General features: G+C 35.1%; 4 protein-coding genes and 1 non-coding gene across 8 annotated transcripts; 3 read left to right on the plus strand and 2 right to left on the minus strand.

Annotated features, from left to right (window-relative positions):
- Positions 1 to 6017: 6017 nt before the first annotated feature.
- LOC106671015 lies at positions 6018 to 19310 on the minus strand. Of its 2 annotated transcripts, XM_014401752.2 has the most exons (6): positions 19213 to 19310; positions 9398 to 9833; positions 8320 to 8448; positions 8010 to 8254; positions 6692 to 6862; positions 6018 to 6637 (listed from the first exon to the last, which is right to left on the minus strand). In XM_014401752.2, exons 2-6 carry the CDS (start codon positions 9731 to 9733, stop codon positions 6223 to 6225), a joined length of 1296 nt encoding a protein of 431 aa, XP_014257238.2. In that variant the 5' UTR covers positions 9734 to 9833; positions 19213 to 19310; the 3' UTR covers positions 6018 to 6222. The 2 variants fall into 2 exon arrangements, with proteins under 2 accessions (XP_014257238.2, XP_014257237.2); XM_014401751.2 differs by lacking the exon at positions 19213 to 19310 and having other exon boundaries at positions 9398 to 10161.
- On the plus strand, positions 10695 to 10767 carry Trnay-aua. Its single transcript has one exon. It is a non-coding gene; the product is annotated as a tRNA-Tyr (tRNA).
- A 127-nt stretch (positions 19311 to 19437) lies between the features above and the next one.
- LOC106671008 lies at positions 19438 to 28817 on the plus strand. 3 transcript variants are annotated; one of them, XM_014401740.2, is made up of 6 exons: positions 19438 to 19538; positions 24917 to 25210; positions 25452 to 25577; positions 25633 to 25874; positions 27982 to 28149; positions 28300 to 28817. In XM_014401740.2, exons 2-6 carry the CDS (start codon positions 24953 to 24955, stop codon positions 28712 to 28714), a joined length of 1209 nt encoding a protein of 402 aa, XP_014257226.1. In that variant the 5' UTR covers positions 19438 to 19538; positions 24917 to 24952; the 3' UTR covers positions 28715 to 28817. The 3 variants fall into 3 exon arrangements, with proteins under 3 accessions (XP_014257226.1, XP_014257228.1, XP_014257227.1); XM_014401742.2 differs by lacking the exon at positions 19438 to 19538 and adding an exon at positions 20868 to 20885; XM_014401741.2 differs by lacking the exon at positions 19438 to 19538 and adding an exon at positions 21655 to 21673.
- A 2587-nt stretch (positions 28818 to 31404) lies between these two features.
- LOC106671013 lies at positions 31405 to 54405 on the minus strand. The gene is made up of 13 exons (XM_014401749.2): positions 54086 to 54405; positions 53849 to 53974; positions 53551 to 53792; positions 52696 to 52863; positions 52151 to 52565; positions 50069 to 50200; positions 49683 to 49903; positions 45173 to 45240; positions 41547 to 41887; positions 41367 to 41492; positions 40871 to 41112; positions 40637 to 40807; positions 31405 to 31828 (listed from the first exon to the last, which is right to left on the minus strand). Exons 1-13 carry the CDS (start codon positions 54341 to 54343, stop codon positions 31420 to 31422), a joined length of 2919 nt encoding a protein of 972 aa, XP_014257235.2. The 5' UTR covers positions 54344 to 54405; the 3' UTR covers positions 31405 to 31419.
- Positions 54406 to 58082: 3677 nt separating this feature from the next.
- On the plus strand, positions 58083 to 69932 carry LOC106671011. Its single transcript, XM_024229589.1, has 7 exons — positions 58083 to 58159; positions 62880 to 62925; positions 65111 to 65342; positions 65517 to 65639; positions 65704 to 65951; positions 68969 to 69136; positions 69188 to 69932. The coding sequence occupies exons 3-7, from the start codon at positions 65124 to 65126 to the stop codon at positions 69591 to 69593; spliced, it is 1164 nt and encodes a 387-aa protein (XP_024085357.1). The 5' UTR covers positions 58083 to 58159; positions 62880 to 62925; positions 65111 to 65123; the 3' UTR covers positions 69594 to 69932.
- The last annotated feature ends 2157 nt before the right edge of the window (positions 69933 to 72089 follow it).

The raw sequence follows: 72089 nt of genomic DNA on the forward strand, positions 1-72089 counted from the left end.
ACCTCTTCGGCATCTCTCACGAGACCCTCCAAGGAACGACCGACCCAACAGCCGCGTATTTGCTACACCCCCATCCATCGATTCGTGAGATTTGCAGGTCTCTTTTTGTTCAGCCTCCTAGGAGACCTTAACAGTGGCGCCACGAGAATGTAAAAGCCCGCGGGGGCGGGATAGGTTATAAGTTGCACGTCACCGCACGACCTCATCCTCCTGTCCAACTCATCATGCGGACGGTGTGGATGACCACCATCGTCACCTACTGCTGCCCTCATCATGAACAGGAACCACCTTCGTGAAGGTACGCCGATTGTTTCCGGACTCTTCGAAATTGCAGAAATTGACACCCGCTGTGGCGAGCTGGTTGAAAGATACCCTACTGGATACACTTGAAGATAGAATGCCATCGAGTATTTCAACTTCGAAGCACACGATGTGAAGTTAGGTGCCCTAGTTCGCCATGTACAAGAGGTAAGGGAAAGGGCAGGATCCGAGAGAGTAACGCCTAAAACAGGGGTAGGCGGAATTTTGGTCGCCGTCCTAGCGATAGTACTCCTGCCTTGGACATGGAAAGACCGGTGGCGCTCCTTCACTATACACGGGTCGACGGTGAGGACAGAAATTGCTCCAGCTACAGGCTATCCTTGGCGAAACACAGGCGAGGAAGAGGGATGAAGAAAGTTGGTCTCTCCTGGACACCAACGTTTGTTCTGTGGGGGATAGTGTAATGGGATAAGTGGGTTTTAGTTTTTAAGGTGTAATTAAGCGACGGGCCTCGCGAATGCTAATTAACAGATTGAAATAGAAGGGGGTGGACCATACTCTGACGCTGACATTCCGGACCTCTCGGACTCCGTGGGAAGGTTAGAAAAACATTATTGGACACGAATCAGTTCGTGTCGAGATACGAGAAGAGTCTTAGTGGGAATACCAAAATCAATAGGAGGAATGATCCTGAGAGCACTTCTTTTGGTCGGAGTGTGTGTTCTGGCGAAAGGTGAGTCACTGGTTCCTTCTTCTGTCGGTAGCCTGGTAGCCCGTGGAATTCGCGAGCCCCGTCGCTTAATCCAAGAGATAAGGATAAATTATTGTATGTAATCTGAATGTAATTTTATCATTATGTGAAATAAAAGTTAGAGGATTCAAGTGTAATATATTGCAGCCGACCTAACATTAATTTTTCCATTTTATTATTTAAATTATACATAAAACATAGTAAAAATAATGAAAAAACCGAAATAAGTCAATAGTAAAATTGAACATTGTTATGTCTTATTTAAAGAAAAACTGTGAAGCGGTACTGTTTCAATGTGGCCAATATTTTGTTTAAATGATTTTCCAGAGTACCAATGCTCAGAATCGGGGGACCGCGGTAGCCGAGTGGTTAGCATGAGAGACTCTCACGCCGCGGTCGTGGGTTCGATTCCCACCGTCGCCTCTGGCCTTTTTTCACAATAACNAAAAAAAAAAAAAAAAAAAAAAAAAAATGCTCAGAATCCATTGAAAACACTAACCGCCGAACATAACAATCTAGAGAATCTTCAAGAAACACTTTAAGCTGTTAAGAATTAAAAAATCCGTGAAAATGTGGAGGAATTTTACAAAGAGAGTGTTCGAATTATAAAGAGGGGACGTGGCTCCATTTCGATTTATATCATGATATTTCCCCTCCGACACGAAAAATATTTAGTATTGCCGATTATATCAAAATACACCGAAATTTTTCGATTTACCAAAGTAACCTGCTGGGGCTTTCGTATTATCAAGAAATACTCTCAACACGACAGACAAGAATGACACATTTACACGGAAAACAAACACTTTGAGCTCTGAAGATGATCTCAATAAAGATCGAAACATTGGCACGATAAAGAAAATGTTTTTCTAAAACGTTCGTCACACAGACCGCATCTCACGACCTCCAAATAGTCATCAAGTAGCGGTCACTAAACACCACACATTATAAAAAAAAATCGAATTCTCAAGTTCCGAATTAACAAGAGTCGGGTGTAAAAAAATTAAGTTAAAAATTCAAGACTATAATGATATGCATGGTTAAAAGACACGTTGGCATTAAATATAACGAAAGAGTCAATGAATTAGCCAATGAAGCAACAATTAAAGTTATCCCCCTGGAAACTCCAATAACCCTGCCTACCTCATAATGATTGTTAAAAGGGAAACAATAACAAAGTGTCAAATGCTGTACGATGTCGTTGAAGTGGGAAAATATTATCGTTCCTTATTCCGGTGATTTAGAATAAACGATGGTTTCAGGTTGAAGGAAGAGGGAGATCCATCTTCACACATATGTCACCCTTGAAAATTTGGACATTGTATTTGTAGAATTGGACAAAGACCATATCCAAACTGTGAAACCTACGACTTAGTAGAAATTCAGGAACATATGTTCCTAATGTTAAGAGTAGGCGTCACACAGTGAACTTTTCTTTTAAAAAAGTTTGATACCCTACAACATATAAATAGGCTTTTCAATTTAAGCTCCTAACTATTCTAAAAGGTTCTAAGGAACCAGAGGAACGGAGAATAAATGAATTTATTTATCGATTTTATAAGGAGTGTAATATAAACATATTAGAGCAGTCTGCTTCTGAATCCTATATTATTTATTTAATTGTTAATATATTTATATGTTTAAGTTAAAAAAAGTTCCTGTTTTGTAATTATTACTGCTGCATAATTTGTTTTTGTGTTTGTATATTTCAGCTTATTATTTATTTTTGTGATCCGCCTTTGTGATTTAAAAGCGTTGCATACATGCATCCCCATGTTAAATTTGGACTGCTTCCTTTGTGATTGAAATTGGCTTAATATCTTCGATAAGGCCGTTAAAATATAATTCATTTCCATAAAAACAAATTAGAGTTGTAAATTTGTAATTTCCTATCATTATGGCCAGCTTATCCTCCCTGTTTTTTCCCAGGCGCGCTCGGCATGTTATCAAGTTCATTTGGTAGGAATGGTACCTCTTTTTAAGCAATATACAGCAAGTCCTAAGAGAAGAGATTTTCTTTTTTTTTTACAGGGTTTTGCAACTGTAGAGTCATATAGACCCATTAAAAAAAATGCATTGCAACCTAAACGACTTCCACTGCTTAATTATTTGCTTATGATTTCGTTGTTTAAAACTAAGCTCATTTCTGATGCAAAATCTAGTACTTTCAGAGTGATTAAAGTTCTGTACGTGATTTGAGAGTTTGAGTGTAAGTTTTCATTTTTTTTCTTTAAAAGCATAACAGTTTTCACCAACCGCTTAGCGACTGACAAATGTAGCTACGATTTTCTACTAGTAGTTTTTTGGTGGGTGTTTTGTCCAGCGATATACCTTTATAGATCAGCGGAAATGTGCCACCCGTTGAAAATAACCCAACCGAGATATCCGAAACGGTTTATTCATCCTGAAATATTGAGAAAAGGCCGTTTTATTTCTCTATGGCCGTTACGTTACAAAAATATGGTTTCAAAACCAACGTACGTCTTCAACCGAGATGGCAGGCAAACAAGTTCGTTATTTTCACGGCTGGGAAAATATAAATATATTGTTAATATGGATGGTAAAGGAAGTGATAATACAAAAAAGGCATATTATATCGTATTTTAGTTACAATATATATTTGGTAAATTTTTGTTATTGACGACATTTTATTGCACCCGAAAGATTGATAATAATAATAACAATAAACTTACTTGCGAAAAGTACAGTACTACAGTAAGATAAAACATAAATAAAGAAAAAAATTAAGGATAAAATAATAAAACCATAAGTAAAATTAAGTAATTTAATCAATCTGCACATTTTCACCTGTCACAAGCTCTGCTTTTAGGTAACAGGTGGCAGGAGTTATGTCAGTAAACGAAATTGCTAAAAATTAATTCAAAAGGATTGAGAAGGTGTATAGGACTAAATAAATGAAAGAATAAACAAAAATAATGAAGAGAGAAAACAAAAATAAAATAAAATGCAATAAATTCAACTAAAGATAAAATTAAATAATACCATAATAGCCATATGATGCCAAATATACCACAAGGAAAGTTCAAATTATAAATTTAAAATTTTTTTACAGTAACAAATTTTTTAAAATCATAATAAGAATTAAATTTGTTACAATTAATTTTATGATTGTAAAGAGACTTAAAAACAACATTTAATGACTAATTAAAGTAAAAATTAGCGTTTACTTTCGATATAAAAATATTAGTCACTACTTTTTGTCTTGTTTGATATTTATTGTTTGATTCAGCACATTATATGGTATTTTAGTTAAAATATATATTTGTTAAATATTTGTTTTGGACAAAATTTTATTGTATCCTAAAGATTAATTAAAATAGATAACCAGCACCACAATATCATTACTTAATAAGGTAAATAACCCTCAAAAATATTTTTATTGATAAATAAGCATTATATATTTAAAAATATTGCGTTTTGGCAATTTGAAAAACATTTTTTTCTGTTTAATTTGGAAATTGAACAAATAAACAATTATGTTTTACACAGTAATCGTTACAATTGGTTGTAAATAGACTTTACTTATGGAGTGTTAGGATGGGAGGGTGTCGGGCTGGTTGGGCCTGGGTTAGGCGGAGTAGACACTTTTACTCCTTGTTCCAATTTTTCACATTTTTCATCGTCATTAGTTTTATGTTTTGTCTGTAAGATCGTATGTGTACCATGTGAGTGCAATCCTCAGCCTTTGGAGGTGATCCCCCGTCCCGTTCGGGTGCTTCTCCGATCTGCCCGCACCCTGCGTGTCCTCAGCAGGGCCAGCCGCGGTGCCCAGGACGGTAACCATCCAGTCGCCAGCTGTCGGTACTAGGCACCACAACATTATACACGAGGTGATAGGACAGCCTCCCCAGTTGCAAGTCTGGGGTTCGGGTCCATGGACTACCTAGCGGCCCGGGAGTGCCGTAACCCAGTTTTCAGTAGCAGGTTTCAAGGACACCAAAGAAACCGGTGGATCCACCCCTCCAGATGATAATTGTATGTTGTGTTTTGTGCACGGTAATTTGCGTTTGTTATATTCGGGTTCCGAGGCGAGGCCGCGGGCATCGGTCAGTGTATTAGTGGTGGCATGCTGACTGTGGCCCAGACACCGTCCAATTCCCCGCCCTCACTCCACCAAGTGTTAGGTGTGGCGGAGTTATGTACTCACTGGGTCGCCAATCCCAGGACGTGAGATTTTTAGTTCGTCTTAAGAACCTTCCTAAGGACGGTAGCCCTAGGGTGTGTACTGTTAGTGTGCTTATGTCAGTGTAAGTGTAGTTAGGGGGGTGTAATATGTGTGGACGCAGTGTACCCTCATGCCCGGGAGGGCTTGAAGTTTATTCAATTTTTTTTCTGCCTGTAATACTCATCAGAATATAAAAACATCACTATGATAATATTAGTTATGTGACTAAGTCTGATAATTCTCTCTCTCTGTTATGTATTTTAAAAAAACTTGCGTTTGGATATTTTTAAAACATTTTTGTGTTGTTTAATTTGACAGCTAATTACGTTTTATAAAGAAAATTGTTTTTCAATCAACCTTCGTTAGAATTGGCCGTAAATATAGTTTCTTTACTCCCAGTTAGATCTTGCAAAATGTATGGAACCGTTTATATTTTAACTTCGTTTCCAGTAGGCTGACAAATCATCCTTGGTCTGCTTTTTGTCCAGTCCAGAGGCATTTAATTTGTCATTTCATAAAAATTCCCTTAGCCAGATGTTTTTGCAAATACAAGATACCCGCTTTAAAAAGCTAATAATTTTAATTAAATGTGATAAAAAAAATTATATTTATACAAATAATCCATAAATAAAACGATTAATAAAACGGTTTAATACAGTGTACAACATTTTCTTAAATTTTAAAACAATTTGTTGATGTTAATATTTTTCATAAAATGGAATTGTGTTTAATATTTTGTTACATGTTTTTCATAAAAAATATTGTTAACAAAGAATAAATATAATGATGCATTTTTAAAATGCATTCATTTTTGTTAAACAAATAAATATGAATAAATACATAGAGTATAAAAAACACAACACTGTCTTACAATTAAACATTGATATAACATTAATACTAAACATGAGCAAAGATCTTTGTGGAATAAAAAAATACATAAATAAGTACAATTGTTAATTGATTAAACGACACGATTGCTTATTTTAAATATTGAAATTACATTCTAATAATAAATAAAAGTAGATCAGATGATTCCTTTGGTGACCATAGTTTTCAGTTGTTCCCCTACTGTATCGATGACTTTGTTCATGGAATAAATGCCACGAGAAAAAGGTGACTTGCGGCGGTTTTTCTTCGGTTTGATAAGCCTTTCTAAGTTGAAAGCCTTGGTTTTGTGGGTAGTCGCGAGAGGAAAGTTAATGGCTGTTACGACGAAGCTATAATACGCGAAGCGATCCATTTCGCGCAGGATTCCCGCCAGCGAAGGTACAGGACTTTTACAGTTGAAAACCTTCATGTATTCGTCCAAGCTGCTATGGTACAAGGTTATAAGCTTGTCGAAGATCGACTGACGCAGATTCGAGTTGAAGCTGCTGTACAACAAATGGATTAAGTCCCAGGCTAACGAGTGGACGTGGCAGACTTGGTAGTCTACAAATCTAAAAATCAATTGTGAAATAATTTGGCGTTATTCTTTAACAACACGATAATACCTTATCTCTTCGGGCTGGCCATCATCGTCGTTTTTGAACATCATGTTGCAAGACCAAAGGTCGCCGTGGTTCAGCACTTCAAAACTGTCGTCATACGGCTCTTCGTGTATGGCACGTAGCTTTTCTAAAATAACGTCTATCTGAAGTGCCACCCTATCTGTCACCTCTTTCCTAAACAGTATATAAAAGTTTTTTAAAACTTTTTTATTCAATTTATTTGATATTTACAACTGCTAATATTGTATTTAGTAAATATATGCTGAATTTGCCATTTGAAGTCGCTTGTAGGAGAAGTTGTCCTCTATCAACACTGAAACCTACTCAATCTTCTCTCAATGAGTCTCGGGAGCTACTTTCGCTTCAATAGTCCTAAAGGATAAGGTTGGAAGTAATAATTGTCGTACTAGTAGATTATTGTGTAGTTCATTGATTGATGAATTCTTTTTTTAATACGGGGTTTTGATGATGCCCAACGGAACACGCGAGAATGGGGTTATGCTTTTTTGTGGACGTCGTGCCTAACTAGAAAAGGTCGAACTTGTCAAAATTTTCCCTTCAGTAAAAGTGGCATAAAATAAGCTATAAATTCGAATTCTTCATTAAAAACACGGGATTCTCATTTAAAATAACAAAGCCAGTGTCAATCCCCAGCTATATGAGAAATGTATGTTAAATCTGTTACCACAATGCGATTCTTATAGCTAAAATTAACGTGGGATTTGTATAAGAACATTTTTTGCTAATTTATTTAGAAATCGTGAGATTCGGTCTGGTGTGATGTAGGTTCCAGAAAAACATTTTCTTTATCGTGCCAACGTTTCGATCTTTATTGAGATCATCTTCAGGGCTCAANGTAAATCCCAGGCCCTGAAGATGATCTCAATAAAGATCGAAACGTTGGCACGATAAAGAAAATGTTTTTCTGGAACCTACATCACACCAGACCGCATTCACGATTTCTAAATAAATATCGATTAACGGTCACTAATCACCACACATTTTTTGCTAAAGTTAAATGGGTAGACTGTATAATTTGATAGAGTCTTTTTGTACATATATACACATACATACATATATACATAAAAAGTATACATAAAGGTAGATAGATAGAGAGATAGAGATATATAGAGAGATAGAGATAGATAGATAGAGAGAGAGAGAGAGAGAGAGAGAGAGAGAGAGAGAGAGTGTAATAAGGCAAAGTTGTAGTGTTATTTGAAGTGACGAGACATACTAATTTATTTTTTTAAATTTTTAATTTTATATTTCTATTTATCATTGTAAAAATAAAAACATAATAACACCGGCTTTATGTTACCATTCTTCGGGCCATTGTCTCATCGACCTTACGAGTTGCTTCAGTCCTCCTTGGTAAAGCTGTCGTGTCACTTCTGGAGCCTCCTTCAAGCAGGTGTAACGCGGACCAAAATCATTTTTAGTGATAGTACCCTTTTTTATCAGCACTTTGGACATGGCGTGAAATTTGGCCAAATTTCTCACCGTGAGAACTGCCTGCCTGTCGTTCAGGCCTTCTCGTCTGTTCGGAAGAGTGAACCCTTGGGCCTGCAACGAGAATAACACAATTAGTGGTATATGGTAACACCCAAAGTTCACCAATTTCTACTTACGCACAGATCGCTGAGTATGATTGTGTGGTACTTCCGGCTTCCGATGTATTCGCACCAGAGCTTTTCATTAGAAGGCAATTGAGCATCGTATATTAGAAGATCCATTTTCGGTAAAATTGACTCGTACATCTGCATTGAAATAGTTTAGCTTATCTATCAATTTGACATTAAATTACTATTCATTGTAATGAAGTATTGCAACGAACATGGGTTTTTACACAGCTTGGAAAATAGTTATAACAGTACGAAATTCATGCTGATTATACAACCAATTTAAATAAATATAAATAAATTTTTAATAAAAATGATGAATATATTTAACCAAAGAATCAATGTTATTGCTTTCTTTATATTGATGGTGTTCATAATAAATCATTTCTAAATTTTTGCATTTCTTCCAGTTTTTATGTACCACTTTTTCCATAAATGGAATATTAAACCAATTCAAACAATCCGAGTTTAGTGTTTCCCGTTTGTATGTTACATAATTATGTATGTAAATGTAATTTTATAATTTACTTATGTAAAAAAATTATGAATTAATTTTTCAGAAAAGAATTATCAGCATCATTGCAGTTATAATACTAATGTCACATGAATGTGAAGATAAAGTTGACACTTAATTTTTGTAAGGTCATTGAGAAACTTTTTTTTGGCTATTATGATTTGGCATTTTTATTTAAAACTAAAGGCCATGACATAATAAATTTATTACTTAAGTTTAATGAGAAAATAATTCAATGACTTAGAATTTACATATATCCACTTACTATTGTTTTTAGACTTTTTTTACTTTTTATTTAATGGCGATAAATAGGTAAAATATGAAAGAAAGTATGTGTGAAAAAATGATTGGATTTATACTTTCTAAAAAAATGTTAATGAAAAAAAGCAGAAAATTAGAAAGTAATTTATTAGAGTATACATGCAATTTTAGAGGATGAAATGCGTTTTTCAAGGACCGAATTCTTAAAATTTATTTTACAATTTAAACTAAATTGTGATATTGATATAATAATATATTTTCAACTCCGTTATTTTTTGAGTTAGTTTAAAATTTAAGTGATTTTTCACTCACATATGTTTCAATTTTAAAGAATCCTTCTCCTTGGCGTGGACCAGTCATTCTGTCCTCTTTAATTATGTAACTTTTTACTTCTTCCACATCGTCCTTTTCGCGTTTGAAATTCGCCTTGGCACGTGTTATAGTTCCTGTGTAGTTTTCACCTTCGTTCTTGAAAGTGTCGTACATGTAGCTCACCATGTGCACCGGCTCGTCCAAGGCGAAATGGACGTCGCCGATTATGTCCATGCACATGATCAAGTTGATTTTATACTCTGCATGGTGGTCGTGCGACCTTTCCACGCTGCTAGCCGAGCTGACGCTGTGATCCGAAAATTCGTTTTCCGACATTTTCCAAAATTACGTCCCTTTTATTGTGATTACGTTGGGTTTTTTTTTCCAGCTTTTATTGAATATTGATACAATTTTATTTACGAATTAGCGGATGGCCCTAGGAAAAAATGCATTCAAGATTATGTTGAAAGTTCTTTAAAAATATTTCCATTTTAAAAAAGCGAGAAAAAAAATCAACGATAGGCTTAAAAATTCCCGGTGAAACTCCCACAGCGGATTTATTAATAAAATATATACGTAATAGAAATTTTAAAAATGACATGCATTACACATTTGGACGATGTGGGTTGAAAGCAAAACCGCTTCAACTCGACGACTCCTTATCCGATTTTGTTTTTCCTCTAAGATAACAGCCATGTTGACCCAAAACGGCAAAACGGATTAAAAGAGCAAGCACCTTTCGAGAACGTTTAGGTGTTATTGATAAAAATGAATTTCATCAGTTCAGGTTTGCAAAACAGAAATTATTCATTAAAGGTACTTTAAAACCCATTTAAATTTTCTACTTTTTAATATTTTGCAAAAAAAGAATTTTAATATAAAAGAAAAAAACTAAAGGTAAAAAATTTGGACTACACAACCAATTTTTTTAGTTTATAAACAAGATAATGGTATTTTGGAGTAGAAAAATTAAGTAGGAAACCAAATATATTTAATGGTTTGGGCGTTTTCAACAATTTTTTTTGCTCTGTTTTAAATCAATTTACGTTTTAGTGGTCAGTTGACCAAGTTAGTTCTTTCAATTAATTATTCATTTTAGGTAAGGGCTTGGTTGAGATAAAAAGTCAGTGACATGAGCGGGATTCGAACCCACGACCTTCGTCTAAATTCTCCGCTGCTCTACAACTTGAGCTGTCGAATCGAATCCTGATTACACGACATTTGAAAATGGCAAAAACAGGGAAAATTCGAATGGTTGTAGGTTTAGATGTAGTGTTGGTGTCCGAGAGAAATCGATGTCACGATAGCTCAAGTGGTAGAGCAGCGGCGTATATAGCGGAAGGTCGTGGGTTCGAATCCCGCTCGTGACACTGACTTTTTTTATCTCAACCAAGCCCTTATATAAAAAGAACTTTTTTAATTGTTTTCTTAATAGTGCCTTCCTTATTACTTAGTATTATTACTACTATTACATAGAATACAAGGCCTATACTTTTATAATGAAATTCTGTAGTTCAAAAAAGAGGGATAATCTTTGATATAAATTAACCTAGAACCCTCACTTCCAGCACATCATAACAAAAAGTAAAATGTCACGAATCTCGACAAGAAGAACTTTCGGCAAATCTTGTGGACTAAAACAGAATATGGCCCATTACAATAAGACCCTAGTTACTCTATTGCTTTCTAATCTGGTGGAACAAAGCACCAGCAAAACCAAGCAACCCAAACATTAGGCAGTATACAAAGGCATGCAAACCTATGCATCACAATGCAATGAAAATAACCATTTCAATTGCACTAGAAACACTTCTAAATCTACCTCCATTTGAAACATTTATACACGGAGAAACGAGGAAAACCTCATTTAATCTCCAAAATTATTTAAACTTGTGCGAACTAAACAATTCGGGCACACGGAAATAATTAATAAAATCAAACACCTGTTCTTAAAAATTAATACAGTGAATGGGTCTGAAATCTCCAAAACCTGGGGAAACACAAAAACCGGATAATATCTTGGGTACCAGGGACGCATGAGAACTTTGTGCAACGAAAATTCAAACGCTCCCGTCAGGCGAGGATCCGCAAGACCATTATAGGCCCTGAACTTACTCTTGGGATAACTAAAAACGAATATAGAATTCTCCAATTCTAAAAATTCTACAGGTGCTATAACCCCCACAACAGCCGGGAATATAGTCCATTAAATTCACTATTTTTCGTGATCCACTTGACCAATTAATATTAACAATTAATTAAGGTTTTTAGTTGAGATAAAAGTCATTGTCACGAGAGGGATTCGAATCCACGACCTTCGGCTTGATACGCAGCTACTCTACCACTTGAGCTATCGTGACTTCGATCCACTCGGACACTAACTTCCCATCTCACCCCATCTTTTTATGAATTTTCCCTCCTTTTTGCCATTTTTCAAATTTCGTGTAATCTATTTGATTCTCGGCGACAAATGAAATGGCCACGGAGAGAATCAAATAGATTACACGACATTTGAAAAATGGCAAAACGGAGGTAAAATTCAAAAAACGTTCACACCAGACCGCATCTCACGATTTCTGAATAATTATCGTCATTATATCGTCAATGTGTGGTCACTAACCACCACACATTAAAAAAAAGGTGGTATTGAGATGGGAAGTTAGTGCCCTAGAGGATCGAAGTCACGATAGCTCAAGTGGTAGAGTAGCGGCGTATCAAGCCGAAGGTCGTGGGTTCGAATTCCGTTCGTGACACTGACTTTTTATCTCTACTACAAACCTTAATTAATCTACTGATATAGGAAGGGACGACTAAACACATAGATGTGATAAAAGACCTAGTACCCCTAAGGAGAAGGATCGAGTCCATTGCATTGAACTATGGAACTAGAAAATTACAATAATCCAGAAAGCTACAGTGCTTGGGTAACCCAGACTTCCTAGTACCCATTTTATTTTTTTTACTTTTTCTTTGAAGAACCCTTACTACGCAACGGTGGCAGTTTGCTGTCGTCCCATTTAATACATTCTCAACAGCATTTTTCCCTTTCGGAGTGAAATTATCACATCGGTCAATTACCCATGTTACAAAGTATCAATCTTCACTTCTACAAAAGAACTTCGCTCGGACATGTGGAAACTCGTACCAGCAAAGGGAAGATCACAGATTTTACTGAAACTTTTTTGGTGTTACCGAATGTTATGCACTTGCCTGAATATTAAATTGCACCTAGAAGCTGAGAAAATAAACATTTTAAATAATTAAATTATATTTGTTTAATATTCGTTTCAGGATTTTAGAAATGAAGCAATGATAGGTGAACAAAAATAATTTTTAAAAAAGATTGTTGTTTACCGGTTTAAATATTTAGATTAAGCTCACAGGGTGCTTACCGTATAAATATGGTTTGCTTACATATTACTATAGAATCAATACGCGGAATTCAAAAATTGCATTTTAAATCATAAATTCCTGCAGGGAATTTTGGCCATTTACAGAAAACTCTTGCAAGTTTCTGTTTTCCTCCTAGTTCCCACTGTTAGTAACAAACGTTTATACAGATTAGTGCCTCCTACAAAGTGAACACGGATTCATGTCACATGTTTGTTCATTAGTCATCTAAGGGGTACGCTTTAACTCGCAATTTACCAGGTTCGTTTCGACCTTGCGATCATCAGTTGATCAATATTTGCCACTTGCCAGTTTGAGTTCAGAACGAGGTCAAGGCAACTATTGTTAAAGTTTTATAAGGATTAACTAATTAAATATCAGTGGTCTAAAAACGTTGATTTTTTTTTACAATTTTTCAAAAATGAAAAGGAACGGAAACTGTACTGTGGACTCTGTTGCTAACTAAATAACTAACTAAAACAAAACTGCTTTATCGTAGGTTTTGTTTCTTTGTGGATTATTGTGGGGCATTTGATACTATTGTAAGTTGGTTGAATGCTTCAAAAAGGCTCATATCAATTAAAACACCATTAACATTTTTCATAACTATTCGACTAATAGACACGAGACAGCAAAAACTGCTGATTAGTTCGGTGATTCTTTTCAAAATTGGATATTTTTATAAGAAGATGACGCCGCACTTTTGTAGGTGAATATTGATCATATGTCAGCTATACCAAAAGCTCAATCATTCTTGAATACGTCTTATGAACAAAAGTTATTGATAAATCCAGACTAGATGGGATCAGGGCAGACATCTTGGCCAGCCAGACATTGTTTATGTCATTCATGTCCGTGCTTGTCATAAACTCAAGGGATTCAAATCCGTTGACATGTGACTTACAACGCCTTCCTGAACGTGGTAAACGAAACAACTTATTTGGGCCTAACTTCAGATTCAAATCTGTCATGTGAACCACACAGAAAGAATCCCTTAATCAATCTAACAATAAAATATTGAAGATTTTTTGCCCTGATGATGACCTTAAAATAAGCCGAAGACTTGGCAGTAACAACTGAATTTGATTTCTTTTTCAAGACCATATCTTCCAGAGAGTATATGAGTAAAAACATGGTCGATATTTCTAATGTTGAAAATAAGAAATTCTTTCTCCAAATTAGTTGAGCCAATGCTTCCTTAATTAAACCTTCCTAGTAGCGTAAAATTTTTGTTTAAATCTCTAATTAGGTACGCAGTGGAATGTTATACATCAACAACGGATATTTACCAAAATTAATCATCTGCAAAAACGAAAATTACAAATAATATCAACTGTGTAGTGATTAGTGACCGTTAATCGATAATTGTTCAGAAATCGTGAGATGCGGTCTGGTGTGATGTAGGTTTCAGAAAAACATTTTCTATCGTGCCAACGTTTCGATCTTTATTGAGATCATCTTCAGGGCCTGGGATTTACAAACATTGTTTACATTTAACAAATACATTTAGGATGTGGAAAAGTGAATTTATACAATGCAAAATATATTTGTTATATTCAATCAAAGTATTTCTACTCACTCAAAGTGTTCGTCTTCTGTGTAATTGTGCCATTCTTGCGTGTCGTGTTAAGAGTGCCAGTAAGATTTTGCTGTTTCATGTTTATATACGTTGGATTTTGAAGGGGTGGGGAAGGAAGTCGGTATAGAAAAGACATTTTTGTATAAGCCGTCGGCTTTTTTGAGGTGAAAAGATACCTGGACAAGAGAGTAAAGCAACACATCTATGATTGCAAAAAACCCAAGCAAAATCCTACAGCACTCGCTACCCACCATTTAGAACACCAACACAATTTTGCCTTCAAAAATCCAAAAGTATTACATACGGAACGAAACAAACATAAACGTAATTTCTTAGAAATGGTTTATATCAACACAGATAAATACAGCATCAATTACAGAACAGATACATGTAAACTCGGTCGCAGCTACGCCAATATCATTAATCAAATTCAATAAAGATAACATACATATTTCATCACATCACATTCCACACATCAAATATTTTTCACATAGTCTAATTGTCCAACAATTTAGCTTTCCTTTTCCTTTCCCTCACATCAGGCTTCTGTGTAATTGTGACATTCTTGCGTGTCGTGTTGAGAGTGCCATTGAGATTATGCTGTTTTATGTTTATATACGTTGGATTTTGAAAGGGTGGGGAAGGAAGTCGGTATAGAAATGACATTTTTGTGTATGGCGTCGGCTTCTTGGAGGTGAAAAAGCCGACGAAGGGAAACAATGTGTTGGTAATGATTCGGCCAGATTATCCTTTCAGGATTATATAGAAAGGGATAAATAGGAAAAGGAAAGCTAAATTGTTGGACAATTAGACTATGTGAAAAATATTTGATGTGTGGAATGTGATGTGACGAAATATGTATGTTATCTTTATTGAATTTGATTAATGATATTGGCGTAGCTGCGACCGAGTTTACATGTATCTGTTCTGTAATTGATGCTGTATTTATCTGTGTTGATATAAACCATTTCTAAGAAATTACGTTTATGTTTGTTTTGTTCCGTATGTAATACTTTTTGATTTTTGAAGGCAAAATTGTGTTGGTGTTCTAAATGGTGGGTAGCGAGTGCTGTAGGATTTTCCTTGGGTTTTTTGCAATCATAGATGTGTTGCTTTACTCTCTTGTCCAGGTATCTTTTCACCTCAAAAAAGCCGACGGCTTATACAAAAATGTCTTTTCTATACCGACTTCCTTCCCCACCCCTTCAAAATCCAACGTATATAAACATGAAACAGCAAAATCTTACTGGCACTCTTAACACGACACGCAAGAATGGCACAATTACACAGAAGACGAACACTTTGAGTGAGTAGAAATACTTTGATTGAATATAAAAAATATATTTTGCATTGTATAAATTCACTTTTCTACATCCTAAATGTATTTGTTAAATGTAAACAATGTTTGTAAATCCCATGCCCTGAAGATGACCTCAATAAAGATCGAAACGTTGGCACGATAAATAAAATGGTTTTCTGAAACCTACATCACACCAGACCGCATCTCACGATTTCTGAATAATTATATCAACTTCAAATAACCAAAAAAAGAATTTCCTTAACACACTTACGCTCAATGCACTCAACAATACCTCATCTTTAAATTTATAAATCAGCCCTTTTCATTACAAGAATACCATAAAAATACAATAATAATAGAATATGTGATTTGTGCTAAAGCATAATAATAGATACAGTCAACGCTCGTTACCAGTGAAACAACCAATAATCTACAATTCATCTCAACCTTATCTTTCCTCCATTAAAAATAATTAAAAAATTAATTATTAAATATGCCATAAATTCAATGATTGCAACATATCGGATTGACGGATGGTGACACTAGCCTTGTACAATTCATATAAATAAATAAAAAATATTTGAATTCCGTCCGAGTTGTCTTCATCAAGCTTAAGAACTAATTTGCACAATTTTTTATTAAAAATTTTATCTAAAAAATGAAAAAACAATACGGGTGAGTAAACGCGGAGCAGTCAGAGGAAACAGTTTTCTATAAGAGTCGTGTAATGTGATGGTTCTTCTTGTTGGCCGGAATAATCGGGGAGTGCCTGTTTTAACCAAAATTGAGGCGAAAATTTCATGTTACATTTCACGGTAATTTATATAGAATAATATATATAGCCTACTCCCCTTTTTCCGAGATCTAAACATACATAAGTATTTCCTAAGTNCATTTCATTTGTCGCCGAGAATCCAATCCGATTACATGACATTTGAAAAATGGCAAAAAGGACGTAAAATTCAAAAGATGAGGTTGAGATGGGAAGTTAGTGTCCGAGTGGATCGAGGTCACGATAGCTCAAGTGGTAGAGCAGGGGCGTATATAGCCGAAGATCGTGGGTTCGAATCCCGCTCGTGCCATTGACTTTTTTATCTCAACTAAAAAACCTTAATTAATTGTAATGTATTAATTGTTCAAGCGGACCGCGAAATTAGTGAATTTGGCTTCTAATAATCTAGAATTGGGATAAAATTAGGATTATCAATTTTAATTCGAAGAGCAGACACCGTCTGGAAAACAAATTGCACTCGGCAAATCGAATCTGAAAACTGGAAATCTGAGAGAATAATAAAATGATAACAATATTGTCCAGATTTTTGCTATAAAAATGGATTTTAAAGGACGTTAAAGGGTGCTTGAAACGAGAACTTTTTTTTTTCAAAAAGAAATTTATTGACCTACTTTACTAATGTGGTATTTTCGATTTTCTGCTGTTGGGAAAAGTGAAAAGAAACAATAGACTTTATTCTGGGACTTAAAACCCCTTGAAATAACGAAACTACATAATCGCGCCCAACTAAAATACAAAAGAGCAATTAAATTACAAAAGGTTTAATTAATTTTTTTTAATTTACAGTTTCATATCCTTACCCCAGGATCCTGGAAGAATGGTTCCGGGGGGGGGGCTAAATGAATCTCGCTAATATCTATCAAGCTACTTTATTTAACAATATTATGCCGCTTACAATTAAGCTCTCTACTTAGGAAATACTTATGTATGTTTAGATCTCGGAAAAAGGGGAGTAGGCTATATATATTATTCTATATAAATTACCGTGAAATGTAACATGAAATTTTCGCCACAATTTTGGTTAAAACGGGCACTCCCCGATTATTCCGGCCAACAAGAAGAACCACTACATTACACGACTCTTATAGAAAACTGTTTCCTCTGACTGCTCCGCGTTTACTCACCCGTATTGTTTTTTAATTTTTTAGATAAAATTTTTAATAAAAAATTGTGCAAATTAGTTCTTAAACTTGATGAAGACAACTCGGACGGAATTATTAAAAGCATTGGAAAGTAAAAGATTTTTATTTTATGGCTAGGTCAACAATATTTAAATTTCATGTGTGATATAAATGAGACAAATAAGCATCAGATAAATACAAATCCCTCAAACGTATAAGTTTGTTTCTCCAATTCTATAATTGATTTGCAAAAGAAGTGTTTTGGATGTTGCATGTAGAACATATCGGTTCAAACTCCTGTAAAGTTTTTGGTGGTTGTAGACGTGGCCAAAATATCACTAAATATCTGATTTTTTTCGACAAAAAATCAAAGACCAAAAGCCGAAAATGTAATGAAAAAACTGTGCTAAAACATTTTTGTTGCAAAATATTTTTACCCGCTTTGCTACGTCGTTCCGTTGCAACATGTGCGTGTTGTAGTTCAATAGAAATTTTATATAGAAATTTCCTTGCCCTCAGTTTATTTCGTTTAAAGTAGGGTAAAATTTTGTTTAGCAAGAAACGATGTTGATATTCATTTTTGCCATAAAAACTGAAAACACAATTTAGGGTAAATAAATATTTTTACTGTTTTTTGTTTTTAGATTTTTCGCTTTCCAGATACGTCCGAATTTGCTCAGAAAGCACAATACCAACTTTAAAACGACTCCTGCGATCGACAGGACATTTTGCGAGGGTTAATATCCTGCATGAACCATTCCTAATGATATAGATTCAGTCTCAGAAAATAAATTAATACCGGAATTATAAAATAGGTTTGAAGACTTTTTAATGATTTCATCCTTATATTTCTGACCTATAATGACATAAAACCAAAACGTTGTTGGTATAAAATATTATAGTTGACTGGATGGAGCCTCTAGGAGAAAACACAATTCTCCATCGAGCTTTCTTCTGCATTTAAAGTCCTCATCAGGGTTTCGAATTAACAATTAATAATAGCACATTTTATATTTAAACTAAGGCCTTGTGCAAACACCGGTGGTTGAAATAGATACTTGGGATGTTTTCTATTGAACTGAGGAGCAGCCACGGTGTGGCTCAAAATGTATTTAAAATAAAATTCAATGGAAAAAGGACGTTTACTTATGGATTAGTGTACTGGGTTATTTTTATCATTATTAATTTAAAATTTTAACGCCGAAAAAAGTGATAAGATATTTTACTAAGGCTTATTTTTATTTTTAAGTTTGTTTTACATATTTGCAATAATAATTTTTTGTTTTAGGGTTTTCTCACTTTTATGTACAATTTAAAATCTAAATTCGTAAAATCCAGCATATTATTTTGTTCTCCTGGGTAAATAAATAAATAAGATATTATTTAGTAACCGTGAAATATATGCGTGACTAAAGAGGAAAAACGTATTTACAAAAATTTCATTAATTATTTAAAATACATATTTTCGCGTCTCCTACAGGGAAAAATACTAGGCAGGTGATTAATATTTTTTGATTTATTACCATAAAGGAAGTATTTTATTGATTAAAATCAGTGATCCTATATTCGTAGCTTTCTCTTCTGAGAAAAAACAATATTTGTAATAATATAACATTATAATAATATACTTACAGAAGCTTTCTATCATCAATAGAAATATTTGTTTTCTTTCAATGTACAAAGATCCTTTCAGTGAGAACAACATTGCATAAATGCGTTTTCTTACTGGCTAGATCGTTTGAAAATTCAATTGATTGGTTTTGACTTCTAGGAAACTGCATTTTTCCATAAATTATATAATACATGACTTGATTATTGTTGCGTAACGCTCAATGCCAGAATAGGCTGCGAGTAGTTATTAAGATATTCAATAAAGCCTTGAGCACAGCAGGGGACGTATTTACTCATTCCGGCATCCTGTCATTTGCTAGTGTAGCTTTGCCTGACGCGGGTCGAACGTAAGTTTCATTGATGTCTTTTTTTATTTAATAGATAAAATAAAAAAACTCGACAATTGGCATCGTTTCAAAAAATGTGAAGGTGAACAGGAAAAGGAACGATGGGTGGGCAAAAACATCTCGATGTATGAATACAATTCAAAATTGCTAATGAAACGACGAGTGTTAAATCTGTTTTTTTTTAATTTTTTAAATTTAATTTATTGGTATAATATATAGGTAGTGTTCCATTGACCATTCGAATTGCATAAATTGGGGATTGAATCTTGCCATTTTATTCTTTTCTTGGGCACTCCGATTTGACAATTAAACCTAGAGATTTCTGGTTTAAATGAAGATCGAACTCGCATATTGTATCTGAATTGTACAATACTTGGTGAGTGCCAGTCGACGGTTATCGCATTGAATAAACTGGCTATATTTAGCATGCGTGTTTTCTATGTCCTATATCTTTTGCCACTGTGAATGATTATAGTTCACAATCATTGTTTCTAAAATATGTCATATTAATGGAAATAAATTTGTTTACGAAAAATACTTTCATTTCAATGTGACACCCAATGCGGTTATTTTTCAATATACCAAATTAATAATTAATTTAGTAAATTCCTCATACAGTAATTGCATTGCTTACCTTGTTTTGCACCATTTAAATGAAGTTCACTTGCTTGCGAGATTATGCACGTCACTTACCATCCTATCCTATTAACCATCAAATCATAATAATATAAAGATGGCAAGTTATATATTAATAATACATATCAGCACATTATTTTAAATTATTGTAGAAAGTCATTATGATGAAGGGACGGGATGTAGGACTTAGGATCGGGGATGTGGTCCAATGAATGTTCTGGTGTTGAAACAACGCCAAGCTTTCGGTGTTTTATTTCACCTTCCTCAGGGCTTGATCCAAATTCTTCTTTTATCCTATTAGTTATTCAGATATCGTGAGATGCGGTCGGGTGTGATGTAGGTTTCAGAAAAACATTTTCTTTGTCGTGCCAACGTTTCGATCTTTTATTGAGATCATCTTCAGAGCCTGGGATTTACAAACAATGTTTACATTTAACAATTACATTTAGGATGCGGAAAAGTGAATTTATACAATGCAAAATATATTTTATATTCAAACAAAGTATTTCTACTCACTCAAAGTGTTTGTCTTTTGTGTAATTGTGCCATCCTAGCGTGTCGTGTTGAGAGTGCCAGTGAGATTGTGCTGTTTTATGTTTATATATGTTTGGTTTTTNCAAACATATATAAACATAAAACAGCACAATCTCACTGGCACTCTCAACACGACACGCTAGGATGGCACAATTACACAAAAGACAAACACTTTGAGTGAGTAGAAATACTTTGTTTGAATATAAAATATATTTTGCATTGTATAAATTCATTTTTCCGCTTCCTAAATGTAATTGTTAAATGTAAACATTGTTTGTAAATCCCAGGCTCTGAAGATGATCTCAATAAAAGATCGAAACGTTGGCACGACAAAGAAAATGTTTTTCTGAAACCTACATCACACCCGACCGCATCTCACGATATCTGAATAACTATCGATTAACGGTCATTAATCTCTACACATTTTTATCCTATTGTAGAAAGTCATTATGATTAAGAGACGAAAAACCCCTTTGATCAATGAGAAAAAGGTGATCGACCAGCTGTTATTCAACATTATGTTTGGCTCACCTTTACATCATTGATCAACTGGGTTTTTTGTCTCTTCATATGATCGAGGCCCTGAAGATGATCTCAAGAAAGATTGAAACGTTGGCACGATAAAGAAAATGTTTTTCTAAAACTTTGTATAATGTTGACCGACTCTTTGGGGAAGGAAGAAATCAAATTCGTTTTATGCCGGCTTGAGTTTTATGGAAATAAAAAATTACCTGTTTTTGGACTGGATGAAATATTAAATTATTTAGACAAGCAGAAAGATATGTATATATTTTATGCACGTCATTGCTTGATTTCGTAAACCGTGTGAGAAAACTTTTACTGATTCTTTTCATTTGAATTTTACATGAAAATACAACTAACTAATACTTCTTCAAGGAACTTTCGACTGAAGAAACTTCTGAGACACAACTTCTGAGACGACGGAAATCGAATTACCAGTGAAGGTACTGACGTGGGGTTTCAGATTTTGCTTAATTTTTTTTGATAATACAGAACTGTCTAAAATATTAGCTCATTCCTCCCAATGAGACCTAAAAGCAGATTACAAAAATATATATAAAACGTCTAAGTAAATTGAAAACCTTTTCTTGTAAAATACTTTAATATAGTTGTCTGACTTCGTCGTGCATGCATTAGAAGATTATTATATATATGTGTGAATTTATTCTGAGGGTAGCAAAATTATATACAGGGTTGATAAATAATTTTAAATACATAAAAAGTTACAATAACCAAAATATATTTTTTTGTATTTAAAAAATAATTCAAATTTACATTAAGCACTCTTTAAATTTCTAATATTTTTCCATGTTTGAAAAATATTTTAGTCTACTTTGCTCAGAATTCAGCTTTATTCTATTCGTGAGTGTTCCCCTTGTTCGAGAAGGGGGTGCGGGTGTGAACCTTTTATTTGATCCTTACCGATTTTCCTCGTTTGTATTTTTTGTATTTTATTTTATTTTTATTTATTTATTTTTTGTATTTTACTCGGTGGGTTGGTTTGTGAATCGCCTTTTAGCATTTCGTCATGTTCAGTGTGGCTTAATCGGACACACTGAAGATGGCGAAATGCCAAAAAGCTATTGACACATTGGAGATGGCGAAATACCGGAAGGCGTCTGACATACAAAGCCACAGTAAACTTTAAACATTTTTTTTTTTTACATCTCCGGTTATAATTTATTTACTGAAACAAGTTATGACTCATTAAATGTAGTTCTAAGATTCTAAATGCTTTAAATGTTTTCAATAGTTTCAGTTGGTTCAAAGTTATCGCAATTTTCATGATTTCCAAATGAAAAAATTTTGAAACAAAAAAAATATTGTTTAAAAAAACTGTATTTGGCATTTCAACTATGCCTCTTGTTAACAAAATTTGTTAGTCTACTTTTGGGTGTTGCTCGAGGCGACACATTAACACGCACGCTATGAACGTGTGTCCAGTGTTTTTCAACCTAGTACCACTAAAAGGTGTTTCATTAAAATCAATGTTTTCACGTTCGTACTTCTCCTTTTGAGATTGTCCACAATCATAAATAAATTTTCCAATAGAAACACAAATTAGGTTATATGACAAGACCTACAATAAAATCGGGATTTTTGTAAAAAAAATATATTTTCTTACCAAAATTATCAGACATTGAATTAAAAAAAACTTGATCTACACACAATATTTTAAATACAAACGTTAATAAAAAGCTAAATTTTACATTTTGATTTCATAATATATTTATATTTAAGTAGAATATTATTTTAATACCATTTTGTGGCCTATTGACCAAATAATTTTTTTTTATTAATTAATATTTTTTTGGAAGGTTTTGGTTGAAATGAAAAAGTAAGTACCGAGCGGGATTCGAACCTACGACCGTCGGCTAAATACGTTACTGCTTTACCACTTGAGCTATCGTGGCTTCGATCTACTCGGACACCAACTCCCCATTTTAACCTAGAAACCTTTCGAATTGTATTAATATTACAATCCACAATAGTCCAGGGCAATTGTTCAACTCTCATTTTATTTAGGCCTAGGAATATGTTTAATTCCAGAACAGTATTATCATTCTTTTTAGAATAATTTTAAAACTATAGCTCAAACAGGCAAGATTTCAAAGCTGTGAACAATCATGATTAATGAATCAAGAAAACTAGTACAATTTGACTTGAGATGTGGTGACAAAACGGAAGAAAATTATATCCATTTGTTCGTACGATAACATATCTAATCATTATAAAAGTAGTGTGGTCGTTTTAGATTATTTTTGGCTATCATTGCTGTTTTGGCCTATCAGACGAATTTCAGCTTCTCGCCGTCTGTGCCTTGTCGAGGCCTCACTCTGCTAGTACATCTGTTGACAGAATAACGGAGCACTATTATTTATTTTTGTTATATTAGACAGGATTACACACAAACCCAAATCTGAAAAAAAGAGAACAGCTAGGATAAACGGGCCAAAATAATTACAAATTACCAAACTATTATTTCATCACTAACCGAGCCCATGATGAAATCTCCCAATTAAAATGGTATTAGGTTATGGTACGTAAAGCCAATTCTAATCGTGGCTTAAATTTCGTCTTTATATTCTATCCTTATTTTCTTATTCTCGGTGACATATATAATTAGAATTGAGTAAAAAAAATTCAAGATCGTTGTTAAGCCTAGTTTGAATTGAATTAAATATTATTTTCCCTTAAAAAGCTCCTAAATTATTGTAAAAATTGAGCAAGTAAATACTTAGTTGTTGGTGATTTTAATACACAATTCTTGAAACATTGTGTAGATGTATGTTATTTTGATCTGATTGGATAGCACCCTAATTTTACAACTGTAGAGAAAATGTCAGAAATAAAGGAAGTTTAAAAAAACTAAGTTTCTTCGTGAAATTAAAAGAAAAATTTGTGCTCTTCATCTGGTCGGTTTCTGATGAGTTGCATGGATGACAAATAAAAACCACTACTTATTAATGATAATAAAATTTATGCATTCCATCACAATGAATATTTATCTGTAACTTAGTAGAATAGACGAGACCACCGGTCCATGAGTACAATTCTCTACTGACAACTGTTAAACTTTCTTTTCAATTCACCTTAATCCTGATACTTTATACTCCTTTAAGCGGCCCATAGACGATCAATATTATTGCATAATATTTTGGGTTTTGCAATTTAATTGATCGTGTGTAGACGATATTAAAAATTTGTGCAATACTGCATGATTGACGAAAAGTTGAAAATATATTGTACAACCTGGAACATATTGCACCCCCTGTTGGCATTATTGCGCAATATCAGTCATTTTGTGTAGTAAAACAAGTAGTAACAAAATATTGCCCAAACTTCAATATCGCCTTCAAACTATTCAAGTTCATTGCACAAACAAAATTTTGTACAATATTATTGAACGTTAAGGGGCAAGCGTCAAATTATTGTGCAATCTATATTGTACAATAATATTGACCGTCTATAGGCCGCTTAAGGTATACAGTGATAACAATGATCTTATTTTATATAGNTATCTATATATATATATATATATATATATATAAACAAAATGATTTAAATAAAGGCAGAAATGTAATTCAACGTTGTTTTTTGTAATACAATTATCACAACTACCCAACACTTAAGATAAGATAAGAAAGTTATATATTCACATAAATCTCTTCATTTTAAATGTGCAGCGTTAGCGTCCAGTTCGACTGTGTTATCGGAGAAGAATGGAGTTAGAGTGGATCGAGACGATTGTGAAGAAGCACGAGAAGGAGAAAAGTGTTGCTCGTGTCATGGCGAAGAAGTGCGAACCGGCCGTGAAGAAAGGCAACAACTATTGCAGTGATATAGTCCGGGCTAAGCTCGAAGTTGTCCTAGGATCGGGCAAAAAAACCACTAAATCTGTCATCTATAAGCAAATGCCGAATATTGGAACGCAACGAAAATTTATCGAGGAATATGGTATTTTCAAGACAGAAATAAACGTAAGTGGAAGATTATAATCCATTACTGCTTTGACTAACAAATTAATAGAAATTATGAAAGGTGGAGTGAGTGCGGTGTTCAATCCTTTTAAAAAGATAGTTCCTACTCGCAGTAAGATTTTTTACTGTGAGTAGGAACTATTTTTTCGAAAGGATTGAACACCGCACTCACTCCACCATTCATCATTTCTAATGAGTGGAAGATAATTGAATACAAATTGGATTGAATTTATGTGTGTAGATGTATATTCAAACGTTATGTCAAATGGAGTCTATTATGGAAGATTATAATGACACAGAAGAAAAGCTGTGGTGCGAGATGATTGGGCACCGGTGCTACGACTTACTAATTCTTGAGGATCTTAGCGTAAATATCTAAAGTTCTGATTTAGAAGGCGCTCTTTAGAAAGGAATTTTTGTAGGTGCAAAACTACTCCGTGATCGACAGAGTAAAGATGATGGACATGGATCACACCCTCCTGGCAGTCAGGTCCTTGGGAAAGTTTCACGCTGTGTCCAAAGCACTTCTGATGAAGGGGCTCGCGTCCCAAGATGTGATGCGTCCGCACATTTTATACAGCGATGAACGAGCTCTTAATTTAGCCTTCGTCGGTCCTTTAGAAACAATATCCGAAGTAATAGCAACCGACTGGGGTGTGGAATGGTAAGTTTAGCTTTGTATACAGATATTTTACAGAAAGATAGTCATTATTGTTAAACGATTTTAAATGTAAAAATCCATTTTTAAATGACATATCGAAAACTAAACCAGTCTCGGTATGTTAATGTAATCAGAAAATCATATAATGCAACTTTATTAAAAGCATTTTTAGCACACACAGCCAATAACGTCCAAATTAAATAAAAAAACTGGTAGTCTAGAGGTTAGGAAAATAAGAAGGAATAACCCAGCTCTTTTAATTTGTTTCAGTCATAATATGCAAGCTATATCGAATAAAGCTATCCAAATTATTAATCAAACTAGTTAAATGTGTAGTATGATAAATAAAGTAAAACACACACCCGATTGAAAGTGGCGAAATGACAAAACGTGTTTTACAGGCAAACATAATGAGGTATAATAACGACCAAAAAATAGTTGGTTGGTTGAAATGGATTAGATAGGCCCAGGATTTCATAAGCAAACTCATTAAATATTAACATTATTTTGTAATGACACTTATCGTTGGTCTTTACCATGAAAAAGGACAAAACACTTCCTTTAAGCTTGTTTTTGGCAAAACATTAGACTATTTTGTCAATGGAAATATGTTTAGTTGAATGCTGTCCTATCGGTCTAAAAGAATATAGGGAAATAAAGGCTAGCTGTCGTACCTTACTTTTTTATCTACCATACCTAGGTATGATATTTTTCTATACATCATATCTTTCCCAGCTAAACATTTTTTGTTAAGTTAGATGATTGACATTAAACGTTTTACTTAATCGATCTTGATTTTCGTACATGACTATATTTCTTTTCCTTGCTCATTTGGTTTAATGGGGATTTCTCTCTCTAGCATATAACATTTCGTCTATTGTGCCAATCTCTGCAAATAAATTTCTTGGAAGATTATTATTTCTTTTCTGAAGTAGCGTTTTTTCTCAGGAGGTTATCAAGTTCTGCGTGGAATCTATCTCAAGAACGGTTTTTCCAGGCACTACTTTTTATGGCAGTTGCATTGATATGTTTTATCCTCTCTCTACCCTTTTTAAATAATCGGCGTTGTTTGATGACAGTCGCATTATTTTAGGTGGCGCTTTAATAAAACTTGTTCTGTAAATATACGAGTTAGAGTTTTTAATTCCTTTCTGTAATGTGGGATTTCGTCATTCTCTCATATTTTGTTTTTGGGAATAGTCTTTTTGCTTATTTTTCCCTCTTAGTATTCGTTGTGTTGTTTAGTTATCCAAGATTCCAGTTCTTTTTTTAAAGATGCTATAGTTTATGGTACAAAATTGATTTGGGCCTATGAGTTGTTACGAGGCTCTTTTTTTAGCACGGCTGCTTTGCTGCCTGTAACTCACTCAAGGCTTCACTTTAACGTTACGCAGTCTAGGCAAGATTTGAGTTGATTTGGTAGACTTGGAGAAAGTTCAGAGCTATTTTTTATATTTTTTGTTTATTTCATGGCTTTCATTCAGATTGAATGATTCCAGGGGCTATGTGGTGTTCGAAATTAGGACACTTTATCCATGCCATACCATTATTTCCCATCTTCATTCAAGAACACCACGTTTAACTTCTTTTTCTTTCTTTTTGCAATCAACTCCTTTCTATATTTATTATAAATGGTTTCTCGAAATCTAGTGTTCGCTCTGATAAGGAAAGATTGTTTTAGTCATGTACATTATTTGTAAGTAGCACTTTATAAAGGTTTCCTTTCCAATGTCCGAAGTATTCTTATTTTCTCATATATCATTCATCGTTCTTTGAAGGATGTTAACATTTTCTAAGAAGAAGCACTATTCCTAGTTATATAACTTTTATGGAATGCTTTAATTCCTATATATGCAGGGTTAGAGCAGTTAGATTGAGATTTTTCATTTTATAATTAGACCCTTATCCTGGTACCAATTCTTCATGAATTTTAAGGCATTTTCCCTAAATGATCGAAGAGTGGTCGAATTTTCCTGTGATTATTATGACAATTTAATTTCAATATTTTCGTACGTCAGAGCTTTTTATGTTATGCTCAATACTAGAGCTGAAAATGCGGGAAATAAATTTATTTTTGGTTCAAAACTTCTAATGAGTACTCTTTCTTCAGGTCATCAATGGCAAAACGTTTGTCTACAGCAATTGGCAAAATCGTTGAAACTATGCTGGGTTTTAATGAAATTGACGAATCGAGATTGAACGTTATCAATCACGGCGATTGCTGGATGAACAACATTTTATTCAAATACGACAGTAGGAAAAATCCAGTCGGGCTGAAGTGAGTATCGTTTGCTTGAAAAAAAAATTCTAAAACACTGATGACACAAAACAACTTTGCATGCAATAAAATAGATAAAAACAATACAAAAATATGAACAACAAAATCATGAAAACATTATCAAATTTTAAGTTAAATCTCTTTCTGCAGGTTTGTCGATTTCCAAATGTCCCACTACAACACGTTCGCATTCGACTTGACGTACTTAGTGTACACCTCGGTACGGCCAGAAATCCGACGAAAGGATTATATGAAAATACTGGAAGCTTACCATGAATCGCTGGCATCAAACCTTACCAGATACGAAATTCTTGCGAATCAGATACCAAGCTTGAACGATGTCGTAACGGAGATGGAAAGACTGAGACCGTATGCGCTTTTTATATCATGCAGCCACTTGCCGATAATGATTGCGCCAGAAACGAATGCCTTTGATTTTAGTAAAGTAGGTGAGGACTTCTCAGATGCAAAAAATGGCTACAATATGTCGATATTCAACAACCCGTTTTATGTAGAAATGATGAAAACTGACCTTATGCATTTTAGCAACGCAGGCATATTGTAATATTGAAAATAATGGAATAATTGAATTGAACGTTTATTAAGGTCTATTTTTACTTTCCTAAGTGAAAAATAATAAATACAAAAATGCGAATTCTCCTCGAAAATAATCTTTTTGTGAGGACAATATATTTATATGACTTGCTTCAACAGACAAAGTTTGTTCACTTTCCACACGTCTTCTCTACTCACCCCTCATCAAACTCCCACATTCAACAATGCTTACAATTTCATTAGATTTAGTGGTCCGATTGACCAAATAACATCTTTCAAATAATTAATCTTTATGTAAGGTGTTGGTTGAGATAAAAAAAAAGAATCAAATAGATTACACGACATTTTAAAAATGGCAAAAAAGAGGGAAAATTCGATCGGAAAAAAGGTCGTGGGTTCGAATCCCCCTCGTGACACTGGCTTTCTTATCTCAACCAATACCTTACATAATGCTTATAAGATAACTTTTTTGTTCCGTTCAAACTCCATTCAAACAATGTGTCCAGAACTTTTTAAGAAACTATTAAAAATCAATATATAAAAAATTTCTTTTATTTTCGATTGTATTTGTGATCTTCAACTTTTCAGGTTAGATGTTACCTGTTCCATTTGAGGAGATCATTACGATTTGGTAAATTATGTGACGGTTCATTATAGGTTCCCTGAAAACCAGTATTTCGAGTGGCAAAATTTAACTAGGCTCTATGCACGTTAGAAGCAACATAATCAAAGGGGTTTTGAATTTGAGAAATTTCATGTTTATGTTCCTAGCTGTTGGCTATCAAGACTTGTTGACAGGTAGTATAAAAGGCTTGGAAAAATTTGTTTTCTTCTTTCTGTTTCTGGTCATTTATGGCTTTAAAACTTTTAAGAGTACAAGTGAGAATTTAACGTTTAAACTCTCTGGACATTCTGGGATTCCCTGTTCAGTACAACTCAAAAACGGGCGAAGAAAAAGAAGAAACAGAGCCCCGAGGAAAGTCCCGCATATCCGAAGTATTGTTAGTACTCCATTCCCTACAAGCAATCAATTTCAACTATTTCCTGTCACTGAGACGGCAAATACAAATAATACCGAAACAAAAGATATGAAACCTACTCCGATTTACATTAAAAACGTAACAATCCAACAAAATTTTTAGAAAACATAGGAAGTGTCCATTCTTCCATTATCAGAAAGTGTAAAAACTCTAAAACTTCAAGCAACAAACGTACAGAAAATTTAACAATTTTTGGAAAAACCTCTAACTTCATTTTATACGTATCAACTACAAGAAGGAAAAATTGTTTTAAAAGGTCTACACTTCCTACACCCACGCGATTAATATTTGAAGAATTAAGCAACAAAGGATAGAACTTCATTAACACTCTACCACGATTTAAACTACCAATGAACATCGTAGACCGATCAGCGGCGAACTCTTCACGTACTAAAACAATTTTGTGTGTGTGTCTGAGAGAGAGAGAGAGAGAGAGAGAGAGAGAGAGAGAGAGAGAGAGAGAGAGAGAGAGAGAGAGAGAGAGAGNGAGGGAGAGAGTGAGAGAGAGAGAGAGAGACAGTGAGAGAGAGAGGGGGAGAGAGAGAGAGGGAGAGGGAGAAAGAGAGAGAGAGGGAGAGGGAGAAAGAGAAAAAGAGAGAGAGTGAGAGAGAGACAGAGACAGAGAGTGAGAGAGAGACAGAGAGAGAGCGAGAAAGACAGTGAGAGAGAGACAGAGAGAGAGAGAGAGAGAGAGAGCGAGAGAGACAGTGAGAGAGAGAGAGAGAGATAGAGAGAGAGAGTAATAAGACCAACGTTAAAAGATAAAATAGTAAAAATATACAGATAGATCAACTGAGGTGTATATTATCAATATAGCCATCGATCAAGAAAAGACTCATCTATTTACGTATTAACATAGTTTTAAGTTACAGTTTATAGATAAAGAAGGGTTCAATTTGTCCTTGTTGAAGAATTAACTGTGGCAAAGACTAACTATACCCGTTAATCGAACCGGCGATCCGGTAATTTCTGCTATTAAGATCCAATGTTAGCGACCCTTTTATTTGGAGCCTCCTTTACTTCCACTGTAGCTCTAAACAGTGCGTCGATAAATTAGCTACCGGCGGGATAAACACGTATTTCCAAAACCGGAGTACAGCAGAGAATATTTGTCTTTTCTTTTTGTACAGTGTTTCGACACTGTCGATGGAAAAGAGGGTTTCATCATTACATATTTCACACAAAAACCTTTAGTTCTAAGAAGAATTTTTGCAATTTGGTATGTAAAACCATGCAAATTAAGTTTTTTATTGCAGGTAAGCCACAGAATATTTTTCAAGTTAAAACGAAATATGTATCTTCAAATTAGTACTTTTATTACTTTTTAAAATTTGTTTTCCAATATCTTTTTCTTTTTCGCCTACTTATAGCTAATAGTGTTACCTAGATAATACAATTTAACACCTTTCTCGAAATGACATTACAGTAGAGGTACTTTGTCATCCGAAGTTTTTATCTGAAAACTATCTGAGCATTCCTTATAAGATAGAAGTTTTGATGTTCTCCTAAAAGAATTTTTTTTTTTAATATTCAAGGTTTTACTATTATTATTTTTAACAACGCCTGAAATATTGTAACATTTTATTTACAGAATTTGTGTATATAACTGATTGTTTAAGGAATAAATGTTTGAAGTGTGTAAATTTTTGTTTAGTGAAATGACAGTCAACCCTTATTAGATGATCCCTTCGGCAAAGAAGAGTGACAAATCCTGCTGGACTGTGTTCTTGTAAACTTCGGACTCGAAAATCTCCGGTTTGAAACCTGATTTCGGATCGGGATGGTCGCCGAACACCTCGACATTGAAAGGCTCCTCTATGTCCGCGAGCGACAAAGCGTACATGGTACAGAGTGTCACAAAACCGAGAAATTTGAGACGGTTCATCTCCAGGTCGATCGCTTCACGTTTCGGGTAGCGGCCGGAGTAATTGTAGAAATGCAGCGTGCGGATCAACGTTTCGAAGTACGCGTCGTAAATCGCTGTGAAATGCTGACGGCGGAATGCCGGAGTCACACTGGTGTACAGCAGGAACGTGAGGTCCCAGGCGAAAGAGTTGTAGTGGCTCAGTTGAAAATCGATGAATCTGAAACATTTAATAAACAATAAAGGAAGTTCCTTCTGTGAAATTAAAAATAAAATGAAATAAAAATGTTGGCATTCATACTAGAAAGGCAAGCTACAAGAAAAAAATACCAAGAATATTATACAAAAATATCAAATATTAACGTAAGGTTTTTATTTGGGGAAAGAAGGGGGTTCTACAGTTTAGGGGCTCGGATCAGAAAGGATCTTCGAAAGTATGGATTGTTTGTTGTGGAAAGAAAAGGTCAATTGGGGATGAGCGGGTGTTATGAGTGTGATGTGAAGAGTTGAATTTGAAGGATTGGGTGATGAAGGAGGACGAGGAGTGTGGATGGACTGGAAAAGGAAGCAACCTAGGAAATACTATGCACGGAGGGAGTGGTAGAGCCAGGCAAGTTGGGAATACAACCCCGAAACACACAATAAAAGGATACCGGACAATCTCGTTTTTGACTACATGTATCATATCTGGGGAACACCATATAGATTTAAAGCTTAGAGAAATGGCAATGATCAGCAACGCCTTACGCAAAGGGAGATATGAGGTTGTCGAATCTGAAATCCCAACGTGCAAAAAATACACCCAGCAGAAGACAGAAGTCGTTTTTCATTTGAAGAAGACACAGTAGTGTACAATCTGGAGAAAAAGCTTGTATGATCGTATCGCCTTCTACGATGTGTACACTGATGGGAGTAAAACAGAAGGAGGTGTAGGATGTGCAGTAGTCGTGTACGGCCTAAATCGAGAAGATCCAGTTACAGAAATCTAAACTTGCTGGATGGTGCAGCAATAATCAGGCCTAGCTGCTTCCATTATGTTGCCATTGCAACGGGCCATGGAAGAAGACCTATCTAGGAAACCGCAAATAAAAACTCTGCGAATTTATTCAGATAGCAAAGTGGCAATTGCACAACTTCGCGATCGTCGAAACCATTTACCAGTTGTTGACAAAATCAAATCCTTGAGCAGAAACCTACAAGAAAAAGGACGGAAATTAAAATTACGTTGGATAAAAGATCACGCTGGTAAAAAAGATAATTAAGAAGCAGATCGATACGCGAAAGAAGCGGCAGTAGATAAATCCCTACCTGTGAAATTCCGGGATGTACCTTAATCATTTCGGAAGCGAAAAAGAAGAGTCACGAATTATCGGATCTGCTATGGTTGGAAGCAGCAACAGGAAACTATGTAAAAATTTTTTGAGAACATCAATGCTCGCCAGGTTAGTCTTCACCTACTCGTACAAACTTACACAGCTCTTACGTGGGCACGGTAAAAATGCTGTACACCTGAAACGCTTCAACCTTAATTAACTCCTTAAATTCACTAATTTCGTGGTCCGCTTAACCAATTAATTAAGGTTTTTAGTTGAGATGAAAAAAAAGATAATGGCACGACTGGGATTCGAACCCACAATCTTCGGCTAGATAGATAGATAGTGGTAGAGCAGCGGCGTATCTAACTGAAGATCGTGGGTTCGAATCCCGCTCGTGCCATTAACTTTTTTTCATCTCAACTAAAAACATTAATTAATTGTAACTTAATTAACTCCTTTGAAAAATGCCAAAAAGGAGGGAATATTCAAAAGATGGGGTTGAGAAGGGAAGTTAGTGCCCGAGTGGATCGAAGTCACGATAGCTCAAATGGTAGAATAGCGGCGTATCAAGCCGAAGGTCATGTGTTCGAATCCCGCTCGTGACACTGACGTTTTATCTCGAATAAAAACCTTAACTAATTGAATGATATTAATTGGTCAAGTGTACCACTAAAACTAGTGAATTTATCTAGAATGACACTTGTTCCTGAAATGTCGCCGCACCCCAAATTTGGGAACGCTTGACTGCGATCTAGATATAGGAGCAAATAAGGGCAAAGTTAATAGAAAAAGTGGACAGTTTCATTAAAAACACTATTAAAAGAATTTCATCAAGATACGATAAACTTTATTAATTCGATGAACTTTGACTTAATGTAATTGTTAAAAATAATAAAAAATATAATAATAAAAATAAAAATATTATTTATTATTAATTAATTGGTAGTAATAGTTAATTATTGTGTTAATGAGTTGATTGATTAATGTATTAATACATTAAGATATTGGTGATACTTAATAAATTATTAATTATTAATTAATAATTAATAATGATTAATTAATAAATGATTAATAGTGATTAATTAATTAAAATTAATAATTATTAATTAATAATTAATAATTAATAAAATTATTATGAATTACTATTAAAATAATCAATATCAACAACGTCAAATATGAATGTAATTTAAATGTGATATTTGTACAAAACTGAATGGACGATGTAATCTTTAAACACCTGTAATGTTAATCGTGGGTAGGTGGAAATATATTCCCTCTCGCAAGAGTTACTTCTGAGAGGGAAATAATAAGAAAATAAAACAACCCCGCCACCTGGGGCCCCCTTGTGGTGCCGAACACGAATCTTCCACAGCAATTCATAATACTCTTCAATCGCCCCCCTCCCTTCGAGAGACTACAGTATGCCACACAGCTGTAATTGAAGAAAAGAAGTGTAAGGAAAGATACAAGGAGTTTGCGGATGGAGAAAGGTAATAGAAGCCAGGACCGACGAAATGGGCTGAGGGAGGCAATACAATGGCGGGAGATTTCGGTAATGTGAGGATGGCAGAAAAGGTTCAAAGGCTACTCCTAGGTTTTTAACCGAGGAGCAGAATGGAATGGGGTACGATTGTTATTCAGCCAGATCGCTTTGTTTAGAATTTTCGTGGGAGGCCGTTAATCCTCATGCACTTAGAAGCAGTTGTTTCTCAAGAAAGTTCTATCGGACATTTACCCTACCTTTTGGTGTAGAAAGTTGCGACAGACGGTGACAAACTACTGCCCAGTGTGCAAACAATCTAGCCACGTTGTTTAGAGCAATAAATAGGCGATGAATATACACGTTTTACTGTTTCAGCCATTTGGTTCTTTCCGGAACTTTCAGTTTGAACCTCAACGTTTTGCTCTGGCAGTCGTGTTTCCACTTCTTGCAATCTTTAATGCTGTGTCAGGGTTACAATCAGGGTCGGACACATTGTTCAGAACAATCATCGCATCTCATCATTATCTGATGTATCTATCAACGATTTTAAGTCATAATAGAAGCTTTTATTAACCGACAAACAGAGCCAATAGTGAAGAAAAAGGTGAAAAAGATAACACGGACATAATAAAAATTGTACAATTCATAAAGCATGTATTCTATTGCGTACAAACATTGTATGTTTCCATTGCGACAATTTGAAAAATGTCCTATTCTCTTACCTTCAAGTATACAAATGAACCCAGCTTATACTCTCTAATACCTGCTGGAGTTAAAACTTGACAAGCATCGTTGTTTACACTAAGCCCCATCCTACCAAAGGGATGAGTGTGTAATATCACCGACTGTTTCTTTCCTTCATCTCTGGAACTATAAGTTCAAATTGCGTAATTTCCATCTGCTTCAGAATGCACGACAAACAATTTTGAACTGTCTAGTCAATGTTTCACTCCTAAAGAGCGAAAATTACCATTCCACCTATTGTTTAAGCGACTGATAGCATTTCACATTTTCCACAGTTTTTTAATTTACGCCTACACTAAGGAGCAGTAAAAGTAGTGTTGTGATTTCTTCATGAGTTTCGTGGAGGTGCAAACTGGGACAGACGCGGATGAGACAGGTTTTTTCTTTTGACAGGTGTGTGGCAATCGGCAAACAACAAATAAAAAAACTATCGAAAAAAAATGCATTAATCAAACTAAACAATGGAAAACTAGTTGATCTAACGTGACGTCAGTATATTTTCAAAACTTCATCAAAATCTAATATTAAGCTAAATTTATAAACCATGATAACGAACAATACTATTCAAAGCAAAATCCCGTATTTATAGGCTCGCAAAAATGTCGTAAATAAGCTTGACTTAGTTGTTTCTAATTACCCAACGGTAAAAAATATACGGGGTGATTGAAAATGCACACCTACAGAAAGAGAAAAAATAAAACCATTTTCACATTTTCTCAATAACATCCTGTAGATAATTAATATGGAAAGTTGGAATCTCTTACTTTGCATCGGCAGATCAACAAATAAGAAAAACGTAAGATGGTTTTCAATTGATCGCCAACTTTTTAGTGCCTGTCACCGCCAAACAATTATCTTCGTGTGGTACATGATCTGACATCGCGGGAACCATTTCTTCTGTAAGTTGAAAAGTAAGTATACACCGAAGTTATTCAGAAATCGTGAGATGTGGTCTGGTGTGATGTAGGTTTCAGAAAAACATTTTCGTTTATTGTGCCATCGTTGCGATCTTTATTGTTGAGATCATCTTCTGGGCCTGGGATTTACAAACATTGCTTAAATTTAACAAATACATACAGAGCGGGCGAAACATTTTCAACAAAAATGACTTTCTATACCGACTTCCTTCCACACCCCTTCCAAATCCAACACATATAAACATAAAACAGCAATATCTCACTGGCACCTTCAACATGACACGCAAGAATAGCACACTTACGCAAAAACAAACACTTTAAGTGAGTAGAAATACTTTGATTTAACATAAAAAATATTTTTTGCATTGTATAAATTCACTTTTTTTAACTTCCTACGTGTATTTGTTAAATGTAAACAATGTTTGTAAAACCCAGGCCCTGAAGAAGATATCAATAAAGATCGAAATGTTGGCACGATAAAGAAAATGTTTTTCCGAAACCTGCGTCACACCAGACCGCATTTCACGATTTCCGAATAATCATCGACTAACGTTCACTAATCACCACAAATTTTCAAAATTCAACTACAGTTAAATAACATTTTTATAGTCTTGAAATAAATATACACCACAATTTATTTCAAATCAAGACCAGTATCCTTGAACTGACTCCAATTGTCAAACGTACAGCGGTTAAAGCATAAAAGTATTTTTGATAAAACCCTATCAAATGATCCATTTTAGATAATAATAACTTAAAATTAAACAATATAATTATTTTAAATTAATTATATTTTTATAAGTTTTTGTTACGTAGGTGCATTTTATTTCGAGAGTAGGGTTGCTAAACTATTTTTTTTAAATCAATTATTATATTATAACAATTCCAGAGCGTTACAAGCAAATCTTTATGAATATACTTAAAATGATGATCATTTGTCGCTGAGAATCCACAATCCGATTACATGACATTTGAAAAATGGCAAAAAGGAGAGAAAATTCAAAAGGTGTGGTTGAGATGGGAAGTTAGTGTCCGAGTGGATAGAGGTCACGATAGCTCAAGTGGTAGAGCGGCGGCGTATCTACCCGAAGATCGTGGGTTCGAATCCCCCTCGTGACATTGACTTTTTTATCTCAACTAAAAAACCTTAATAAATTGTAATCAATTAATTGGTCGAGCGGACCATGAAATTAGTGAATTTAATGAATAAAAATGAAGTATACTTCACAAAAGCGCTCCGTGGCCATTTCATTTGTCGCCGAGAATCCAATCCGATTGCATGGCATTTGAAAAATATTTGTGTTCGAGTACATCGAGGTCACGATGGCTCAAGTGGTGGAGCAGCGGCGTATCTAGCCGAAGATCGTGGGTTCGAATCCCGCTCGGGCCATTAATTTTTTTTCATCTCAACTAAAAGCCTTAATTGAAAGATCGAAACGTTGGCACGATAAAGGAAAATGTTTTTCTGAAACCTACATCACTCCAGGCCGCATCTCACGATTTCTGAATAATTATCGACTAACGGTCACTAATCACCACACATTTATACACCGAAGATTTAGTTTCCAGAAATACAGCAAGACCAGTGAAACCTAACTCTATTTATTTTTCAACTTTTAAAAGAAGATAGCTTGGAGTGCTGAAGCCTCAACCCCACCAACTGAAGAAGACTTTAGTATATTCTACTCGTAGAATAGCCCATATTTAAGTCCTTTTATGTTCACTTTTTATTTTATTCTTGAGTACTAATTGAGTAGTAATCACACATTTTTTGGGAGTTCTCAAAAGGTGAAGGCCCCAACCTACATTTGTCAAACTTAAAACTCATTGTTGTTGGAATTGCTCACAAAAAACTTAATTTTCTTAAGAACTAACGACAAACACAAGCTGCATACACCGATATCCACGCTTAGCTAAGTAAAGCTACAGTATCCCTCCCAAATATCTTCTTCGACCGAAGTATCATCAGATCTAAAACATGCGAGTTCCCTATTATATTACAATTTCTGGTTTGTGGGGGGGGGGTCGAAAAAACAACAACTAAGCCGTGAGTTTTAATTACTTGTAATACTCTGAGAGTTGGTTAACTAAATTGCCAAAGGCTCTTATAAATAATTACTTGCAATATCATTGTCTCCCCTGTTTTCTGCAGTTTTAAATAATTCATCAAAAATAACGGTCCAAATAAACAGGACAAAGTAAAAGTTTTCTACAGAAAGCCGTTAAAACGATAATGGAATGTAAGTAATAAGTAGAACAATCGAGAAGGGCAGATATGAGAAAGATTAATCTCGAGCCTGCTACAGTCTGTTGATTGATTGTTTTTAAACACAGCGATGACAGGCGGACCCAAGACAATTATTGATATTTAGTCTTGCAGTGATTGTACACACTGAAGGAGAGATTTTTAGATAAAATCATAACATTCAATAACATTACTTAAATATTTATCATATAAATTTTTGAAGAAACTGTATACTAGGTTTTTTAATATTTGGCATTATCATTACACAATTTGCTTTATAATTTTTAAACAATGTGGAGTAAATCACCATTCCATTTGATTGTCATTAAAATCCACTCTGTGTCCCACGGATATGTATGAGGGGGAGAAAGGATCAGGGCGGTTTGTTTAATCACCTGCATCGGTGGCGGTACAAGTTTTAATTTATACAGTCATGTTTAATTAATTAGATTGCTTGTAGTTAATTGTCGTACCGTGTTTATGACCGAATGAACGGATTTTCACGTCCATAATCAACTGTCATTCTAACCATGTTCCCTTGTTCTGTCGTTTGTAATAAATAACCTTATGTTTTTATTTTATTTAAAGGGCAAGGCAACAGGAAAAATGATCAATTCTTACCAAACTTTCCTATGAAAGGAGAGTATTGACCGGAATTAAATCTTTTCAAAGCGACGTCTAAAAGGAGCGGAACAGCAAGCCGAGAATCTTAAATAGAGACGACGACTCGATAGCAGCCCAAGACAAAATTTTTGAAGACATCGAGATTCAACAATAATAGGGTATTCACGATATTTGTAAGATGTTAACTCGTGTTAACTCGAATAGAGAAATGTCCAGTAAGACCGTGAACGCCTTACTTCATACCTTTGCATGTTAAACGTTAATGTTTCTGCAATGCTGAGAGTGGCGATTGGTAGAGCCAAAAATAAAGGTATAACACTCTTTTCAGGCTTGTTGTTGTTTGTTTTGGTTTTCGTTTGTGTTAAACTGTAAGATGCCAGAAGTTAGTGAAAAAGGAAAATTAATCAACTCTTTCATTCAAAATGCTATCTATGCACTCGAAAAGTACTAACAAATGACACACTTCAAATAGTGCCGATATCCCTAACTTGTATCCAAATGTCTAACAGTCTACAACTTTATAGGAACGGGATGTATCTATTATGAATGAAGGAGAGGTCTGAAATTAACAAAAAAAGTATTGGTCTGAATTAATTAATGCGTATTTAAGAATATAAATAGGTGTAAACAAAAAACAGCTGTTTAATTCATGACTGCCATGTTGGTTACCTACGCCCTAACGGCTAGCAATGTGAGTACATTTTACACCTAACATCTAACATTGCCCCGGCTTGTTAGATCGAACAAGGTGAACTAGCCGATTATTACAAGTCTACGTCATCATTTTTCTCGACCTAACAGGACCTAACAGAGTTAACACGGTTAACACAAAAATCGTGAATACCCCTAATATCAGTATTATGCTACCCAAGAAGAGGGTTTTGAACTAAAATTGGAGAAATGTAGCATTGTCTAAAACTCTGTAAAACAAAGTGGACCCTTCCGTATTACTCGACGAATTTCTAACACTAGGGGTATTCGCGACCTTTGTGTTAACTCTGTTAGGTCCTGTTACATCGAGAAAAATGAAGACATAGTCTTGTAAGCGGCTAGTTAACATTGCTCGATCTAACAGGCCAAGGCCAATTAGGTCGAAAAAGTAGTAACAATGCTATCTGTTAGGGCGTTGGCAATCAACACTATAAAGTTGTAGACTGTTAGACGTTAGGATACAAGTCAGGAATGTCGACACTAATTGAAGAGTGTTATTTGTTAAAAATTTTCGAGCGCGTAGATAGCATTTTCATGAAAGATCTGATTAATTTTCCTTTTTTATTAATTTCTAGCACTTCTTACAATTTAAGACCAAAGAAAACGAAAACAAACAACAACAAGATTTCAAAGACTGTTATAGCTTTACCTTTGGTTCTACCAATCGCCACACTCAGCATTGCGGATAAATTAACGTTTAACAGGTTAAGAAAAGAAGGGGGCGTTCACGGTCTTACTGGACATTTCTCTTCGAAGAACTTCTATTCGAGTTAACACGAGTTAGCATCTTACAAACATCGTAAATACCCCTACTATCGATTAAATAGATTGGAGAAAAAGTAGAAAGAAACGAATTCCATGTTATTCCTGGCAACTAATTCCTACTACTACATTCTTCTAGTAGTAAGAAAGTAGTAGTAAAAGAAAGCAGTATTAAAGGAATTAGTAGTAAAAGAAGTATTAGTAAAAAAAAATTAAAAGAACATACTTCACGCTGATTGGCATGTTTTTGTAGTCGTCATACTTGAAGAGAATATTACAAAGCCACAGGTCGCCATGATTGATAACGTTGTTCGACTCGTTATCTATAGTTGCCAACGCTATCAGCCGCTTTTCCACACTTTCCGACACTTTTCTCACCCTTTCCGCTATATGAGCCCTGGTAAATAAATAACAACGGGATTGTAGTATTATATTGATTGAAAAAAATAAACTTTTTTACCATTCGGGGCCCCATGTGTTTCTCATGCCTTTATACAGCCCGATGACACCACCTTCCATGAACGCCTCGACTGATTTGGGGTCGAAGACGAGCTGATACGGGCCAAACGAGCTTTTATCGACGATATTGTCGTAAACGACGACTTTCGACAGGGCGTGAAACCTGGCCAGGCCTCTTGTCGCCAGGATGCAATGTTCGAAATCGAGAAAGTCAGTTCTCTTAGGCACCCTATAATTTAACTCCTGCAAAAAAAAAAATTCTTGTTTATAAAGAACATTACAACTAACGAACTAAGTGCAAATGTATAAAAACATTCATAGTGGTAATACACCAATAGTCAATCCATAATGGTCAAAATAGAACAATTGATTACTTTTAGTAATAAAAACTTTACAGTTTAATGAGGGCATGACTATTTCCAGTCTCAGCGGTTAGGATAAAGATAAAAAGCGAAAATCTGCGGATCGGTGAAACCTTTTTATAAACACGAACTTACCGTCAAATCTTGTAGGATGATTGTGTCATAAGGTCTGTAGCCTATGAGGTCGCACCATAACTTGTCTTTTTTGTCGTTGTGGGCCGACATGACGTCCTCTATGTTTCTGAATACGTATTCGTAAACCTAAAAAAAAAAAAAATGTATATTAGGTACAAATATGCGACGACCTTTACCTACCTTGATTTCTTTCTGGAGAAGGAAATACGAAGAAATGAAATGCTTGCTGACAGCGGACTTAGGGAGTACTTTGACAATGTATCTTCGAGTTTCAACTTTTCCAGACCCGAGGACCAACTTGACCTTCCACCTTTCAAGAGTGCTCGTGAAGTTGTCGCCAGCTGGTATGGCAGGTTCCGTTTCATAGTCGATTATGCGATATATCGTTCTATCGGTTTCAAACCGTTTCATAACCGATTCGATCCATTCTTTATCAATCCTTTTCGACTTTTCGTTGGGAAATTTGGGCGGCAGCGGTTCGTGTACGTGCCCATGTGAGCTGCCATGGGACTTTTCCCGATCTGCGAACAACAATTCCTCCATAAGATTGAATCATCCGAAAATTAAAATCTATTGTTGAAAAGAAGATTGAAGGTAATTGAATTTGTTTTAGCGCTCACATAAATTTTATCCACAGAAAGTGCTCATGGTATATTTGTAATTCGAAGATTAACGTTATGAAATACATTAAAGTCAATCTTCTCCTACCGATTAATCTTCAAAGATAATTGGTACAAATCATTCAGCTGAACATAAGGATTCAATAATATCAAAGCTGTAAATGAACACATCTACTCCATTCGTAACTCAAGAAATAACCAAGTAAAATCTGCGTCAGGATTTATTTTGAGACCAAAAGCCCTGGGCTTATGGTTGAGGGAAATGTAATGACCAAAACAGATAGAATCGTTAACCGGTTAGTTGTCACATTAGACGACGGGTTTACATAGTGTGTTTGAAACGTTCTTTCTTCCTAGGGTAAAAGATGCACCCTAAGCAAAAGACAAACGTCAGATATTCATGTCAAGTGGTTTTTCAGAAGATTATTCCACTAAAAATAAACCCCGACATCCTACAAAATGTATTTGCAACTTTAAATATTTGACATATGGGGCCTCATTTTATTTGAGATCATCAGTCGACTGTATCCTACGAAGATCGTCAAGGTTCTTGGAATGAAATCGGTAGGAAAGTAGTTGTGCGTGAATATAAGGGTGGAATTCGACGTAGAACGTTTTGTGATTTGATCTAGAAATTTATTTTATAAAGGAAATAATTAGGTCGATAAGGATGGTGCAGTTCTAAACATATAACAGGACGTTGACAATATACATAATGATTTGTTATTGCCAAAGAGAGATTTTGCGGAGATTAGAAAGTGTGGTTGAAACCATAGTTCTATGTTTTAAGTCAATATAGGTTAGAGTGTTAAGTATAATTTGCATACTTTGTTGTCCAGGGCTTCCAGGAGTATTTTAAGTAATTGGTATCGTCCGTTAATTTCCGTCCTTTTAAGTGGTGTATTAGAATTCAAGATCAGTCGTTTGTCTAGGTACAGCCAAAAGTAAAGAATAACTTTTTGGTAGGATGGTGAAGGTTAGAAATTATGAATGATGGAGTGAGTGCGATGTTCAATCCTTTTTTAAAAAAGTTCTACTCACAGTAAGCAAAGTGTGAATAAGCTTACTGATAGTAGGAACTATCTTTTTAAAAAAAGAATTGGTGAAGGTTATGCTTTTCGTTTAATTCGCTGTTTATTGGTACATTGTTCAAGGGAATAGACGCGTGTCGGGGGAGGGTCCGTGAGCTGAAACGAGTTCGGATTTGGAGTATAAAAAGGCAGTTATATTAATATAGTGGTGTCAGAATGAGCAGGCATATTAGCAATATATACAGGGTGTATTAATTAGAACTCGCTTTGTAAAAAAATAATTACACTTGTTTGACCGGTTGAATGAAAAATGCTGTATGGGATCGAAGTTTAAACAATAATCATCACAGAGCGTATTAGGTAGGGTGTGTTACTGAAAGATAATATTATTAATTAATATTAATATTATTTTACAAAGCGAGTTCTAATTGATTTATTTCTAGCCCCCCTTCAAATTTACATTAGCTCACGTTTTCGAACATTCAATAGTTATTTTTCAACTCTACTAGAACGTTATTTAAAAACCTGGATATAACAACGTAAAGTATATTAGATAAAAAAGTTTTTGTGAAATTTGACAAGTTGTAGGTATTTTTTGTAACCTCAGTAGAACGTGTAATCTTGACCAAAATTTTAAATTTTGTAATTTTGACATGTTCCAACTAATATTGGCTAACATTTTAAATCATTCAGATTATTGCAAATAGAAGTATATTACAGAAAATTTAGCATTCTTTCAAATGGTGTAATTGGATTTGTTGTATTTTCAACATTTTGGAAGTTGTAAGCGTTTTTATGTGGTAAGGTAGAGAAAAGTTGAAAAAACCTAAATTGACGAATATCTTCAAAATAGAGAACTTTACGAAAATTTTCTCCTGGACATTTTTTGCTCCAAACGGAGAGTAGAATCAATTCCCTGAGTTTCGTCAGAAGGAACTGGGACACCCTGTATATAGTGAGTTCTGTATTGGACCGATGATGCAACCTTGAGATACGCCCCGTATAAAGGAGCGTGAGAAGTTCCGACCCTTAGTCTAATGTACTAGCCTTAAAAACACGAGTATGAGCAAGTGTGAAAAATTTAGGATTTCAGTGCAAACCCATGCGGAAGGGTCGATCGAAAGCCTGTGCGACATCAAGGAAGACTTCCAGCATACATTCTTTTTAACTAAGGGTACGGTGTTACGATGGCATTGTTCGACAGTGACGTTTTATCTAAATTGATACATGGGGGGGGGGGTTTATTAGAAGAATTGAGGTTGCGAAGTATTTGGTTACGAGCCGTTTTTCTAGTGAATTACATATAATTGGTAGTAACCTGACGATAGGGATACGAAAGGAAGAGTAGTGGTTTGTTACATTTTATGTACGCTGGTTTTGTACTTCTGCGTTTCGTTTCCTTGCGATGTGGTGGGTTTAGGTTTATCCTTATTGCACCTTTGACATAAAACTACCACTGAAGATGCCAAAACGTATCTGATTGAAGAAATTATCAAGGATTCAAAATTCCGAAAGAATACAGTCGTTTCCGACCACGGTCTACCAATCCCAGCTGTTGTTAGCTTCTCGCTAACTATAAAGATGAATCCAATTCCAAAACATCCAGAATAGAGAAAATAAAAATTCATCAGAACCGTCTAAACTAATATTACACGTGTGATTTGGACAGAATTCATCTGTAATCATTGTCCAGTTCGTTAATAACAAACATTCACTCATGACGATTAAAAAGCAAAATTAATAAAGATGATATAAATACCACTTTTTCCAATATTTTTATCTTCATAAAACGTTTTATGCGCAGGAGTGTAATAAAACAGCTGACTATTATTTTCTAACTACAAACTAGTATTTTCAAAATGTTTACTTTTATTACTTTTATTTGATAATCATAAATAATACTAGAATCAGTGTAAAATGCAGATTAAATTTCCTAAATGTAACAATTTTGTTTTAACGACTAATCGATAATTAATATTGTATGTTTATGTACATTACAACAATTCAGTTTTTGAAACATTTCGTTTGTTTTCACTGGAAACTTTATAAAAGTCATATACGTTTCGAAGGGTATACCCTTAAAGAATGTTTTTTAGCATTTAAAGATGATTCGGTAAATAGGATATAGGACCTTATTTAAGATATGTAAACTTACTATCGCGCCTATTCCTTATAGAATAAGACGAGTGTTTTTCAGCCATTGGAGCTACGTTGTTGCGATTCCTGCAGAACGATTACTTCTTCTAGATCAGAGTTTCTTACATAATGTGTTTAGAGTGTAGATGAACTATTGTTTCGTGCACTTGACATCCAGTGTGTGATATTGTGTTGAATTTAAAATGTGAACCTTCTCTGTGGTTTACCAGGTTTTTTATAACCGTGATTTTCTATGCGAAATAATTTCCCTATCCAAAGATTTATTCGATTTTTTAAAAGTAGAATTAAAAGTTGTTTTACCGATTTTTTTAAAATCATAACAGAGGTGTACTCCATTCTTTCCAAAAAGTGGCTAAAAATGTCACCTTTCATGCTTTTAACATAAAACCAATACGTGACTCCATATTTTAAGAATGCAAATAAACCCAGTAATTTACAGTAGAAAGTAGTTTCCTTCAAGCGAATAAATTGCTGGAATTTAAATAAACCTAAGGTCAATTTGATGGTTGGACGTTTTGGATCACTCTGAGGTTTCGGTGTCTCATCATTCCATCGTTGTGTCTGAAAGTATGATCTTGGTCAACTATTGAGCATGAGGAGAAGTTGAACGAGTCGGACAAACCAAATTGATTGAAAACTACTAAATTACTAATTATTTTAGATAATGGACGAGAAAACTAACTTTATTAACCATTCAGTTAGATCAAGGAAAAGGGTGTTCCGCAAGGGTATCATCTCGAAACGGTTTTGTTTCCCCTATTTGTTAATGATGTCTATCTTGCTCTCCGTTCTGCTCAATTTTTATTATTTGCTGACGATCTGAAAATCTATTCGAAAATTACTTCTCCTTCTGATTGCTTTCAATTACAAAATTCTAACAATAATGTGCTCGTCTGGTGCTCTAATAACAAACTTGCTCTAAATGTCTCCAAATGCTAAACAATTACATTCTCACATAAGAAACAACCTTTTCTTTATCAAATTCACTTGAGCAATTAATACATTTCAATTAATTAAGGTTTTTAGTTGTGGTCGCTTGCCCTTTTCTTTATTGCTACACTCTCCATGATTCTCTTTTAACGCGAGTTGAGGTCGTAAAGGATCTTTGGGTACTTTTTGATCAAAAGCTCAAGTTTAAAGAACATATTTAGGGGCATCGGTGGCCGCATCGGTTTAGGCGTTGACACGGCGCTCATCACTGTAAGGTAAATAAATATCCCGGGTTCGAATCCAGCGGCCCTGCATTCGAACCAGAAATACTTACAAATGGGCATTTTTTCAAAAGCACCGGCACCCCGAGGGTTAATATCTGTTGTTGCGAACCCTCGTAAAAAAGAACATATTTCTTCAAGAAAAAATAGATCTATGAAGATGCTACGTTTCATCACCCGGAACACCTATGAATTTAAAAATCCTCCATTGTTATGGTTTGTCCATCTTGATAAAGTTTTTGTACAACCCCTACTAGAATGCGGTTCACCTGTTTGGAACTCATACCATCTAAGTTATCAAAAATTTCTTCACTCTGTACAAAACAAATTTTTTAAAAAATTTTCATACAAACAATCTTCCTCCGAAGTCCGCCTAACCTGGAATCCGCTCTAAATTTAAACTTTTCGAACTGGCACTAAGTCATTTGTCAAACTGACCCCCCCATTATATTCGATAAGAAGTCACATTTCGCAAATTTGAGAGACAATAAATTTAGAAGGGGGAGATCGGTGGCCGCAACATCTTGGCGTTGATTCGGCGCTCAGCACTGTAAGGTAAAGGTCCCAGGTTCGAATCCAGCGGCCCTGCATTCGAACCCGACATACTAACAAATGGGCTTTTTTCAAAAACACCGGCACCCCGAGGGTTGATATTTACTTACCTTGGCAGTTTTATTTTATTTTTATTGTAAATTGCATTTAAATACATTAGAAATTATTGTATTTTTCCTTAAAGAAAATTTACTTATGGGATTTTGAAAAATAACAAAATAAAAGGTTCTAATTCAATAATTTTGTGTTTTTGGAAACAATAATTTTTTTAAACAATTAATACCGCGTATAATGTCCTTCCTATGTTAGCTAAAACCTCTGTGCATACGTACAGTTAAGCATACTGTTAATAAGGTTATCACTAATTTAATAAGAAATTTCACTCCATAGATGTTGCAACGCTGCACTCAGTTGTTCCATGTCAACTGGCTGCGGATTGTGATCGAAAAGACTTCTCTGCAACGCATCCCTAGTGTGGTCAATAGGATTGAGGTCTGGGACAAAATTTCCAGGTTTTCTAAACATCGATGAACATCTCTGCCTTTATGAGGTCTGGCATTGTCACCCGAAATCGAAAATACTTGGCAATGCGATCCCTGGTTTGAGGGATATATTCCTCGATAATTTCTTGGACAAAACAGAATGTGGTGAGGTTGTCTTCAACAATATGGAGTCCAGTTCGTCCTCCAGTCTAAATCCCAGCCCAGATCATTATACCGCCATACTGCCTCCTCCAAACTGCACTGAAGGGAGCACGAGCTGGGGGTTATTGTAACTCTTTGAATACACGTTACATTATTTTAGTAAAATCCGGTCGGAATTTAATTTAATTTTTTATTCATTTACTAGAGCAATCGATTTATTATTTAAAAAGAATTATTTATTAAAAATTATCATTTATCTTTACCATTATATTACCATGTATATATGACCTTATTGTTTAGTGTGTGTGTGTGTGTGTTTTATTTTTATTGTTTTGTAATTGTAAAATGTCTTTTTATATTGGATTTCGATCCGTAAATAAATAATTAAATTAAAAAAATTATGATTGTTCTGTCTAGGACTACAGATAAACCGATGTTGAATATGCCCTGATAAACCGAGATTACTATTCTTCGTAATTTGGGGGCATAGTTCGTTTGCCAAGTGAGTACCTCCTTAAAGTCCAAACGGGGACTCCCTTGTTCAAATTACGACAGGGGATTTAATTCCGATTCGATATGATAGCGTGTACTCTTCTCTTTGGCGAATTGTTAACGCAAAGTGGCTCTCTACGAGAGTAAAATTGCAAGAAGCGTGTTATCTGGCCAACGAACCTAATTGAGCTTCTTTGCCGGCTGAGCAATCAAACATCAACTTCAACGATTTATATCACAAAGATATAATCTATCCACGTGGAGGAGTTATAATATTCTTTTCTTCTCCTTTTTTTTTACACAAGACTTCTTTTATCCTTTCAACCGAAAACTTTATATTTGGACCACTTTGTTTTACGATATTTTCTAATAATTTGTCAAAAAATTAACGACTATATGATTTAATAACAGTAATAATATACAAACTGACAATAAACAAGTTGTTAAGCCAAAATACACGATGAAAAAAATATTCACAAATATAGTCACAAATTTGTCAAACAATGTTTAAATAATTTTATGTGAGTATGCATTATGTATTGCAAAATACTATATTCAAAACAAACTTTTACTTTTATCAATAAATTATTCGGAGTCTGCAGGGTCCAGTCAGAAGTTACTACCATCCAGTCCTTTTCACATCGTACGTTTATTATTTTCATAGTTCCTGCGACGGTCTTTTAAAGCCCGGAACAAACTTACCCGATGCAACGTCATGCGACGATACCCGATGCTACCCGACGCCTTGCCACATTTTGGTAGGGTGTGCACAGCTATGCGACGTCAAGCGCACACCACATAGTCACACAGCGAGTAACACAAATCAGTATCACAATCGCAACTCCTCTTTTTTTCTTAATACATTATTTTGAGCAAAACCATGTAATAAATCGTTAGTTTAATTTTAAATTCATTATATCAAAAAATGTGGTTTGACCAATTTTTTACCAAACCATTAAAATTATTATTTTTTTAATAGAATCTAATGAATTTTTGATCTATGTTAATTTGGTTTATATTAAAATAAGTATGTTGTAATTAATTTACTCACAACAATACATGTAGTTTGAATAAAAATGAGTGTCCGGTTCTTTTGTTTACGACTGAACTCGATGCTACTTGACGAAAATGTGGACAGTGGGGTTCGCAGAGCGTAGCGTGTGGTAGTGTTGCATAGCAGATGTCCACGGGGGTAATACAACCTTATGTTAAATGGACTTTATTGTTCCTGGTACTTTGGTGTTCCCGGCTTAACGAACTTTTCGCAAGCCTCTGTTCTGAAAACTTTGATCCGAAAACCTATTGTTCATTGTATGATGAATTTTAAGTTTCACCATTGTAAGCGGACGATGGCGCGGCGGCCGAATTATTTCTCGATATTCGCTTGTTTTTCTCTAAGCGACAAGAGATGAGTCGGCGTAAGCGCGTCGCTACTTATTCTTGTGTAGGGGAAGGTAAGGTTCCAGAATTCAATAAACCAGAGAGCGTATTCAGTAACATTTATTGTACACAAGTCCTTCTCTTAACAGTACTCTAATTGCTAATTAATTAATCTACAAGTCAGACACAACTCTAAATCTGGGATGAGTCTATCAACAAAGGGACTTACCCCAAACGATGCTCTCCACGATCAGTGTTCACAGTATCTCTTTTCCCGACCTCTGACTTGGCTCGATTGGTCGCAACGGCTGGTCCTCGCTGGCTCTGGCTGAGTCCCCTTGTTGAATCCCAGACGGAGTGTGGCTGCTTCTCTCCCGGTCCTTGGTCTTGACTGCCTGGGGTGAGTCTCGGCTGGGTCTTTGACTTGGGTGAGTCTTGCATCTTGACTGACTTTTGATTTTCCAGTCATCCCTTTTATACCGGGTCTCTCCCGGAGTAGGGTTGGATAGGAATCTCAAAAGTCGGGGGAGTTCTCACGCCGCGGCTGGGCCGGCAAAGACGGCGGTCTAGCACAGGGTTGACGTATTCCCAATTTACGATGTCCCCCGTTCTTACCTCACTGTCTACCTCACCTGGGTAACCATTTCCAAGCTGTAAAGATTTAAAAACTGTAAACATTGCTTGAGTTTCGCCTATCAAAGAATTAACATAGGGGACGGGAAGCTCATAATCTGTTGTATCCTCCCCCTTTGTTCAATATTTTGTTAAACACGCCATACACATCGGTATTGTCATTACAAGTATTAACATTGTAGAGATGTGTGGTCTATTAATATTTTTAAAAATTTTCATGACTAATTATTTCACCGTTTGTAACAGAAAAATAAAATGTTTACCATTTAAACGATAATTTTCTATTTTTCAGATAATTGACGTTTGATAAATTAGGTAAATGTGTACTTAATTACAGCTCATTAATAAGATAGATCATCATTTCTACAATCGATTAACCTATTTGTCAGTATTTACAGAACGATGAAAATCTTACTGATACTTTAGATATGACCTTTGACAACTCGTAAAAGTTTACCTTATAAATAATTTTGTATTTTAGGTTTTATATTAGATCAAAAGCGTTCGTTCCATTGGTGTAATCAAATATATACGATTAACGTTTTATGAGATTCGGGGGGCATTTTGAGAAGTTGTGAAACGCTGAAGTGACTTGAAATGTGGAATATCTCGGATATAATTGAAAATCAGACATTACACAATGGATCACATTCTGAAGTATAAAGCGGGGAACACACTTATGCAACGCTATGCGACGATACCAGACGCCTTGTCTTGTATTGGTAAAGTGTGCACATCTATGTGACGTCAAGCGCACGCCACGTTCAGAACACAGCGTGTATCACAAATCAGTATCACAATCGCAAGGAATCTTTTGTTTTTAATTGTTTTTTGTGCATTGTTTTGAGCAAAACCATGTAATAAATTGTTAAATTTAATTATTTTTAATAATGTTATTCAGGTGTTTTGATACATTTTCTGCCTAACCATCATAATTAAATAATTTTTATAAAAACTCATGATTTTTTGATCTCGTTTAATTTGGTTAACAATAAAAACATTATAATTAATATAACGACAAAATTTCATATATATGTTTGAAATAAACTACAAAAAATATGAATGTCCTGTTTTGATGCTACTCGACGAAAATGTTATGAGCAAAACACAGTTTTGTATGGGGGTAATGGTTACCGAACAATCAGGTTATGTTGTACGGATTCTTGATTTTGGGAGTTGGTTGAGGGATGAATAGGGAAGACATGTGGAAAACGAACAAGCTTGGTTATCTTTAACTTCCAAATAAATGTAGGTACCAAAAAGAATGGGAACGAGAGGGAAACACCTCTTTTAAGAATGGCACCATCTGGTACACAGATGGATCTACATCAGTATCTTCCAAGCTGAGATTCACGCAATCGAAAGATGTCAGATAGCCAAGCAGCCATCAAAGCACTAAGCTCAAATATCATTAGTTCAAGGATGGTGCTGAACTGCAAAACCAAATTAAACATATTACTTACGCAGAACAAGGTCAGCTTCTGCTGGGTCCCAGGACACATAGAAGTAGAAGGGCTTCGAGAAAGCGGACACCCTTGCAAGGCAAGGAGCTCGTACACCGCTGACAGGACCAGAACCCTTTTGTGGAACAGGAACCTACACTATTAATGAGTATCTCAGAAATGTGCCAAAAGAAGCAGGAACAAACGGCGAATCCTAATAGGATTCTTAACAGGACATTACAAGCTAAATGGACACTTAAAGAAGATTGGAATAAACAAAGATGGACATGCAGATTCTGCAAAGAGGCAGAGGAGACACCAACACATCTACTAAGTGCTACACTTGCCCGCAGGAGGAAGTGTTTTGGGATGTACACTGTGGCCACAGAAGAGCTAACCACTGAAACCGGGCCTATTAATCAAGATCTTGATGAAATTGGACTCACCGATGTGCTTTAGGCAGAGAACACATCTACATATGCATCTATACCTTCTTCTCAAAAAGATTAATTTGGTTGCGGTTGAAAACCGAACATTTTGATATTTATAATTTTTTAACTTAGGAAAGTGACAAGAGTACTAAATAAACGTTCAATTCAAATATTCTTTATTTTCAAACTTACAGTATACCTACGTTGGTAAAATGCATAAGGTCAGTTTTCATCATTTCTACATAAAACGGGTTGTTGAATATCGAAAGATTGTAGCCTTTTTTCGCATCTGTGTGGCCATTACTGACTTTACTAAAATCAAAGGCGTTCGATTGTGGTGGCGCAATCATTATCGGCAAGTGGGCGCATAATAGATAAAGCGCATACGGTTTCAGTCTTTCCATCTCCGTTACGACATCGTTCAAGCTTGGTATCTGATCCGCAGGAATTTCGTATCTGATAAGGTTTGATACCAGAGACTCGTGGTAAGCTTCTAGTATTTTCATATAATAATTTCGTCGGATTTCTGGCCGTACCGAGGTGTACACTAAGTACGTCAAGTCGAATGCGAACGTGTTGTAGTGGGGCATTTGGAAATCAACAAACCTGCGCATAGAGATTAATCTTCAAATTAGATAATTTTATTAAGTTTATATATTGTTTTTATATGTTATGTTACATGTTTTCTGTAATCAGTGTTTTAGAAGTGCTGTTTTTTCAAGCAAACGATACTCACTTCAGGCCGACTGGGTTTTTCCTACTGTCGTATTTGAATAAAATGTTGTTCATCCAGCAATCGCCGTGATTGATGACGTTCAATCTCGATTCATCAATTTCATTAAACCGCAGCATAGTTTCGACGATTTTGCTAAGAGCTGTAGACAAACGTTTAGCCATAGAAGACCTGATGAAAGAGTAACATGAGAATATTTGGACCAAACGTAAAAGATTATGTCTAGTTTTTCAAACTGGATTTATTTTAATGCAACTGAAAATTCGATCTTCTAGATACTATTGTAAGAATGACGAGTAAAACGAGTATAACATTCCTACCAATTCATGAAAATAACAAGCTTAAAGAAAGTATTTTTTCTTTGTCCATTGTAACGTCAACCCATAGGTGCCTTAAAACAATATGTTAATATGTAACGAGTTTATCTATGAAATTCTGGGTATATCTAACCCACTAAAATAATGGGACCGTTAACAAATGACCAATGTCGATTATGAAAAAGTGTAGAGAAACGACAAAATATAACAACAGCTATAAACAGGCAGTATCTGGCAGAACCGCTCTTGAGCCATGAAGATCTTGATACCACATTCGCGATAAAAATTTTACTTCATAAAAGAAACACAAATCTTCCAGGAAATTCTTTAACAGAGACACAATTGACGAAAGGTAATGGGTAAAAAGAGGAATAACTAAATAATTAAACTACTCCAAATGTGAACGGAATTTAAACGGAATTAATTAGAATTATATCATTTTGTGATTACAGTGATATACCAAGTCTGGTTTAGTTTTTGAAATCTCATTTGTATCGCATAGTGATTACCGTAAAATAACTGTATAAGGAGCAAACCTTACCATTCTGCTCCCCAATCGGTTGCTACTACTTCGCACATTGTTTCTGAAGGACCGACGAAGACTAGTTTGAGAGAACGTTCATCTCTGTATAAAATGTGCGGACGCATCACATCTTGAGACGCGAGCCCTTTCATCAGAAGTGCTTTGGACACCGCGTGAAACTTTCCCACGGACCTTATTGCCATGAGGGTGTGATCCATGTCCATCATCTTTATCCTGTCGATCACGGAGTAGTTTTGCACCTACAAAAATTCCTTTCTAAAGAGACGCCTTCTAAATCAAAACTTTATATATTTACTCTAAGATCCTCAAGAATTAGTAAGTCGTAGCACCGGTGCCCAATCATCTCGCACCACAGCATCTCTTCTGTGTCATTGTAATCTTCCATAATTGACTCCATTTGACGTAACGTTTGAGTATACATCTACACACATAAGTTCAATGAACTTTTTATTCTTTTGTGAATTTTTTCACATCCTTCTACAATATTTAGCAGCAAGCTCAAAGCAGTAATGGATTATAATCTTCTACTTACGTTTATTTCTGACTTGAAGAAGGAATATTCCTCGATTAATTTTCGTTGGATTGCAATATTTGGCATGTTCTTACAGATGACGGACTTCGTGGATTTTTTACCCGATCCCAGTACAACGTCGAGCTTGGTCCGGACTATATCGCCCCAATAGTTGTCGCCTTTTTTCACGGCCGGTTCGCATTTCATCGTCATGACACGAGCAACACTTTTCTCCTTTTCGTGCTTCTTCACAATCGTTTCGATCCACTCTAACTCCATTTTTCTCCTATGACTCAATTGATTCGGACGGTAACCGTGCACAGTTGAAAATGAAAACAGTTAAGTGAATATATAACTTTCTTATCTTATCTAGAGCGTTGTGTAGTTGTGATAGTAGTATAACACACACACACAAAATTTCATTATGATAGAAGGGATAATTTTTAATATTGTTAGGAATTAGGTAGTTTATATTTGTTAACTGTGTAACTCATTAGAAATAGTTTTTCTGTTCTGATGAAGTATTTATATTCTATGAAAACGACGAGGAAACTAAGTGTTTCAAATTCACTTTATCTTGGAAATATTGTATATAAATTTAAAATTAAGGCTGATATCAATCACATAAAACCATTATGCTTAAACAATATTTATTTAATATTTCAATATCAAATATTGTTCTTAATATTTCAAAAATTACATATTACAATCACATAATTAACTAAGTAATTACATGCCTAATTATAAAAAAATTCAAGAAGAATAATTAAAAAACAATTTATTCTGGGACAGGAGTGTCCCCTTAATAATACATAGGTTCAAATAAGAGTTGTTAACTTATTATCACAAAAATAAACCTTGTCATGGTGATCAAACTAAAACAATAGAATTGTAAAAATCTAAACTCAAAGAAATTGAAATTAAAATGAGTTACTCTGAAAATTAACATGGAAGGGAAAATAAGTGCATATATAGGAGATGTTTAAAAAAGGTTAAAAGCGGCTTTGCTGATAGTTAGTTAGAGGGGGCAAGTGCCAGAATTTTGGTACTCGAAAAAGGAAAAACCGTTTAAACGTGCATGTTTTATGCCGGGGAAGGATTAGGTCACAGGGAAAAGAGCGGGTTTGCAGGAGTGGTAGTTGAATCGGATGGACTAGATAATGTAATGAGGACGATGGGTGTTTCTGGTAAAGAAAGGAACCAAGGCAATATAGACTTTTTGAAGAAGATAGAGCCAGGATACATCCGATTATAGCTATGACACCCTGGACCCATGGGAGATGCCGAATATAAATTCATTAATCTTTTTAGGCGCTTGTTTGCTCCCCCGAAAGCCCAACATGTGCATCACAGCTGTAGGCGAAGAAGGGGGACCGGCGGAGTTGGATAAGGGAGGCAATAAAACGACGGGAAAGTTTAAGGTACTAGGAGTGAATTTGGTCAAGGATAACTCCAAGGATTTTAACGTAGGGGTGGAAGGAAATGGACTGGTAAGAAAAGAATATATAGGAAAGGGATTTGAGGAGATGACTGGATCCCTCGATGATAGCAGTGGACATAGTACGATTAAGAGATTAAGGGAATTTTTGTTTTCCTAGTTGTTGATGGAATTTAGGCCTTTTTGGATCTTAGGGATGGCCATTGTAGTTCAGAGGCATAGAAGGACAGGTAAATTTGGGCATCGTCAGCATAGAAGTAATAATTGCAATGCTGGATTGAATCGGAGAGGTAATTAATCTAGAAGCTGAAAAGGCTGGGAGATGTGCTATAGTCTTGGGGAACACCAGATTTTAATGGAAGGAAGGAAGAGGTGGGGCCCATAGGGAAAGCGTCGGCTTGAAATCGATTTGTAAGATAGGAGTGGAACCGAAGCGTGGTGCTGTTAGAAAAGAAAAGGATTCGAATTTTTAGAGGATTGATGAGTGAACGACAGGAATCAAAGGCTTTGGGGAAATCAATAAGGATAAGGATAGTAGCTTTTTCTTGGTCCTCTACGGTCTGAAGGTCACTGGTAATTGTGTCAGGCAGACTATGTGAAGAAACTATTTCGGAAGCCGGATTGGAGAGGGTTAAGAAGATTCTACGGCAGAAGTGACAAGACCAAATCAAATTTATTTGCATCCCATTTAGAATCCACCTTTACTCCTCAAACCTTTTCATCCTTCTGAAGTAAAATACCGAATCCACAATTCTCCATGCAGAAAATCCGCTCGCCATTATCTAATCACTTCCAGTATCCTGCGAACCCTCCCACACAAGGCCGTTCAATTTTTAACCGCAATATATAACGCAATCTTTCGAATCACTCACTTCCCTCTCCTATGGAAATATTCCGCCATTATTCTCATCCCTAAAGCTCACAAACCCTCTAACCAGATCGTATCCTTCAGACCTTTTACCATGCTTCCGGCAATGTCCCAATCCTAGAACGACTCCTTGTCTAGTCCTGACACACGTGGCGTTTATTTGAGCTGTTCGTACCCCACTTTCTTGAAGGGTTGTTTGTTTGTCAGTCTTCTAATTTACTTTTAAGATGCAAAAAATAGACGTGGAGAAAAAAAATTGTAATGCGGCATTTTATTTTACTATGTAACTCGTCAAAACTGCCCATTTACATCCTGGTAAAGTTAAAACATTCTTCAGGGTGTTTCCTCATCTCTGAAAACAAATTCTTAAAATGCCCTCTTTCGCTTCTCTTCTCGACAATTGGATGAATCCACATTCTCCTGTTTTTCTTCTCCCTTCTCTTCTTCCAACGATAGTACAACAGAGACACCAGAAGTATCTCTTCATCCATGGGAACTCCATGGGGAATGGGCCAATGCCAGTTCAATAAGATTACAGAGACACCAGAAGTATCTCTTCATCCATGGGAACTCCATGGGGAATGGGCCAATGCCAGTTCAATAAGATTAATAAATAATAGAATTTTAGCTAATTCTCAACTTCCTTACACCTAGAGCTATATTGATACTTAACCACCACTAAAAATGGGGGGGGGAAATCTAAGTATTTACAGTTTGTACGGTGCTGTACAGTAACAACCGTTTTTAAAATAAGGCTTCCTCCAGGGCCTCTTTTAACTTTACAACTACTTGAAAGTACATCACCCTATAATTAAATGATTTCTACAGCTTTACGGGTACAAAGTATGCGTATGACTGTCGGTGATACATGGTAGTAACTAGTTTAATAAAGATTTTGTTTTGAATATTATCTGGAGGAGGAAGGGGACCTCGTTCAAATCCCAGCTCTGTGCCATTTAAATTATAGTATGAAAAATGAAAAGTAGTTTAAACCTTCCTTGACTCTGAACAGGAATTACTTTACTTTTATTGATCAGAGAGGATTGATTTTTTTTTGTTGGGGGGGGAGCGAAACGGGAATCGAACCTACAACTGCAGAATCTAAGCCGAGAGTCTGACAAGCTTATTCGGCTACCCGAGATCCCATCTAAATATAAATCAACTTAAATATTTATTTTTAAAGACTATTTTTCAAAACTTCATAGAGAAAAGAAAACCGAACGAGATGTAGTGTGTAGATAACTGTGAGATTTCGCTTTGTAGCCAGTTCCATGGAATGTTCATCAAAGAAAAAAAAAAGGTACTGCATGGGGGGAATGATCTGTAAGGCTGTAACTAATATACGAAGTTACATACAGTTACAGAACAATATATTTATTAAACAGGACTTGTTATACAAACTGCAAAATAACACCTTGCGACGTTCAATGCTTATATGCACTGCTGTAGGATACATTTAATAACTGAGAGAAAACAAAACCGCTTCGCCCAAAACGCACATCATACCGCTGCATGTGTCACAACCTAGCAAAACCGCTCCGTGTGTCAGCGCCCTAAGAGACGCACTTCTCGCCATTCGGGTTCTATCGATTAAGATCGGGCGACAACCTAGGAATCTGTTTTCCGAGGCAGACCGGCCACGTCGAGCAAATCCTCAGACCTGGGCGGACGGCTGAACAGCGTCGGACGATTCCTCAATAAAGGAGAAAGGTAAACCTTGAAAAAAAATCGCCTTCACAGGCGAAAACATCAGGCCGTAAAAATTTCACATATAATTTTGAAATAACAGGTATAATCAGTGATATCCTCAGAAAGCAATAAATAAAATTTGTTTAATTTGTTTGCAAAAAAAATTCCAATAATTTTTCTTTTGTTATTTATCGGTGTCACTTTATAATATATTGTTTTGATATGTTGAACTGGCACTAGATCGGTTGCCGTGTTTTGGTGTTAGTCAAACGAGATTAGGCTTTGCGACATCTGCAGTGTGAAACACAGAAAACTGAAAGTTTCGACGTGTCACAACATGACCCTCAAAAAGTGTTAATTTTCCATATTATTTTTCTTTAAAAAGATTCGTCACCAAGCGTATATTTTTTTGAAAGTAATAAGCATAATTTTTATATTCTACACATTATTTGGAGATCGTGAGAAATCACTAAACAGCACACATTCTATACATTTTACAGTTTATATTCAAAACTCAAATTTTTGTATTGTTTTATAATTTATTTAGATGTTCTCTTTAGTTAAGGATTATAGTTAAAATCATGTAACGTTTGTAAATACCAGTCTGTGCAAATTTTTTCTGTAAGTATATTTCAAACAAAAAAATTAAATGCCACCAGTATAAAACAGTTTTATAACTTGATATAAAAAATTAGTGAAATACCTTACACAATTTTTGAAATTAAATAAGCAAATCAAGAAAAAAAAAGAATGAAAATTGATTAGCTGCACATTGAGTTATCAGGTTGGAATTCGCTCAACTGGAAGTGTGGAGGGGATGACCTTAGCCACGGTCCCTCCTCAGTTGGTTTGTAACTGTTGCATCGTCGTGTGATATATTCTTCGAGTGTAATATTTTTCTATTATTTAAAGTTGTAAAAACAAACGTGAGAGTACAGAGATACTCCAAATCCAGTCAGAAGGTGATAGCACAATCGGTAAGTGTTGGCCCGGTTCGACTTGCATGATCTGATAAAAACAATCGATTTTCCATCGATTGTTGAATCTGTGAAAAATAACTTCAAACCCAACATATATTTTACAGTTTATTGGCAAATCTCAAATTTTGTATTGTTTTATAATTTATTTAAATAGTATTGAATTACAGAATCATGTAACGTTTTTACATTCCAGTCTGAGGAGATTATTTCTGTAAGCATATTACAGAAAAAATCTTAAAAAATTAAATCCCACTCGTATATAACAGCTTTGTAGTTTGAAAGAAAAAATTAAGTGAAATACCCTTCAAAATTGTTTACAGTTAAATAACAACCATATAAACATATCAAATTAAGGATATTCACTTGTAGTAAACAGAATCGTTTCAACAGTTTATGTTGGTAGTTTTGTGATTGTTACTCACGTTGATTATTAATAAAATTTCAATTGAAGAAAAGTGACTAAAATTAAAATAATTTTTTGTTGATATTAGAAACATGTGCAATAGCATGTTACATGATCATTATCATATCTCGGCTCTTCGATAAATAATATGCTGTATTATCCGTTGCTTGGATGATTTCTAAATTGTTTAATTAGCAAATCTTCTCCCCCTTTATCTGTCTTCCCTAGTTGAAAAGATAAGGACTCGACCAACACCCAAACACTCCAACCATGCCACATCCGCTTCTAGACCTCCCACTACAATATACAGGGTATTACAGGGTTGAATGTCAATAATGCCATGGTGGATTCACGAAATAAAATGTAATTTAGTGCCACCAGAACGAGGTTTCTATCTTGACTGATTCCTGAGATATTAACACTGTGATTTTAGTCTAAAATCAGATTTTTTTAAATATAACATCGTTATTTCTCAACTTAGCCTCATTAAAATTATAATCTGACCTTTATTTCGCAAACTACATTAAATTTTTCAGAAGATAACATTTCAGTAAAAAAAATTTGCGCTTCAGAATACACAGTACCCGCCCAAAGAATAACTAACGGCAAAACCTTTTTTTTCCCCACAGTACTGCAGTAAGATAAAATATAAATAGAGAAAAAAAATAAGGATAAAATAATAAAACCATAAATAAAATTAAGTCATTTAATCAATCTGCACATTTTCGCCTGTCACCTAAAATCAGTGCTTGTAACAGGCATGAGTTATGTCAGTGAACAAAACTGCTAAAAATTAAATCAAAAGGGCTGAGAAGGTGTATAAAAACAAATAAATGAAAGAAAAAACAAAAATAATGAAGAGAGAAAACAAAAATAAAATAAAATGCAATAAATTCGGATAAAGATAAAATAGAAATTAAGAATACCATAATAGCCAAATGATGCCAAATATACCACAAAGAAAGTTCAAATTATAAATTTAAAATTTTTAAAGTAATAAATTGTTTGAAATCATAATAAGAACTAAATTTGTTAAAATTAATTTTATGATTGTAAAGAAACCTAAAAACTACATTTAATCAATAGTTAAAGTAAAAATTAGTTAAATTCACTAATTTCGTGGTCCGCTTGACCAATTAATATATTTCAATTAATTAAGGGTTTTTTTAGTTCAGATAAATAAGTCAGTGTCACGAGCGGGATTCGAACCCACGATCTTTGGCTAGATACGCCGCTGCTCTACCACTTGAGCTATCGTGACCATGATCCACTCGGACACTAACTTCCCATCTCAACCCCACCGTATGAATTTTCCCTCCTTTTTGCCATTTTTCAAATCTCGTGTAACCCATTTGATTCTCGGCGACAAATGAAATGGCCACGGAGAGCTTTAGTGAAGTATACTTCATTTTCAATGGTACTAGCGGGATTCGAACCCACGATCTTCGGTTAGATACGCCGCTGCTCTACCACTTGAGCTATCGTGACCGTGAAATCGTGAAAAATGGCAAAAAGGAGGGAAAATTCAAAAGGTGGGGTTGAGATAGGAAGTTGGTATCCGAGTGGATCGAGGTCACGATAGCTCAAGTGGTAGAGCAGCGGCGTATCTAGCCGAAGATCGTGGGTTCGAATCCCGCTCGTGCCATCGACTTTTTTACCTCAACTAAAAACCCTAATTAATTGTAAAAATTAGTGTTTACTTTGGATATAAAAATATTAGACTCTTTACTTTTTGTCTTGTTTGATACTCGTTGTTTGATTCAGCATATTATATCGTATTTTAGTTAAAACATATATTTGTTAAATTTTTGGTATTGACGACATTTTATTGCCCCCGAAAGGTTGATTATAATAGATAAACAACACCACATTATCATTACTTAATAAGACAAATAACCCTCAAAAATATTTTTATTGATAAATAAGAGTTATATATTTATAAATATTGCGTTTTAGAAATTTTAAATGCATTTTTTTTCTATTTAATTTGGAAATTGAACAAATAAACAATTATGTTTTGCACAGTGATCGTTCCAATGGGTTGTAAATAGACTTTACTTCTATCGACGAAACTGTAGGTAATGTAATGGAACTGTGGTATTCATACAAATACATAAAAACAACATACGAAATTTATTCAAATTATTGTACTAAAAGAGTAAATAATTAACATGCATATTTATATATATAATATATGTTAATTTTATATATATATATATATATATATAGATATATGAGAGCGAGTGAGAGATTGTGTATGTGTGTGTGAGGGAGAAGGTGATAGAGAGAAAGTTTAGAAAAAAGCTAGCGAGAACACGGTAGAGCAAGTATTGTTATAATTTATCCCATACAAACAAGTGTGTTCTGAATATTTCCTTTGTGACAGAGTGTTTCAAAGGGCTGTTAGCATCAATTGACTGGAGCAAATGCACGGTGCACGCTTTCAAATCTTATTAGTCTTCGGACACACTGTTTATGTCATTAATTTATGTTGAGAAATCAGGACGAAATCGTTGATAGAGAATATTGATGACAATATTGTACGCTTTTGAAAACGAACAGTTCATCGCGTTGATTTTCAAACGAATCGCAAAACAAGCGAAATACGTACGTATTGTCTCAAGATCTCATAATTCAACAAATTTGCTTTACAGCGGTTCACTGGTAAAAACAATCATACATATCAGATCTAAAAATTATGTGCAACATAATAAAAAATTGGGAAATAATTTTCTGATGATGTAATTAAACAATTAATTATAATTAATTATTTAGTGCTTAATCATTACAAATCAAATGAAATTTCATTTGACTTAAGTAAACTGAGTTACGTTTTTAATAAGAATAAAACCATTTCAGTTTTCTTTTTTTTTACTCTCCATTTTTTAAGTAAAATTTCAAGTTCTCACCAATGGCTGTATTCCATTTGGAAATTGGCGTCGCCTAAATATGTAAGTCGAGACAAATGTTTAGTACCCCCTTGAAAATACGAGACAACCCAGTTTCCCGGAGTGTGTCTATTCGGAAAAAAACAACAATGCCCGCGGCAAAAAGAAAAGCTTAAAAGGACGATTCATTCGTGAAGGTCCTCAATAATAAACGACCTCTCCCTTGGGGTGAAAACCGCCCCGGCAATGGATGTCACATTACTTTCTCATACTCATATATCTCTGCCTGCACTTACCGTCGGCGAAAGCGTGACAGACAAGGATCATCCTAAGGGCCGGTCTACTATTTATTTTTAACACATTGAACCCGTATATTTTTATTTGGTAAAGCAATTTAATGAAAATTTGTTCATGTGATGTGCCTATTCCGGTTAATTGTTTCATAAAATGATAAGATGACAATATTAATAAAACTTGTTTATGTGTGAAACCGATCTTGATTTTTTATGATATAACAGTAACCAACACTTTTCTTTGTCCTATTGCTAGCCTCTCTGTACCCCTGGGTCTCGTCAATTGTGGATAAAATAACAAGGTTTGTCTCTACTTTACACACTTCTATTTTCATTCTTTCTATTCTTCTATCTTGTCAGGGAATTCACACAAAACATTCTAAACTTTACTGTTTTAATTCACTAGTTTTCGTGGTCCGTTTCACCAATTAATATCTTTCAATTAATTAAGGTAACTGGTTGAGATAAAAAAGTGAATGTCACGAGCGGGATCTGAACCCACGATCTTCGGCTTGATACGCCGCTACTCGACCACCTGTGCTATCTGACTTCGATCCACTCGGACCCTAACTTCCCATCTCAACCCCACCTTTGAATTTTCCCTCCGTTTTTGCCATTCTTCAAATGTCGTTTAGTCTATTTGATTCTTGGCGACTATAGGGCACGATAGCTCAAGTGGTAGAGCAGCGGCGAATCTAGCCGAAGATGGTGGGTTTGAATCCCACTCGTGACACTAAACAACCCCCACTGTCCAATTTCCGCTTCTCAATTCTACTTGAGTTCTTTTTATTTTCAGATTACTTTAACCTTTCAGAACTTAAAACCAAAAGGCTAACGTATCTCATAAAAGGTTAATCCTGTGGTTAATGTATATTTGATTACACCAATGGCAAGAACGTTGAAAAGCCTATTAGGTTCATTAGTATATTTGTTGCAACCTTAAACAAACAAAATACAAAATAATTTTGAATACAAACTTTTACGATCTTGCAAAGTTCTTGTTTAAAGTTTAAATAAGATTTTGTTGTTTCAGTAAATACTGACAGATATGGCGGTTAGAGTCGCCCTTACTTCAACCCTATTTTTCTTTTCTTTTCTTCCGTCTACAATACCCGCCGTTTCTTGGGTAACTCTACAAAAAAATATTTATAAAGGGATCAAAACAAGATACGAATTTAGGAGTATTCTTATACCTCAATTTGCGAGCAAAATATTAATTTACACTAATTTAATGAAACGTGAAAGGGTTACTCTGTTGGTTCACTCTGTTTACTGTAAGTTTCCATAAATGTATGAAAATACAATTAGAAATAATTATATACAAAACAAATTAGTCACATACGATTTAAAAAAGTAAACAAAAGAATGAGGGAAAACAGCCAGCTTAGTCCGACCTATACAACCAACTATAACTATTTTATAAAGACAAGTAGATCTATAAATAAATAAATGAGTAAATAAATACATACCTACAATTAATTAAGGTTTTTAGTTGAGATAAAAAAGTCAATGGCAAATTGAAAAATGGCAAAAAGGAGGTAAAATTCAAAAGGTGCGGTTGAGATGGGAAGTTGGTGTCCGAGTGGATCGAGGTCACGATAGCTCAAGTGGTAGATCAGCGGCGTATCAAGCCGAAGATCGTGGGTTCGAATCCCGCTCGTACCATTGACTTTTTTATCTCAACTAAAAACCTTAATTAATTGTAATATATTAATTGGTCAAGCGGACCACGAAATTAGTGAATTTAAATACATACCGTAGACAAAATGTACCATAAATATACACTTATTATTTCACCACTTTAAGACTTTAGGGACATTGCCACCGCTAAGTCCTCTGATACTATAAATGGTATAAAAACCATTATTTATTCACGTGTCAAGAGTACGGTTGATGGGTGTCCATCGGACGACCTACTCGTAGGAGAAAGGTCATACCCTCAACCGATTAACGAGAAGCCGCAGATGCTGACATGCAATCAATTATTTTTAGGCCAAACCCCGCGTATTTGCCCGGTACGTGAGCTAAGTAACGGACCCATGTAGCAAAGTCCTTAGCACTACATAGAAATTATGCAGGAATGCCACCTTACTTCAGCGCGGCAGCGGTTAACTTGGTCCCCAGTTCCAATTTTTGGAGAATATAGGGTTATTTTATTGTATATAATATCGATAGATTTGCGTACCAAGGGTGTGTTGAGATTGAATATTTTTCATTGGTGTGAATACACACACACAAACACACACACTGTAGTATAGTTAAAATGTTTGTTGGCATACCCGGATCTCTGGTAATATGCAATATAAATGCATGTATATATATATATATATATATATATATATANAAATATATATATATTGGTGAATAGTATTTATTGGCGTGTATGTGTAGTGTAAGAGAGCTGAAAGCGGATGGCGGAATATTGAGTAAAGCTAAACATATTAATATTACATGTAACTGTTTATAAATTTGTATGATTTGTTTTAGTACGATATTCGACATGGACTTGAATTTTATAAAGGACATTGTCATAAAGGACGTTGAGGTTCAGTCCATCGAAGATGTGGTCGGCGAAGGTTACTCAAGCAACGTTAAACTGAAAGTGAAACTTCACGACGGAACAATTACAGAGAAATCATATTTTTTAAAATCCAAGCCAAAAGTACCCATAATAAGGAAATTAATAGAAAAATACAGACTAATGGAAAAAGAAATAAGCGTAAATATCATTTAAGTTCTATTGGCATCATTATGCACAAAACAAATAAATCAATAATACAAATTTATTTTAAAACATAGAAACTACATACAAAAAATAACCAATGGCCGAACTAACAATAAGATTTTAAACATATCTCTGAATAGCACTCTAGTTTATTTTCTCATTTTTCAGATGTATGAAGAAATGATTCCGGGCATGGAAAAGGTAGTAGAGGAATACGGAGACACAAATGAAAGAATCTGGTGCAATTTACTCGGATACCGACATGACATGATGATTCTAGAAGACCTTAGAGTCTGTCACGGTCAATTAATATTCCTTTATCGATCAAAAAATTCTGATATACATAATTCTTTAGGAATATGGTTATATGACTGTCGACAAGATGGAATGTTTGGATTACAAGCACGTGATACGTTCCGTATCCACGCTAGGAAGATTTCACGCCATTTCTAAGGTATTTTTCAAAAAAGATGTCGACGAAGAAAAAATCAGCAGGTTCAGAAACTACCCGATGTACGGTGACAGCGTAATGTTGGATATGTTCACTACCGGTGGCCTGATAACAATGTCACAAGTTATGAAAAAATCTTGGGGGCCTAAATGGTAAGTCGATTAAAGAATGTATTTTCTAACTAGGTGATAATCTCACATTGAAATGCCCATTTTTGTTTCAAACTTAAAAGAAGAATAACTTACCTAATCGTCTAACTAAGGAGGTTTTTAATAAGAGAGCAATTTCGGAAATCAAAGCCACTTGGCATAATACAAAATAAATGTTGGATACTTGAGCACCGGTCGAACATGAGGTACTTAAGAAAAACCTTTTTTCATTTTTTTTACCGACTTTTCGACTTTTATTCAGGCCATCTTCAGGGCCTGGATTAATTACAATATGTTGATTAGAAAAAAAATACAGATGTAAATATAAACTTTGAAACCAAGTATTTTATACTCATATACTCGTAATTTACCGGGTCTCCACCCTGTCCCAGCATATAAAACAGCAGATTACTAATTCACGTCTCACAACAATTTCACACAACACCAATATGACACCACAGGAATATCACTGCACTTTATGTAAGTATGAAATACTTGGTTTCAGAGTTTATATTTACATCTGTTTTGTATTTTTTCAAATCAACGTATGTTTTGTACATATGTCAGAGTCCACTCTCAGTCCCTGAAGAAGGCCTGAATAAAGGTCGAAACGTCGGCAAAAAAAATGAAAAAGATGTTTTTCTAAACCACCTCATTCTTGACTGCTCCTCACGAATCCTGTATTTATTAAACAACCGGTCACTAAAAACACACATATTATAATTTCTCATAGATAACTCGCTTTGAACACAAAAAATATTAAATACTAGCGTTTTGACATATGAGTTGCTTTCTCTTAACCGACAGAATCTCTTGACAGAATTCTGTTCATTACTGATATTTTCGAAAGTCAGAGTTTAGACTTGTCCCCATATTTCAGGGTTTTACTCTCGCAGATAATAAATAATTCACTAATTTCGTGGTCCGCTCGACCAATTAATATATTACAATTAATTAAGGTTTTTATCTCAACTAAAATCCTTAATTAATTGTAATAATAAATAATTTTACATTATTAATTACAATTCCATTATCCGTTTAAACCTAAAACCGTAACTTTTTTACCGTCAATATTGTTAGCTGAAATAGGGCTTCTTTTCTACAACTTCCGATTTCAGCCATTTGCAATGCCAAATGTTTGAACAGCTGTTTTCTCTTACCCTTGAACATTGGACATGTATAGATGATAATACGGGTGTTCAGGTGCCCCTTATGCAGAGAAAGGTTGCTTGATGTGTCCCGCATAATAGAGGCGTGTCATGCCTTGGCTCCATACAGAGAGCGTGTAGGCATGCTGCCGGACTTCAGAAGAGTTCTAGAACACAGTAGCGAGTCCCCTGTTCCGCTTTTTACGGGAAATTGGGTTTTTTTATGGTATATAATATGTCTTATGTGTGTTGTGTTTATATGTTTTTGTCTGAGTGCATGTATTTATTAGCGTGAATGGTGAGGAGTGAGGGTGAAATATAACGTCATAATCGCCCCTCGAACGTTAAGAGCGTATGAGTGTGTGTTCAGGGTCGATGGCGGAATATTTATAAAAGTACTCCATCGACCCCAATAGTTTGAGTATAGGTCGGTAGAGGAATGTCAATTACTTCACCTACCAAACGGAATGAGTGTACTGTATGGATGTATTTATGTATATGAATGTATTTATTTGTATGAATGTAGTGTTTGAAAGTGTAAATAGAATATAGACTTAGTTGGGGGCTGAAATGGCCTAGATGTCGGAAGCCCCAGTCAAGAAAAAAACTAGGGGTGTTTGTAAGATGTTAACTCGAATAGAGAAATGTCAAGTAAGATCAAGAACCTCCTATTTCTTAGTATGCTAAACGTTAATTTTTCCGCAATGCTGCACGTGGCGATTGGTAGAACAAAAAATAAAGCTATAACAAATCAAGTCCTTCAAGGCTTTGTTGTTTATTTCGGTTTTCTTTTGTGTTAAATTGTAATATGCCGGAAGTTAATAAAAAAGGAAAATTAATCAACTTTTTCATTCAAAATGCTATCTATGTACTCGAAAAGTACTAACAAATGACACGCTTCAATTCGTGCCGACCTACCTAACTTGTATCCTAATGTCTAAGAGCCTACAACATAATAGGACAGTGGAAGTATATGGAGGGGGATGATTATGAATAGGAGTCAAGTAGTATAAGGATAGGTCAGAAGTTAAGAAAAGAAATGTCTGATTTAATTAATGTACATTTAAGAATAAAAATACGCATAAACAAAAAACAGCTGTTAAATTCATGGCTGCCATGTTGGTTACCTACGCCCTAACGGATAGCAATGTGACTACATTTTCGACCCAATGTCTATCATTGGCCCTGGGCTGCTAGATGAGCAACTAGCAGATTCTTACAAGTCTACGTCTTCATTTTTCTCGATCTAGCAGGACTTAATAGAGTTAACAGGGTTACCACAAAGATCGTGAATGCCCCATCTCTGATAGTAATCCTGTCATCCAGCAATTGATACCGTGATGTATATAATATGATCTATGTAATCCATGGGTTGTGAAAGCTATGCTTGACTTGAACCTTTCTTTCACTTTCTTTTGTTAGTAAATAAATGTGATTTTTTTCCCTTCATACTTGAAGGGTTCAGGCAGAGTAGCCACATGCAGTACTATAAGGCTATATATATCCGTCTTTTCTTCTACTGCTTAAGTTTTACCCTAACTCTCCTTGTAACTCGTTCATTCAATGCAGCACGATTTTTACGGTATTTTGAGAGGTTCACATTGCCATCCATTCTTCTCACTATATAAGTTATATATTTAACGGTTTCTTTTAATCGTATCTATGTTAGAGCTTAGGAGACAGACAATGTTTCTTTCTAGTTACAAAACCATGTTTGTGCATATTTTGATATCGGGATTTACTAAAATGCATTTCAAAATCACAGCGTACCATCAATCATTCAAAACTTAATTGCTTTAACTAACTAAAAACAGCAACCGCTGGTTAACTTCTCTGTTACTTTAAATATTTAAAGAAAAAATACTGTTTTAGGTTAGATGTTGCAGATAGATTATATAAGTCTGCATCACATACTGAGGAATATTTCAAGGAATTGTTTCAAAATCGAAAGGATGAGATGGATGTCCTCAACCACGGAGATCTTTGGTGCTGCAACGTAATGTTCCAATACGACTCGCAAAACGTTCCTGTTAAGGCTAAGTACGTCAAGCAAATTCGTCCATTTCTGGTTTAACTGTAATAATTTTCCAGGTTTGTCGACTTCCAGCTGTCGCATTTTAACTCTTTGGCATGGGACTTGACTTTTCTGCTTTATACGAGCGTCAGGGCGTCGGTACGGCGAAAATCGCTCCCGGAATTTCTCGACGCGTATTTCAAATCCCTTTCTGACACGCTGGACTTTTACGGTTATGAGGGGCCTAGACCGACAAGAAAGTCGGTTGGCGAAGAGATGGACAGGTTCAAGTACATGGGGTTGACGGTGCTCTGCTCGAGCTACACGAATACTGCCACGAATGAAAATAATTACACCATGCAACCGTTATTGCAGGAGAAAGGCCCTCGCCTCTGCTATTTTCCACATCTATACGAAATTCCTCGGTTCAAGTCTGACGTTCAGGAAGACCTGTTAAACTGTGTAAGAGAAGGAATTCTATGATCCCCTCGAGTATGATTTACAACTTATGAATTAATTATTACTTATTGTGTTTATTTTCATTTAACGATACCAATCTTACCGTTACTTACTACTAAATACTCATTGATAAATACGTTCACAAATTCACTTGTTAAATGTTTTCTATATAAAGTAATATAAAAAAAATTTCATATTTTTCATTTTTTTTACTTTTTGTATTTTCTTAAATTTTTTATGTTTATACACAATTGCTTTTTATTGTAGTTACTGTAAAGTGAAATCATGCATTGTTTACAATTTAATTAAATTAGGTTATTGTATATCATAAAATACATGTTAAATTTAATAAAACTGATTAAAGTTAAAACTATATATGTATGTTCCAGAATCGTTTAGTTTGTTTATTTTGTATGTAATTATTTTTGTAAAACGGTTACATGTAAAAAATGTCTATATGGCCTAAATCTGCGAGTGTTATAAATAGGGAGTATCAACTCAATTATCTCTCTTACTCTCTCTCTCTTTATTTCTTTATCTCTCTCTCCTTCTCTCTACCTATATCTCTCTCTCTCTGTCTCTCTCTCTCTCTCTCCCCTTATCTCTACCTGTCTCTCTCTCTTTCTCTCTCTCCCCTTCTCTCTACCTGTCTCTCTCTTTCTTTCTCTCTCTCACTTTCTCTTTTTTTCTCTCTCTTTCTCTATCTCTCTTTCTCTATCTCTCTCTCACTCTCTTTCTTTCTCTTTTTCTCTTTCTCCCTCTCACCCTCTCTCACTCTCTCTCTCTTTCTCTCTCTCTCTCTCTTCTTTCTTCTTCTATATAAATCAGTTCTTCTTCTCTCACAATTAATTAATAATTATTATAAATTCACGTGAGATATGTATATGAACTTGTATTGAACTTAATTATCAACCGTTGGACGCAGGCACAACAACCACGAAAGGAAACAAGTACATTTCTCGACAGTTGAGCCTAGAGTTTAAATTAAACAAAAAAAATTTAAATTCTTGAAAAGCTCCAAGTTTAATCTGATCACAGGAAACATTTAAAAAAATCTCTAAAAAGGAATATTAAAATCGAAGAATTTATTTAATGAGACTGGCGTGTCCCTAATGTCTGGAAAATGGCTGAGATCACAATGATAGTAAAACCAGGCAAACCACCACACGAATCATCCTACCGTCGCTTCTCGGTACTTCCATTTATCTCAAAATTATTCGAAAAACGTTTGCTGAAATGTTTGAAAACCATCGGTGAAAAAGTGAACATTATACCGAGACACCACGAGTATTCATAGCCAATAACTCAACCATACATCAGATAAAGTTCAGATTTATTCCTAGATATATTGCAAGTCTTTTACAAGGTTTGGCACTAAGTTTGAATAGATTTGCTTTAAAAAAATTTTACCAAAACAATATTTTAAACTTTTCACCTCCTACCTTTCGAGAAGATTCTTCAAAATTAAACAGCAGGATCAATACTCTGATTTGTTTGAAATCAAGATTGGTGTACCACATGATATCATTCTAGGCATCGTGGTGTACTTGCTGTCAGCACGGTTTTGGAAAGCAGTGACACATAAGCTGCTGGTACGTATTTGGTAGTCCGTTCAATTGATACGGATGGAGTTATTATGCAGCGATACTACCCAGTTTCCCCAACGCTGAAAGCAATCATTGATCAAGAGTTAGATAAAATGTCCGAAGAAGTAATAATTGAGCCTGCCTCCATCTCATGGTCATCACCAGTTGTGTAGGTGTAGAAGCCAGAATGAAAATATCGTTTCTGCGTAGATTACCGGTGTCTCAATGCTGTAACTAAGGGAGATGCCTACCCTTTACCTTACGTAAGTTAGATACTAGATTGCTTAAGGAATGCCAAGCACATAACTTCATTGGACTTAAAGTCGGCCTACTGGCAAATTAAAGTTCGAAACCAGGACAGCGAAAAGACAGCTTTTCCAGTGCCATGCCGTGGGCTCTTCCAGTTCAAACGAATGCCTTTTCGACTACACAATGCTCCTGTTACATGGGAAAGACTTATTATCAGCATGTTGAGACCAGAGCTTGAACCTAAAGTCATTGCATATTTGGATTATGTAATTGTTACGCTGGATTTTTCGGACCACTTGGAGACTAGAAAAAGTCCTTATGAATCCTACGAGATGAAGGATTAGTTGTTACTTGCAAAACTTCTATACCTCGGTTATGTTGTTGATGAGAAAAGACTTCACGTTGACCCAGATGAGGTAGCAGCTATAATGAAAATCACTCAACCACTGACTGCCCGTCAACGATTTCTGGGACTTGTCTTTTGAAACCTTACATTGCATCAGTCTCTGCCAGGAGATTACGGAATTATTAAAGAAGAATAAAAAGTGGCGCTGGTGCGATTCACAAGAGAAATCATTTAAACATTTAAAAGAAGCACTAATTTCTGCACCGATTCTTGGCATGCCCGATTTCACCCGGCCTTTTATTCTTCAAACGAACGCTTCTTCCACTGGTCTAGGTGCAA

The sequence above is a fragment of the Cimex lectularius genome, unplaced genomic scaffold, assembly GCF_000648675.2.
Source record: "Cimex lectularius strain Harlan isolate CLEC.00 unplaced genomic scaffold, Clec_2.1 scaffold407, whole genome shotgun sequence".
NCBI lineage: Eukaryota > Metazoa > Arthropoda > Insecta > Hemiptera > Cimicidae > Cimex > Cimex lectularius.

Bases quoted from the DNA above. Each gene is read 5' to 3' on its own strand.
- LOC106671015 (XM_014401752.2), bottom strand. From the start codon at position 9,733: ATGTCGGAAAACGAATTTTCGGATCACAGCGTCAGCTCGGCTAGCAGC. The intron at 8,449-9,397 runs GTGAGTGAAAAA...ATTTCAATGCAG, and splicing joins TCTTTAAAATTGAAACATAT to ATGTACGAGTCAATTTTACC. The intron at 8,255-8,319 runs GTAAGTAGAAAT...TTCTCGTTGCAG, and splicing joins TCATACTCAGCGATCTGTGC to GCCCAAGGGTTCACTCTTCC.
- LOC106671008 (XM_014401740.2), top strand. From the start codon at position 24,953: ATGGAGTTAGAGTGGATCGAGACGATTGTGAAGAAGCACGAGAAGGAG. The intron at 25,578-25,632 runs GTAAATATCTAA...GAATTTTTGTAG, and splicing joins TAATTCTTGAGGATCTTAGC to GTGCAAAACTACTCCGTGAT. The intron at 25,875-27,981 runs GTAAGTTTAGCT...CTCTTTCTTCAG, and splicing joins ACCGACTGGGGTGTGGAATG to GTCATCAATGGCAAAACGTT.
- LOC106671013 (XM_014401749.2), bottom strand. From the start codon at position 54,343: ATGGAGTTAGAGTGGATCGAAACGATTGTGAAGAAGCACGAAAAGGAG. The intron at 49,904-50,068 runs GTAAGAACGGGG...GAAAATCAAAAG, and splicing joins CAGGTGAGGTAGACAGTGAG to TCAGTCAAGATGCAAGACTC. The intron at 41,113-41,366 runs GTAAGTTCGTGT...TTTTTTTTGCAG, and splicing joins TCATCCTACAAGATTTGACG to GAGTTAAATTATAGGGTGCC.
- LOC106671011 (XM_024229589.1), top strand. From the start codon at position 65,124: ATGGACTTGAATTTTATAAAGGACATTGTCATAAAGGACGTTGAGGTT. The intron at 65,343-65,516 runs GTAAATATCATT...CTCATTTTTCAG, and splicing joins TAATGGAAAAAGAAATAAGC to ATGTATGAAGAAATGATTCC. The intron at 69,137-69,187 runs GTACGTCAAGCA...ATAATTTTCCAG, and splicing joins AACGTTCCTGTTAAGGCTAA to GTTTGTCGACTTCCAGCTGT.